Consider the following 57226-nt stretch of genomic DNA (forward strand, 5'->3'; position numbering starts at 1 on the left):
AATAGTCACACAGGCAGGTTTATTCCTTTCGTTTTTAAACCAAAAACCACATTAAATACTTATCAACATCATGTCATCACACACGGGAGAATATAAAATTGTGAATTGGTATTCTGATCTCATTAAAAAAAAAATATTATAACAGGAACAAAAATTGGGAAAGGCCAAAAACATTTCCTTGTTTCTTTCTCCTTTTTTTTTCTTTTTATTGTGGGTTTCCTTTTTTTCTTTCCCCTAAAAATATTTTAGTTTTAACTAGTTATTATAAAACCACCATAAAATGGATGGTACAGATGGGATACTTTTAGATTTTGTTTGCTGAGAAATTGAAAATTGATGATAAGCAAAGAAGAAAAGTCCATAGTCAACAGGATATGTGCAATAATATTCCCCTACCCCTCCGTTTCTTTTATGACAAGATGAGCTCCTAGTTTTAATGTTAAATTTTAATTTAACTAAAAGCAAAATTGAAATATTTCGAAAAACAACAACAAAACAGAAAGAGTAGAGAAGTAGGCCGAAAAAAAAATAAAATAAAGGAAAAAGCAAAAAAAGCTGAAACATTTACTTCTTATACAATACAAGAGGTCACATACACTGACCTTCTCTCTCTCTCTCTCTCTCTCTCTTTCTCACACACACCATTACCTTCTTTTCCTCTTTTCACAACCATTTGTGAGATTCCTTCATTGGTCTTCTCTCTTCCATTGGATTGTACAGATTCCCAGTTACAAAACACACATCAATCTCTTCAATTCTTGTTGTTGTGTGGTTGTTTATGTGAAAAAAATTTTCAAGGACTATAAAGACAAAACTTTTCTGCGTCTATTGGTTTCTGCTTTTTTATGCAAACTATCATTCTGGGTTTACTGCAGAAAACAAAGCCTTTGAAGAAAACTATTGTATTTTCAGAAAAATTGCATTTTTATTAGCTTTTTGTCAAAAAAAAAAATAAAAATTTTCCGCTCATTTTTCTGCAAAAATTCTTCATATACCTTTTTATTAATTTGCGGAAAAGATTGAGACATGGGCAAGCAAGGGCCTTGCTATCACTGTGGAGTTACAAGTGAGTTCTTGTTTCTCCAATACATAATTTTCTTTCAAGTTATTGACTTTTTTATTTTTTAATTTTTCCAAAGGTTGCAACTATTTGCAAATTGAGATGTGTTGAAGGAAGAGTCGCTGGGCAATATAAACTAAGAAAGTTATGGGTGATTTGCGTAATATTCTGGATGTATATGAATTCAAAACTACAACTAGTCTTGTTGCTTAGAGCAATTGTAATTGAAAGTTGTGGAAAATTATGTTGATTTTGTGTTTTTACACTCATATGTTGGTCTTTGTTTTCCTTGTCTTTGTGTGAAATCTGAGCCAATGTAACTGGTGCAAAATTAAGCTTAGAGTACATTGAATATGGGATTCCCTGCATTGATATGAATAACACTTGCTGCCGTCAAGGTCTTTATCAAAAGAGTCAACCACAGTTATGTTCTCCTATTTGGTTGGAAAGTAGATAAGTGGATTAAGCATTTGCGAAATGCCAAAGGTTAATCCATTCCTATCTTTTGAAAGGATTTTACAAAGTTGTTTCCATTTCCTCTATAAAGCAATTTCTCATTGTATCAAATGATATTGGACAAGTATTGCATTCATCCCTCGGACATTTCTTGTTCCCTTGCTGTTTTAGCTGAATAAAAATTAATTCTCGTGCTTTTTGTTATTATATTTATATTTTTTCTCAATTTGAAACTACTTATTTTGTTCACAGTACTTATCACCTCAATAGGACTAGTCCTGCAACTTAAGCCTCAGATTTTCATTGCTTTGCTTATAATTGTAAAGCACTTTCCAAAGTGTTGAAGTCATTCAACTTGTTTTCTGCTCAATACTCTAGCAATGTCATTCGTATAAAGTAAATGATTGCAATCCCAAAGAGATGGGAATGTTTCATTTTGAATGCCTTAACTTTGATGTCTTGAGTGAGACTTTACAGTTATTGTTAAACATTTAAGCTCAAATGCATTTGGTGTCTTCACTATTAGTCTACAAGTGTTCTTAATTTGAATCTCAACACTAACTGCTTGCGGTTTCTAGATCAATATTGTTTTCATTGCAAAGGGTATTGTTATGTATTAATCTTATATATTTAAAGTTAGCAGGCTAATAACTAGATGACAGTCAGTCAGTCTAGAAGTACCTGATAATTCCTTATTCTAGTGAATACTGACAAATGGTGTTGTCTCAACCTTGTAGTTGTTTGTTGATTTCAACTTTCTAGTCTATGAAAGACAACCAGCTACTGTAAAATATTTAAATCCAGAGGTTTAAGCTATGTTGCCTAGTACTGAAATTGACATGGATTTTTTAATATGCATAAATTGAATTATCAGGAGAAATATGAATATGTGGCTGTTAATAGTCTATCCAATCGGAGATATATCTCTATTTTTTATTACTAGGATTCTAATTGTTTGTAGATTCGCTGACAATTGAGCACTGTAACAGGCACACCACTTTGGCGTAATGGACCACCAGAGAAGCCGGTACTATGCAATGCATGTGGGTCTCGATGGAGGACAAAGGGAACACTTGCAAACTATACCCCTTTACACGCTCGGGCAGAAACAGATGATTATGTGGATCAAAGGGTTTCCAGGGTGAAGAGCATATCGTTAAATAAGAACAAAGAGGTGACATTGCTCAAACGAAAGCATAACTATGATAATGTAGTATCTGGAGGGTTTGCACCTGATTACAACCAGGGATTCCAAAAGGCTGTAATAGAAGAAGATACTAGCAATCGATCGAGTTCAGGATCAGCTATCTCTAACTCGGAGAGCTGCGCACAATTTGGTGGCATGGATGCTAGTGATCTGACAGGTTGAATTATTACTGTGCTGATTTTATCAGATGATCTTTCTTCTGATTAACGATTATGGCAGCATGACCATTTTGAAACAAGTATTACCGGTCGAGATTTATGTTAACCCAATCAGGAAGTGGACAATGAAATGAGGGCAAAAAACGAAATATATTGTGGAACAACAGCACAGTTTCATAGTAATTGGTTTTCCTAAGAAAAGACAAGTGAATTTTGTTTCTAACTGTATATGGTTATGCTTTTCATTGACAAAAAGAATTGAATAAGTGATTTAAATATTTTCTACCATGAAGCTCTAATTATGTCTAGCAATATTTGTAATGACAAGTTCTCTAATTATATATGGATTATCTGTTTTTTATTTAGTGCATAACTTTTAACTACATAGTACATATTCCTTAGATAACATTCTTTTTCCTAATAATAGAATTTCAAGTCTTACTAATATGCTTCATCTATCTTGTTCCTTATAAATTGACTTAAGATCAATAACTTTTACTCGTGTTATTATGCAAAATATATAATCTCCTGCATATCAGAGCAGGTAACTCCTTTGCCTCTTATGAAAACATGTAATTTTAATATAGATAGTTTGTTTGATTTAGGTCCTGCTCAGTCAGTGGTCTGGGATGCCATGGTGCCTTCAAAAAAGAGGACATGTGTGGGTCGTCCAAAGCCTTCTTCTGTTGAGAAGCTCACAAAAGATTTATGCACTATTCTTCATGAACAACAGTCTTATTTTTCTGCATCTTCTGAAGAAGATCTTCTTTTTGAAAGTGATACACCAATGGTCTCTGTTGAGATAGGACATGGAAGCGTTCTCATTAGGCATCCTAGCTATATAGCTCGTGAAGAAGAGTCTGAGGCTAGCTCTCTTTCAGTTGATAATAGACAATGCCCAATGAGTGAGGCATATTCAGGTGCCATTCTTATGCGTAATGATTCTAGTCACACATCTCAGGTTATTGAAAAGATCAGGAACTTTGTTGGCCAAGGAATGCAGCAGGAGCAACTTAAAAGGCATGCTTTCTTTCGCTGGTTTATGGCATAATTTGTAGTAAGTTGTAATTGAGTATCATTAATTAATGTGATCCACAAGTATTCATTTCGTTGCTACCCTAAAAGAAACCTATTTCATTTGTTTCTGCAAAAAATTTTGATTTGTGTATTCATGAATTTTTTGTGTGCATGTGACTTGGTGAAGAAATATCTGAAATCGACGTGCAGAAATTGTTTTGCAGAAGAGATAAATATGCTCTGTTGCCATTAATGTTTCTGTTTGTAAATTTCAGTGACAAGTCTCATCTTGAAAGAATCCTTGGAAATCATGAATCACCACTTTGCTTAATAGATTTACAGGTGAGTTACATATTTCTTCCCTCTTTTGATTGCATTTTTTTTAACCTTTTATTAGATTCTTCATTTGTATAATTACTGTAAGCGGTATGAGGATGGCACTTTGATTCAAATGCTTGGATAACAGACAATATTTTCATAAACAATTTCTTCTTAGTCTAGTATTCTTGTCTTGTTCTGCACACATATTTATTAATATTATATTTTTAAGTAAGCATGAGGCCTCTAATCTTTCAAATTGTAGAGTGCTTAATGTTATTGCTTGCTATTATGTTTGGCTAGGATGTTGTAAATTATGAAGAGTTTTTAAGAATCTTGACAAATGAAGAGCAGCAGCGATTACTGAAGTTACTTCCTATGGTTGATACTGCTAAACTTCCTGACAGGTTAGAATTCTGATCTTTCATTTATGGTTCATCATGTTTTTGTTGTCAGTGATCTTGCTATGTTGTAATTCACATATAGAATTTTCACTTCTGTTTGTTTTCTTTTCTTTGTTTTTTTTTTTTTTGGGGGGGGGGGGGGGGGTGGTGTTGTCTATATAGCAACTCTATACGTCATAGCTATAATTGGCATGCACCAAGAAAATTGAGGCCATTTTCATTTGAACACCATTCCATCAGAATTCCAAACAATGTAATAAACTATCCATATGTTATTTTGACATCATTGGTATTTCTTGAATATTTCAGTTTTTTTAAAAATATATAAATGCAATGCTCTACATTGTGGTAGATATGTAATAGAAGGCATTGAGACTTAAGACTAAAACCATCGATAATGACAGTTTATGTTGTTGTATGTGCAGCCTTAAAGTGATGTTCAACAGTTCTCAATTCAAAGAGAACTTGACTTATTTTCAGCAGCTTCTTGCTGAAGGAGTTTTTGATATCTCGTTGTTGGGGGCAAAACCTGAAGACTGCAAGACTTTGAAAAGACTTGCATTATCCAATCTGTCAAAGTCAAAATGGGTAGAACACTATAATTTTCTTAAGGTTTGTTCATGATCTTGACATCAGAAATTTCTGTTGATAAACAAAACCATATGTATTAAGATATCGCATCCTTCTATAGTTGCAGAGACGCAAAAACAGAGTTGGAAAATCTAGTACTATGGGATCTACTGGTACAGCATCAACTAGTGTTGCAAATGGCAAGGCATCAACTAATGTTGCAAACATCAAGAGAATGCGTGACAGCAGAAATCAGAACTTTCCAGGTTAGCAAAAAATCTGACATCAAAGACAAAATAACAGATCATATGCCAAGACCTTCCAAGTTCCAATTATTGTTTCCCTAATGCAGCAACAATGATGTGTGGTTGTTGGGTATACCTTGTACAGTCAGGGATATTTGGTTTGAGGGAAATGGTGTGGGTAAATTTGGATCCTCTCCATAGAGTAGTTCAGTTTTTCATTAATTACCAATAATTAGTGTTGATTGAATTCTCCCCCCAGAATGCTTTGATATATTAATAATGATTGATAATTTTATTTGCTGACAAACTGATAAAATGTTTATATTATTATGTAATTTGTGCTATTAATAGCAACACTTGTATAGTTTGTTTATTGGATATTTGACACTCAAAATGCTGAACAAAGTCATACTTTTACTTTGAGATATGTCATGAAAATTTTGACTGTCTTTAACTAGTTAGAATGAAGAACTGTTGGTTATGACTGGTGTTTTATAATTTAACGGAGGAATCATTCGTAACACTTCCTACAAATTTCAGAATTGAAGACAATAATGAGGAGCCCAAAAAGAGTGATCTCAAAGGGTGGCTGTGAGGGCAAACAAGCTGTAGAAGATGGTGCTTGCTATAGTCCAAAAAGCCTATTTGCTTTGCCTCCTGATGCAAGTTCACTCTTGCTGGATTCTTTAAACTTTGATGAGGAGAGTGGTGATCAAGATCTTCTGCTAGAGGTGCCATCTAACACTTCTTTTCCACAAGCAGAGCTTCTTCACCCAACTTTAAGCCTTGCAGCTCAAACCAGCACTAGTAGTAACTCAGTATACTCACATCTTCAGCATTAGGTAATCTTTACCAAGTTATTTGGGTGGCTACTATGAGCAGTTATATCGCATATTACACATTTTAAACATATGATGGTTGTGCTTCTTGTTTACTTGCAACCTTCTTTAGCTTGGATTGCCAACGATGCAAGTTGGGTGGGGTTTTTTGTATAGGTTGGTAACAGATTGTAACATATAGCATCAAATGAGGAGGGATAATCTCCGGAGTTTTTTGTATGCAATTGTAGTTTTTATTTTGTGAATAATTTTGACACTTTTTTTTACCATAGAAACCACATTTACTCCTACAACTTTGGTGTAAACAAATAAGACAACATTATGGGACGTGTGTGGAGGAACTGGACAATAAAATTATCTATAGTTAAGTTTCATAGTATATGACACCCCATACCCCGACATTCTAAAGGTGCATTTGATTTGATGCATTCCTATATCGAGTGCTTAATTGTGATGGATGGTCCTAGCAAAAGGGTGTTTTGTTGGAAGAAATCATTTATCAGTTCATGGAAATAAAATATTACTTGCATTTGGTGTATATGGGCAGCACTACGATATGTTAGGAAAATACTTATTTTTTCGATTGTACAGATGAAATAAAATTCATAATTAATTTACCTTATAATTATCTTTTCTAATGAGTTAATCCAGGAAGCAAACACAATTCTTTTGTAGTAATCAGCATTATTATGTGATTTTGACTTTTGTATTTTTACTTACACTAATATTATAGTTTGTGTAATTTCTTAATCGATAAATTGGAATCTTTCAACCCTGATTACGTCCAGTTATTGATTTAAGCGTGATAGAGGTGGGATATGACATTTTTGTGTAATTTTGATATTTTGATTTTAATTACTTGCATTTAATGTATATTTTGTAGCATTTTTTTTTCAATAATTAATTTTTGAAATAAGCTAACTTAAATACACATTATCCTCATTTTTTTAAAAATATTTTTTAATTTTCTTTTGTGTTTAACACCAAACATTTTAAGAAAATATAATAAATATATAGAATTTATGTAAACAAGATATGATAAATTGTGTTGTTAATACATTGATTTTTAATAAAAAAAAATTATGTATAACTTTGTATTATTTCCTTTTTGAAACCTAATCAAAATTTAAATTCTAAAATTAAGACTGTTTGACAGATAAAATAAAAAATATTCGGGATATTTTTTTTTTCTAATTTATCATATTTTGGGTGTGTGTTTAGTCAATAACATATGATAAATTTATCTTAAAAACTTATTATATCTTACACTTTAATATAATTTTTATTTTATAGAAGAACATGCGTAAAAAACGAAGATAATAGAACAATATAATACATCTAATCTAATTTACTATTTTAGTATGCATTATGTATAAAATAAAATAATATTTTATTTTTTATTTTTCTTAATTTTTCAACTCTCATTTTGTACCTTATTATATTCAGTAGTATAAACTCTAAAAATAATAGACTAAAATTTTTATATAAATAACACATAACATTTAATAAAACAATTAAATTATAAATTTAGTTTTTATATTTATGCTTTTTTAATTTAATCTTTATATAAAAAAGTTACAATTTAATTTTTACATAATAAATATTTTTAAATTAATTTTTACGGTTAAAAATATGTTAATGTCAATACAAAATATATATGTATAAAAAATAAAATTTAAATGTCAATTGTAAGACTAAAATTATAAATAAATATTAAATAATCAATTAAATTTAAAACTCTTAGTATTTAAGTATCATTTTAACCTTTCTTTATCACTGATAAAATTTAACTAATATTGCTTTATAATATATATATTCATTGGTGTTTAAATTTCTACAATGCATGAAATATTTTATAATATTAAATTTCAAAATTTTGGTTATTAAAAAAAATATAAAATAAATTTAATCAAATAAATATTTATATTAATATAAACATTTTTTCAGTGATATATATGTGCATTTCTTTATTCAAATAATATGAATATTTATAATTTTTTTAATTTCTTAAAATTAAGTTAAACTAAATAAAATCTTACACACAACGAGTTATAATTTATAATTAAATTTAATACATTTAACATTTTTATTAACTTAATTCAAAAACATAAAAAATAAGAAATAATACTTTGATTAAAATAAAAAAATTAACAATTTTTGTTATCAATTTTATTAAAAATATACATTATATATATCATACTAATTTTATCAAATAAATATTGATATTAATATAAATATTTTTTTCGTAATATATATATATATATATATCTTTATATGTGTATTTGTTTATTTAAATAATATAAATTTTTACAATAAATTTTTCATTTTTTATTTTAGATAAAAGAGATTATTATCATTAAAAATTTATAAAACAAAACTAATTAACACATAATTAAAAAAATTGAACAGAAATATATATATATATATATATATATATATAATAAATATGAGATTTATTTTATGGAGGTGTACGAGTATCAGTAAATAATGATCAAAACCATAATATATAAAAAAGATTGATTTGTAAAAATTAACATGTACTTAAAAAAAATTGAACGAAAATATAAAACAGCACGTTATATCATTATAAAAAAAATGTGTCCCAATATTATTAGTCGTTGAGAACAAAATTCTTGGGAGAAGTTTCCTAACCACATTCTATGTACATGCTGAAACAAAACAAAATTAGACATAAATACTCAAAAAATGAAAATAATTTATTTTAGATGCACCTAAACACATAACAATAAAAATTCATATAAAATAATACAATATTATAAATTTAATATATTAATAATATTAACTATTATAGTTTTTGATAAATTACTATTTTTAAATTTGATTTTTTATTAAAAAAATCATGAATAAAAAATTGTTATATACTTGTTTTATGTCATGTAATGTTACACATTAAAAAATTATATTAAATTTTATAACTTTTATATATATATATATTTATATATATATATATATATATTCTATCTCCTGTTTTCCTTGTTGCTAAGGCGACTTTTCATTTTTCTCTCTTGATCAAATCGACCCTTCGTCTCACTCTTCCGCCTGTCTCCGAATTTCAATTTTTGTCGCTTATTTGACGATGTTATAGGAAGCGACGCTTTAGGAGTTCCGTTTCTCATCGTAACTGAGACGACTACGCTCACATGAGACCTCATCCTCCGATTTCAACCTAAGGTATCATCTCTCTGTCTCATGCCCTAATATCCCTCACATTTACTTTAGATCTTAACATGATACTTCTCATTCTCTTTCTTTATGCCTTGTTTCTTTGTTTTTTTTGTTTTTTTTTTATCTGCATTAGGTTATATGGCCTTAGTTTAGCATTCAGGGGAGTGATGATAAGCAAGACAAAGGGGAAATTGTATCCCAAGAAGTGAAAGTGAAGTGTGATTTTTTAATTTTGAAACAATTAATTAATGAATGTTACTTTCAATGAGTAGATAATGTTAAATGATACTTGACATGAATTTGGGTGGCATGTGACCTTAGGAGAGGATTATTTTTAAAAATGTTTCAGGTTGTTCATAGTCTTTATTGCCTGTAGTGAGTGTAATCAAAGGCTCCAGCCATGTTGTCGTTCTTGGGACTCTTAGCCACAGCTTGTTTAGGTTTTTGTTAACCAAACATGTTAACCTTTTTGTTTTCATATGAAACTTATGCTTGAGAATTAAGTTATACGGAAGTCTTTCCCTGCTTTTCTTTTCCAAGTTAACACCTTTATTCAACAAGGCATGTGATTTTTGGAGCCTCTTGTTGGAGTGAGAGTTTGGAGAATATGCTGAATTCAGAGGCGTCAGGAGGAATGGCAATGCCAGTCAATGATGGTCATTCTGAAAAAAGACGTAGGATGCCGATGATGGAAAATGGAGACTTCACTTTCCTTGCTCGGCCCATGTATAAGAGGCGTAAAATTTCTGCAGTTCGTGATTTCCCAGAAGAATGTGGATCGTCCGCTTCAGTGATTGATCCGGTGTTAAAGATAAATATTGCAGGTTGTCATTCTGCTGATGGTACAATTGTTGAGGATAAGAATGGGGAACAATTTGGGGGTAATACTGTTGTAATTTCCAAATGTGAAAATGGTCCTCAGCATTCTGAGTTTCAAAATGGTTCATTTATTACTGAGAATCTTGGCCAAACAACCGACTGTTATTTGAACAAGGAAAATTCTGTGGTCCCATCTCATCAGGTGGATGGGCTTACTGCCAATGCTGAACATGCAGAAGTTCCATTAATGAACATGGTAACTTTGGATACAGAGCCTGCAAGACTTGCAGACTCTGTAAAATGTGATTCCTCTGATTTGTTAAAGTCATCTTCTCCAGTGGATGAGGTGGCTGTATTAGATGGTTCAAAGTCTTTATCTTTCAATGTCTATTTACCTGGTTCCAGTACTTGTAGTGAGGAGGTTGTATGTCCAAGGGATTTTCCTCAAAGAACAGTTTCTGCTGTTAGAGACTTTCCCCCTTTCTGTGGACGTAATGCTCCACGTCTCAGTAAGGATGTGTGTCTAGAGCAGATCTCTTCATTGAATAATGAGAAAGTAGACTTGGCTGTAGGTGACAATCCATTGAAAGGCGTAGCAGTAACCGATGTAAAAGAAGTGAAAAATAATGTTCAAGATGAACACCGATGCAAGGGGAAGCTTGTGGACATCATTCAAACTGATTCTGAAAGGAATGCTACAGAGAGAGTGAAGAAGCTAAATGTATTTGAACCAACTTCTGAGGTGAAATTGCGCATGGAAAACACAAGTAAAAAGTACGTTACACTTCCTGAAAAAGGTAATAATCATCATCAGGTTAAAATAAATTCCAAGTCGGAGGTAAAAGAGCAAAACAGGGATGGTGTACTGGCTGATGCAACATCAGGGCTAGAGATTATAGTTCATCCAGATGTCCAAAGTCCCATGACAAAGCCTTTAAACATGTCTAGTTCTCAGCATAAGTTGAAAGGAGATTTTAATCGATTGCAGGTCTCATTGGACAGGAAAGTAGTGCTAGGTTTGATGGCTACATCAGAATGTCCTTGGAGGTCTGATAAAGTTTTTCGCAAATATAAGTCAGTTGATAGTACAAAGAAAAAAAAGGGAAAGAATTTGGATTCTCTTGCACCTCTTGGAAGGTCTAAATCTGCTATCAAGACAAAAAAAGGTGCATTGAATCTTTCTGGGAAGAAGTCTTTGAAAAGTATAAAAGGAAGTGCTGCTTCTGAAGGTATGAATCAATTAGTAATTTGGGAAAAGACGGATTTTCTTGATGCTATTGAAAATATTGAAGACCTTCAAGTTGTTTCAAAATCACAGAGTTTCAATGTAATTGTGCCTCCCCCTGGTCATTCTAGTGGTCATGTGAATGACTCGAATGTGACCCGAAATAAAGTGAGGGAAACATTACGTCTGTTTCAAGCTGTTTCTAGAAAGCTTTTACAGGAAGTAGAATCAAAATTAAAAGAGCGAGCAAATAATAAGAGGGTTGATTTGCAAGCTGCAAAGATCCTTAAGGAGAAAGGGAAATATGTTAACTCAGGCAAGCAGATCCTGGGATCTGTCCCTGGGGTTGAAGTTGGTGATGAATTTCAGTATAGGGTGGAGCTTAATATAATTGGGCTTCATCGTCAGATTCAGGGTGGCATAGATTATGTGAAGCACAATGATAAAATCCTTGCAACTAGTATTGTTGCATCTGGGGGCTATGCTGATGATTTGGATAATTCAGATGTCTTGACATATACAGGGCAGGGTGGAAATGTGATGAACAGTGATAGAGAACCTGAAGATCAGAAGCTTGAGCGGGGCAATCTTGCTTTGAAGAACAGTAGTGAGGAAAAGAATCCTGTTAGGGTGATCCGTGGCTATGAATCAACGGATGGAAAGTGTAGGACATATGTTTATGATGGACTCTATGAAGTTGAGTCATTTTGGCAGGGTAGGGGACCGCATGGGAAACTGGTTTTTAGGTTTCGCCTGCAGAGAATCCCCGGCCAACCAGAGCTTGCTTTGAAGGAAGTGAAGAAATCTAAAAAGTTCAAAACAAGAGACGGTCTATGTGTTGATGATATTTCTTATGGAAAAGAGAGAATTCCCATATGTGCTGTGAACTCCATAGATGACGAAAAACCCCCTCCATTTAATTACATAACTAGCATTATATACCCTGGGTGCCATCTTGTTCCTGCAGAAGGATGTGATTGTACTAATGGATGCTCTGACTTGGAGAAATGTTCTTGTGTGGTGAAAAATGGGGGAGAGATCCCATTCAATCACAATGAGGCTATTGTAGAAGCGAAGCCTCTGGTGTTTGAGTGTGGACCTTCTTGCAAGTGTCCTCCAACATGCCATAATAGAGTCAGCCAACGGGGTGTAAAGTTTCAACTTGAAATTTTTAAAACCCAAGAAAGGGGATGGGGTGTGAGATCCCTGAATTCAATCCCTTCGGGTAGTTTTATCTGCGAATATATAGGTGAGCTTCTTGAAGAAAAGGAAGCTGAACAAAGGACTGGAAATGATGAGTATCTTTTTGATATTGGAAATAACTACAGTAACAGTACACTTTGGGATGGACTTTCAACACTCATGCCCGATGCACAGGCAAGTTCTTGTGAAGTTGTGAAGGATGGTGGCTTTACCATTGATGCTGCTCAGTTTGGTAACGTGGGGAGATTCATCAACCATAGTTGCTCCCCTAATCTTTATGCTCAAAATGTCCTTTATGATCATCATGACACCAGGATGCCTCACATAATGTTCTTTGCTGTTGAGAACATTCCTCCCTTGCAAGAGCTTACTTACGATTACAATTATGCAATAGATCAAGTACGTGATTCTGAGGGCAATGTTAAAAAGAAGTATTGCTATTGTGGTTCTGTGGAATGTTCTGGTAGGATGTATTGAGAGGCCTGGCAAGGTTAATTACTAGAAAAGTGAGTTATTTCCGTCTTTACCCAAAACTTATATCCATACAAATTTAAACTCCATTTTTGAGCCATGATAATCTTTGCTGTCAATCTTGTTTAAATATCACAATGTCATGGACGATTCTTGGTATTATTTTTCAATCAAGATTAAAATTTTACAAAACGAACACGACCAACTCGACTCAAAATAAGATTAGGACCATGAATTACTATAAAAATGTCACAATATTTCATTATTTCAGTATAAATTAATATTTTTATATAAAACTTGACATTTTTTAATTTAATTTGATAATTATTGAATCACTTATTTATAGTCAGGTTGGTTTAGGACTTGTATCGAAAAATGAAAAAATAACCTAATTTTTTCATCAAAATTGACCCCACCTGTATCATCCTTGATCCAATTATGTTTGTGTATATAACTTGGCTTGTTAGAGAATCATTGTCAATTGGAGCGTTACGACCTACGGATACGGGATCCTCCCTCTCGTTGGGGTGGGAGTTCAAATAACCAAATAAATTTATACAAAATATGACAATCGAATTTTAAATTTTGTTCACAAACGTTCAAACTCAATTAATTTAAACAATTCAATTTAATTAAACAAATTAATAAGTAAGATCATAATTGGATTTTGAAGATGCAAATTTAATCATCTGCAGATGGTATGGTTTTCTGCAGCTTTGATGAACCTGACTTAACATAATAACGTATAAAAAGATTAAAATATTTTATAATATTTATATTTTAATATTTTGACAGTTATTTTAAGTTTGATTTTTTATGATAATTTAAACATAAATTAATATTTTTTTATATAAATTTAATAATTGTTAAATTTTATTGATTACAAAAATATTTTTATTTTTATGTACAAATATGATTATTCAATCCAAACCAACCCCTTTATAATTAGGTTGAATTGATTTGAATCACCTATAAAAAAAGGAAAAAATTAACCTAACTCAATATGTAATGTTTTGATAAAGCTGAGTAATTTTTTTAGTTTAAATCTCATACACCCTTAACACTCTTAGGGAGCGTTGTGCTTCTTCCAGAGTACTTATGGTTTGGATTGAATCGATTTTGAAATAAATGAATATTTGAATCTATTTTAAAATAAATTAACAGTAAATTTAAATCGATTTGATAACGATCTTAAAATTGAACTAAATTAGATTAATTTTTGTATTGGTTATTTAAATTTTTTTCTTATTATTTTTAAGAAATAATAATTTAATTTTATAGTTGATAAAAAAACAAAATTTAATCAATTAAAGTATACATTCAGTCTTAAAAATCAGTATATAATTTTTTATGTGACTAATTTTATATTTAAGAGACGACATTTATTAAATAAAAATTAAATATCAAACAAATATAAAAAAGACTTGTGAAAAGTTTAAATTCCTTTATTAATCAAATTTTTGTTTAAATTATGAATCGTGAATGAAAATAAACTCATTTTATAAAAAAATATATGAATATATTCAATAAAATATATTTGAGGTTAGTGTTAACATAAGAATGAAATAGAAAAAATTAACATGAGTTTTAGTATGTCCGTAATTCAGTGTGGTTTGACTTAATTTTAAACATGAAAACTGAATTGAATTGCATAAAAAAGGGATTTCTTTTAGTTTTTAAATTTTTTTATAGTATTTAATTCGTTACTCTCTTTTTTCTTTTTTCTTTTAATCAATTTATCAGTTTAGAATGATTTAAATCGACACTCTTATTCTTATTATCCTCAATTGAATGAACTCTTCTTGTAGTACCCTCTGTAGATAATTATTAGGAAACTAAATTTATTAGGTGCAAAAACTTGATACTCGTAGTAATTTTCATCGACAAATTCACTTTTATTTAAGCAATTAGATTTGTGGGCAGAAAATTTAACCATAAATTTATTAGATTTGTTTAATTAATAGTTTAATTACTAGTTTTTTTTTCTTTCTAAACTATAGGTATTTTTTATTGAAGGTAGGTAAGTGTTAAATTCATTCTTTTAGTTTCTTTAACGATAGCATTATGTGGATTTAAGTTGATTAAACAGTTTTCTTTCCTTCTTCCCAGTCTTGGGGCTCTTTGGCAAAAGGGACAACAGAAAGAGCTCTTCCTCCCCAATACTTTCATTATTGTCCAAAGCAAACCCCTTAAATTTAATATCATAGCAGATATAAACTTGCCCATGTGGGATGAGTTACTGAAAATATAATTTATTATTCAATCAATGATCTAACAATACAATTTTAAAATTAAAAGTTAAACATATTAAAATTATAAATAGTAAATGATTCTATTATTTGCTTGATAGTATATGTAGCTAGCTATAAACATTACATTCAATTGAAAAGAAAATTAAGTGTCAATGAAATATGATAAAATTACATTTTACAATTTCATAGATAATTAAAATGAGAAGACCATATCGTCAGTTGATTTGGACCAAAACAAGTTTTAAAAAATAAAGGATTGTTTTTTAATCTTCTTTTTCCCAATCTTCCACTAATGTCCATGTCAATAGTTGTTGAGCAAGAACCAATGATGCTTAGTTTGGCTCGTCGAAGGCATTAGATAACATTAAGGGACTCATTCAAGTACAGTACTTAGCCAGTGACACATGCATGCCACTTCACTTTAATTTTAACAATAACAAAGTTAATGTCATTCCTTTTGGCATTAGCAGCCAAATACCATCAAGGGAGGAAAGGTACCTTTTTATTTATTTATATTTCGTTATGATTCATATGCAAAGAGAATATGAATCCCCCACAGTTTCTAGTCCCCAATACAAAGAGTACTACATCCACCCACAACACAGGAACATTCTTAGAATGACACAAACCATAAACAATAGAACACTATTAACCTAATCACTACAAATGCCTTCTGTTCCTGGGATCAGAAAGTACTTTTTTCATTTTAAGTAAGTTGAATTTCCGAGTCATAAACAGCTCCCGCTTCCCAGTTACTAGAGATCACATTCTTGGACTCTGCCCAATATTGCTCTGCATTACTCCTCAATTGGAACCTCAACTTGATCTCACCCCTTGGGGGGTTCTCTGCGTCAAATACTATCCCAAATGCCCTACGCATTGGCCTCCACTCTTGGCAATCTTCCTGCTCCATCAACATTACAACAACCCAATTCAGTTTCAAGGGTAGTAATTGAATATTATAAACTAACAACCACAGATGTTTTAGTGCATGTGGAAAAATTTATGGTACAATTATTGTACCTTAAAACTTCTTTTACATTAAAAAGTAATGTTTTTTAATACCCGATAAATACAACGTGAAATGGGTAAAAAGAAAAGCAAGATATAAAAAATGGGTAAATTTTTTTTAAAAAAAATTATATTAAATTTAGATTAAAATAAACAAATATATGTATGTATACCTGCCACAACTCTACAGCAGTTACGTCGTAAGTGCCACCAACATAGAGAATTACAATGGCTAAGTAGTGAGGGTTTCTGCTACGATCATGGACCTTAACCAAGAGGTTATAGCTACCGTATCTACAGGGGACTCTTCTGTATTCTACATCCACGACACCGTATTTGAAAAGCTCTACAGATGCATCTGTGTTTCTCCCCAATCTTGAATAGGCACGTGGACTCATGATAAAGTCTGTTCTGTCTCCCTCACCATAATCTGTCACCACCACGTATGCTCCATTCTCATCACAGAATTGTGCTATTTTACACCTAACCTGATTCAACATCATTTCATATTTGACAAATAATCAAATACTAGTGGAGGTTGGCAAACTTTTCCCTTTATATTATGTTGCATATATTTATCCTATAATTTGTTTCAATGATGAGGTCTTCTTTCACTGAGGATTATACTGAATTAATTATTAAAAGAAAGGAAAGAGATTATCATATGTATGATTCGAAAGATCAAGGTATTCAATCTTTTAACTTAGTGGTGTAGAATAGGAAAGTCAATAAAATAAATATTTTCGCATGAAAAGCATGTTTTGAGGTACAAATATTTTTATGTGAAGAAGGCTATAATAGTGTTTTTTTTTTCTTGATTAGTTCATAAAATTAAGATGGTTTATCAAGTGGAGAAACCTGATAACATGCTCCACAGCCAGATCCATTCCTCCATAGCCATGACACGCCTGCCACATTGCCATCGTTTACCGTCTTTCCATAATCGCCATAACCACAAGCTCCTCCTAAAACATTATCAATTGACCAATTAGATCATGTGTGTGCAAAAGTAGTATAATGTCTGGCTTGCACATTTTATTGTCTAGACTATGCCCTTCATCTTAAAGGAGGAGCATGCATCACCCATAGTAAGTTCTTCCAAAAACAATTCTTTATTTAAAAACATTAATTGCAGTTCAAATATCAGGAATCATGTGTCAAAATATACCCCCTCCCCTCAACAAAAAATAAGGCCCTTAACATGGTTACATCCTAATTCCTAGCCAGATAGTGGTAGTTGCGCATGACTTATTATATGTGCGCAAACAATATAAGAATGTGTTAGGTACACACACCATATATACAATATAAATAAACAAGTGCAATCATGGATGGAAAAGAAGGCTTTCATACTTGGATTTCCATAACAATCTGGGCTACCGTAATAGGTTGCTCTGGAGCAAGTAGAAAAGTCCTGAGAGGTACACAGGGCAGGTAAAAGCAGTGTGGCACAAAGGAGGCCAAGTTGGTACTTTAAACTAAGTTCCATGTTAAATGACAAAGTGTAGAGCACAGAGAGGAGAGAAATGCAGCGAGTATTTAGCAGTGATAAATGCAAGCAACTAAAGCATATATGTGAAGCTGGAATAACTATCAACAAGAGAATGCTTAATGGGATAGAGAGCAAATATGTGTAGTCATATTTATAGTACAGGCCTACGGTCTAGGTGGTAGGCAATTTTATTTCCACTTTTTTTTTTTCCCTTTCACTTGAAAGTTGAAACTATGGAATGCAAGAGGATTGGAATAATGATGTGTACATATAGACCCTATTCAAGGGCCAGGGTCATCATATGTTAGAACCAATTTATTATTATAATGCCAAGGTGCCTAACTTTGTTCTATTGTAACTGTTCTCTTAGATTGGAAGATCCATACACTTGCAGCTCAAATCAAGGTTTCTAATCCTGATAGAAATTTTAACCAAAGAAAACAATGGGAATTCTAAGATATTGGTAGATACTCTTGCATATTTATCTACCTTATCCCCATGATTTTCTTGAAATTCCTTATTGGTATTGCTGATAGAGGAAGAGGGATGTGAAAAGTACATAAAGATCTTTAAGCTATATTGACATACTATCATGTGCCTAGTGTAGGCTCAAACGATAAGAGTTTTATGTTCCCCTTAAACCAAAACAGACAAAAGATTTGAACAATTTTATTCATTGATATTAACCTGGGTTTTGAAGTTATCATGTAGAGTATGTGGTTCAATTCAAATACTATTAAGTGTGAAAAGATTATGATCTCAATGACACACTCCATTGCCTAAGAATAGGGACGATTGCAATTCCTCCTTGGATATTATTCAAATTACATATATCTTTTGTATCTTTTTCCCTTCAATCAAAACAAATAATACTTCAATAAAAAAAACAGATAATTAAGAAAAAAAATTGATATAACAAAAAGAAATTATTTTGTTAACGTGTCAATGTTCGTACTAAAAAAATGAATCAGGAAACAAATTGATTTCCTTTCAGAATCCTTCGTTGCTTGATAATTCCTTATCTCCCTATCCCGACAAAACAAAATTAATGCAAATTAATTGTAAAAAATAAGCTTGTTAACAAAAATTACTCAACCCAACATCATGTTCATTAGTAAGATTCATTCTCAGTCTTTAAGTAATTATAGTCATATCAAGTGTTAAATTTAAATACTTATATAATTTAATATTTTTTATAAAATATAAAGTTTATTAATCTAATGATCGAATCATTTTAAATTATTTTTTTAGTTATATATATATATATATATAATTTTATAAATACATTATTTAAAATTTAATATTTATTTATATTTTAAAAATATATCACTTGTTAAAATAAAATAATGTAATAAAATATTTAATAATTTTTTTTATAATTGATATACATTTTAAGAACATTCAAATTAACAATTGAATTAATTAATTTTATATTTTATAAAAAAATTTAAATAGCATAACTGTAAAACTTTGAAACATAATTTCCATAAATTTCCCTCTAATTATATAACTATTTATTTTATTTCACACAAAAACTAAATTTTATTAATTATCCTGATAAATATGAGAGGGAAAAAAAAATAAAATGTAACATGATAGAATACATAAATTGATGAAGAAAGGAAAGTCAGAAACAAGTGGATTAGATTATGATTTCACGTGAAATCGCTTAAATATCTAGCAGCCACGTTGGGTTGTAACGCACCCAGTGCAGCAGACCACTCACTCTCAGTAGTGATTCGTTATTTAGTATCAGCACAAGTTGCAAACTATATTCAACTTTGGACGCGTTAAGAGCAAATCACAAGTTTTCTTACATAATTCTTCTACTCTCACCATCATCATTAGGTTTCCCAAGATCATTAATTCAACAGACTTTAATTTGGATTAAGTTAAACTTAAAATAAATTAACATATCACTTTTCTTTATTACATAAGTGAGATTCATGTTTTATGTCTGAAAAATATGTATTAAAAAGGTGGTAAGGGGTGTCACATCAGTATTTTTGACGTAAAATCACTGTGCATCATGATCCTTATTATGACAGGTAAGAGCTAGATGGTTCTGTTGTGGGAATTGTTGCATCAATTGTAGAGCAAGTGTTAGTCACCCGTAGAAAAGGAGGCATCAAAAAACTAATATGAATTGGAGTAGGTGCTTCTTAATCCAACCCGTCCATTTGGTTACTCCTCTCTTTGTCCACGAAGCTTCCCAAAGAGAGAGCTCAACCCTGAACAGGAGTTCTCGTTTCAGCTTTCAAGCTTTTTTCCTTTGGACAATGGACAAATTTAATATATATCCTCCCTTTTTAGTTTTTGCATGCATTTTGTAAGAGCTAATTAACTTTTATTATTGTAAATTAAAGTTTGATTCAATATCAAATCATCTGATCATATAATATTATTTATACTACTGAGTGCTTATATAGCCTCTACCAAGGTGGTTCGCACTTGGCCTCTAAGAACGATTTATTAGATAATTTTAACAGTATTCAAATATGGGATGCATAAATTATTGTTAATATAGTGGATGTTTAAAAACTTGATAAAATAATATTAAACCAAGTTTTAGTGAATTGCGTAGAAACAAACAAGCCAATGACGTTTCTTCAGCACGTACGGACGTTGTCATGCTTGGAGCTTCTCTGCTTTTTTACATGCATTAATTGTACCAAGCTTTTAAAATAAATGCATGTATCTTTTATATATCTTTTTAAATAAATGAAATTATATATATATATATATATGTAATTTGACAATAACAAAATTATACCACTCTTTTAATTATATTATTTTCTCTTCTTAAAATTCTCTTTCAGTATGGTTGAGAAGTTGAGTCTTTCACTTTCCATTCCCCCAAAAGAAACCCCAATTTTAGTGCAAAACAGATACGAGCATCAGACTCCACCAAGTTTTGTTAAGTTGAGCTAAGTTAACCATCTATAAATAATTTTGTAAAACATTATATATTTATTATTTAAAATTATAAAATATAATAAATTTTAATAAAATATTATTATTATTGATTATTAATTATTTATCTTGAGGTTCAACATTTTTCCATACATAATTATTGCTCTCTAAAAGGCCATCCCTTTGTGGAAGCTTCATAATTCCAATGTCTCCTTTCCTCGCACTGGTGTCCACCACGTGTTCGGAAACAAACAACCAAGCAGCAACATATCAAGCTAAAACGTTATAAATATTTTAATTTTACATTAATAATTTAATGAAGCTCCAAATAATTGAAAGAATTTTAATATTTTTTTTATGTCAAGAATGATTTATACTTAATTTTAAATGTAATTTTTTTATTTGATGTTAATTTAAAATTAATTTTATACGTTATTTTATGATTGTATAATTTAAAGAGGGTGTTCTACGTGTGGCTTCTCATAATTCCTTTATAGAGGGTGGGAAGAGGAATAATTGCTTGAAAAGAACAAGCAATTGAAGAGGCTACTTATATTGCACTTCTTAGTGGAATGAGTTGAAAATAATTGAAACTTGAGAGATTGTGGATGTCTCTGTCAATAGAACCTTACTATTAAGATCACTATTATAAGTGACCCAGCAAGCTTAGCCCACAACACGTGTTCAAAAAGTTAAATAACTTGGGGCTTTTGGGCTTCCTTTTTTGGTAGAAACGCTGTTACAGTACTATATCAGGCAATTAACCAATCTTGACCAAAAACAAAGGAACAAAAAACTTTCACGTGAGCTAATTATTATTTTTTAAAAATTTTATTTGAGAGTTAGTTTTAGAAAAAAGAAAACAAGAAAATCATTCTTATTTAAAAATTTTCAGATGAGAAGAAAAAACTTTATAAACATTTTAAAATTTTTGTAATTTTAAATTTTTAAGTTCTCTCAGCATAGAATATTTATTAATTTTCTTCAGTCTTTTTAATTCTGCAAACTCTTTCTTTCATTCTCTGTTTAAACTAAATATTTCTCTATTTAAAAATTTTATTTGTCATTCTTTAAAATCATCTTTATCGTATATTAATGTTTATTTATAAGTTAAATGACATAGAACATTACTAAAATAAACAAATCGTTTAATCCGTATATAAATTGTTTTGTAAAAGATAAGAATATTCAATATCTCTTTTAAAAAACCTATTCGGTAAACTTGTTTCATGGTCGATTTTTTAAATTAAAATATTTGAAAGATTTTATAAATATAATTTATAGTTTATTTTTATAAAATTTTTAATATAACTTACTAAAATTTATGACTAAATTTGTGTTTACTTCTACACACTAAATTTTATTAAATAAAAAAATAATTAAACTGCTTACTCAGTTACGACTACTAGTATGGATACTCTCGAAATCCCAAAGGTGGATTCCATGAGAGCATGACCCCATCCTTGAGGGCGAACTCACAGAGCTACCATCTACGTTTAGTTTGACAAATTTGGCAAAAATAAAATACAACTGAAAATCAATTAATACTTTTTCATTTTCTGTGTGGGTGAAGTGCATTTCAAAAATAATGATGATACCCATTTATCCTATAAATAGGAAGTAATTAAAATGAAAGAAAAAAAAAGCGAAATAAACGAAAAGGTGGGTTGATACAGAGAAAGAGATAAAAAATAAGAAAAGTCAAAATATAATGGAGATACATGAATATCGTTATTATTTAAATAAAAATAACTATTATAAAGTTATTTCAAGCAAAAGTGAAGGTGATCATATTACTTTTGTTTTTATTTATTTGTTTAAATAGAAACGAAATTAGATCTTCCTTGTAATCAAATTGACTCACATCACATTCACATGTGCCACTACTAACTATGTTCTCGTTGTCGTTGATAGATACATGTAGTTTAAAACCCACAATTGAGAAATTAATCAAGCTAGCAATGGTAACTGCAATGGCCTTGTTTTCTCCTCCGACTCATTTCTCAACCGCACCTTCCAAAACCCATTTTATTTACAGTCCCTTCATCATTCTCAGACCCAACAGCCCTTTGTTTCTACTCTCACCCTTTAAGGTTTCAGCTCTCAATGAGGTTGGACCCATATCTTCAGTGCACAACAATGGGTCTGTTGCTGCAGTGGTCGCTGCTTTTGAGGACCCAAGATGGCTTGGAGGAACGTGGGACTTGACACAGTTTCAGAAAAATGGCAACCCTGATTGGGATGCTGTTATTGATGCGGGTCAGGTTATGAGTTTTACTGTAGATTTGTGTAATGTGTTCTTTGTAGTTAAGGATTCCTTGCTAATTGCTAGATATTTTAATTTGACTAGATTGAAATTTGAAACTATGTTCGATTTCTCGCGCATTTTGAACTCAAATTCTAAACACATGAACAGTTAATTTAAGGATTTGTTGTCATGATGCTTATTTTCCATCATCATTATTATTTTTAATACACACTTCCTCATCTAAGCGTGTGTGTGTGTAAGAGGAGAAAATGGCTTGAGGACAATCCGGAGTCATCAAGTAATGATAAGCCCATAGTTTTTGACACCACCATTATACCTTGGTGGGCATGGATGAGAAGGTTACATCTTCCTGAAGCTGAACTACTTAATGGTTAGTACTTGCTTAGTTCTGATTAATATTCTTGAAATTAGAGACTAATTAAATTGTTTTAATAAAAAGAATTCATTTCTGCTCATGCAGGTCGTGCTGCAATGATAGGATTCTTCATGGCTTATCTGGTTGATAGCTTGACAGGGGGAGGTGGAGTTGACCAAATGAGCAACTTCTTTTGCAAAATTCTTTTGTTCATAGCAGTGGCTGGAGTAGTTCTGGTTAGAAAGAATGAGGACATTGAAACTCTTAAGAAGCTATATATGGGAAGAGACTACATTTTGTGACAAGCAATGACAAGCAACCTGGAAGAATGAGAATTCAAGCACTTCCATAACAGATTAGAGGATTTTCTTTGTTTGGAGTTTCTCTTCTCCTTTGTCTCCCTTATATAGATTATGTCTTTCATCCTAGTACAGAAAGAATGATCCGATTGTTTTTGTATTTTTGCAATGAAGGAACTTTCTTCAGCATCCAGATTTCGGTTCTTGTTAACACGACATTTAACATACAAGCCAAGTAATAATAAAAAAACAATGATTCAAAGCGCCAATCTGAGAGCAAGATAAAGAAACACATCTAGCATTAACTTCACGTGTAGTTCTCAGGCAAAAGTGATGCTCAATTACTAAACTGTACTAACTAAACTAAACTCAAACAACAAAGGTAAAAAATGAGCCTATTGGAGAATGGATAGGTAAAGAGAAACAAAGTTTCTCAAACATTGATACAATTGCAAGTCTTTCCTTAAGCTTCCCAACCCCTCAAAAGAGTAGCACGAGCAACGCGGTTGACTCCTAGAGTGAAGGCTCCCATTCTCAAGTCACAGTTATGAATTTGACACATTGCCTTTATGTTCAGGAAAGCTTTAGTCATATACTTTTTAAGCTCATAGTTCACTTTCTCTTCGTCCCACATAAATCCCTGAATATTCTGCAGGACCCAAACATAGAAATTTTTAAATAAAAATTTTGCTTTCAAGTTAGCCTGAGGGTTTTGTTGATTGATCACATTACCTGAACCCACTCAAAGTAGCTTACAGTCACTCCACCGGCATTAGCATATATATCAGGTAATATAATGACTCCTTTCTTAGTCAATATCTGCAACAAAAGAAATCACTCACTTCCATTGTCTTATATCAATTCCGCACATCTCATCTCATTCTAAACAACAGAACAATAACCTTACCTCATCAGCATCTGGGTCAGTTGGATGATTTGCAGCTTCTATTATAAATTTCGCTTTCACATCACCAGCATTTTCCCTTCAACACCAAGAACAACATACAAGTTTCACAAAATATAAAAAAAGTAAAATTGATTTTCTTATAGATAAATAATGTTGATCCTTGGAATTAAGGTAAAAGATTAGTTGAAAAGAGAATCCAAAATGAGATTATTGTTGATGATTTCTGAACTTGGGTGACTTAGATAAACATACTTGTTGAGAACTCCTCCCAAGGCACATGGGATGAGCACATCACATTCATGCACAAGCAATTCATGTGGATCCATTGAATCTGCTCCTGCAAAGTCCATCAAACTTGCATTGCCTTCCTTGTGTTTCAGAAGAGCGGTGATATCAATTCCATTTGGGTTTCTAATGGCACCACTGATGTCACTCACAGCAACCACCTTACCCCCTCTCTCATGAATTGACTTTGCAGCCCATGAACCCACGTTTCCAAACCCCTAGACGGATAAGAGAGACAAATAATTATAATCATATACATCAAAGTGGGACTAATATCTATAATCAATGTCAATGAACCGTGATGATGGCATTGGTGGTGAAGTAATATTTACCTGGATAACAAATGTCATATCAGAAATTGACTTCCCGTATTCAGCAAACAAAGCCTCTGTGGCAAAAATCACTCCAAGTCCTGTGGCAGCCTCTCTTCCCAATGAACCTCCAAGATCCTGAAGGACAAAACATTTGAGAATGAAAACCAATATCTGAATATTAAGTATACAAAATTATCATTGGGTAGACAAGAAAAATTGTATATTATGCTTATCATACTTACAATAGGCTTCCCAGTCACAACAGCTGGTGAATGCCCATGAAACTTTGAATACTCATCAAGAATCCAAGCCATTGTCTGTGAAATATTGGACAAATGAAGATACTGTGATATATGAAACTACTAGCTGCTGTTGCTTGACATAAGAAATGTGCATAATTAAAGTATATATATAAGGACATTGAGTGAGTACTTGTGCATTAGTTCCCATATCAGGAGCAGGAACATCCCTCTGAATGCCAATGAGATCATGGATCTTTTGGGTGAAGACACGAGTGAGACGTTCTAACTCGCTTATGCTAAGGTCCCTTGGATTGCACCCAATGCCACCCTTTGCCCCTCCATAAGGAATGTCTGCTACTGCTGTCTTCCATGTCATTAGCTGAGCTAGAGCATTCACTTCATCAGGGTCAACCTGCCATCACAAAATACATACGAATATGTTTTTTATATTATGACATAATATTAAAAATAATACATTTTAGAAGTACATTAAAAGAACAAAATCAAATTTTAAAAAACCATAACTGGCGTTTTTATTCTCTTCTCTGTAAGTAACAAACAATATACACATGAGGAAGCAGCATAACCCTAAAAAAAACTGATATAAGTGTTTTCCCCTCCTTCCCTTCCCCTACAATTTTTTTAATAATTTTATAAAAAGTATTAATTGAAAATTTTAATATTTACTGGCTTAAATTTTTTTTAAAATATTTAAAATATTCTTTATGTAATAAGTGAAATAATAACAAAAAATGCTATAAGAAAATTTAGAATATTCAATCGATGCAACCTTCACAAAATTTAGCATATTAATATTAGCTTCAATTATAAGTATTTTGACGGCATTGATAAAAAAAAAAAGAGGTTATAATACAATAAAAATTACAGTGAAAGTGTATTAACAACGTTTCTTTCATTTAAAAACTATACACTTCACAGACTTTATTCTTCATTTCAAAGCTGATGTCATTTAAAACAATTTAAAGCTTGGTCAATTTTTTTGTCATATCATCGTTGAATAATTGTGTAAATAATTAATTCAAAAATATTCCAATTAACTGAATGAAAGAAGAAAAGATTAACTAGAAGTATAGTTAAAGGTATAATAAAATTTTACATTAATTAATAATTTAGCATGTATAAGTATATTATATCAATCTTTAAAAGCAATAATTTTGAAATAAAGGAATTTTTTAAAATAAAAATAAGCTTATAATTTTTAAAATACTATCCTACCTGTATTTAAGATTAAGTCATTTACAATAATAAGTTGAAGCAATGAATCTAAAAATGAAAACAAGCAATTGAAGAAGGGTCTTTTTTTATATGAGAAAAAAATAAAAAATACCAAAATACAGTATTTTGAAAAAAAAAACAAAAAATTTGAAAAAAGGCTGAGAGTTTGTTTGTTTTCTTTTTTAAATAGAGTTTTTTATTTTTGAAATTAAAAAATAAAAAAACTTACTTATTAATGTAAGTTTTAAAAACTATTTTTAAAAATTTTTTATTTTCAGTTTTTAAAACTGAAAAACAGAATTACTATTTAAGTGTTTTTGTTTCTATTTTTCTGTTTTTCTTTTTAAAACTAACAAAAGTTTAACTAAAAACAATTTTAAAAATTAAATTATCAAACAAATTAAATTTATTTTTTTTCCTAAAAACAGTTTTATAAAATAATTTTTAAAAATTAAAAATCAAAACTAAATCAAACAATTCCTAAATTTTGTATTATCTTTTTAAAAAACTCTAATCACAATTTTTTATTTTTAAAAGTTTTATTATTTTTTAAAAAATTGTGAGTGATAATTTTTTAATAATTTTTTTGAAAAATTGTCAACCACGATTTTTAAAACTTTATAACTCTCCGACCATCGTTAGTCACAATCTTTAAACTCTATATTTCTATAATTTTTTTAAAAACACTATCATATATATATACATATATATATATATATATATATATATATATCATCGTCCCAAAATCTGAATCTGGGTTCATGCACAACCAACAACATAGGTAGAAAAAACATGGAGAGAAAAATAAGAACCTCTGGGTGGTAACGAATTCCTCCTTTCATAGGTCCACGCGCATTGTCATGTTGGATCCTAAAACCAATATAGGAAGCCAACGTTCCATCATCTTTTGGGATCGTACATTCAACCTGCGAATCCAATACACAAACTCGTTTTAAGTAAATCCAAAAAGTGGGAACAATTAATAAACTTATACACACAAAAAAACAGAGAAGAAAAAAAACCTTGATTTCCCTGAAGGGAATTAGAAGGCTATTCTCAAGCTTAGTGTCCAAGCCAAGAATGCGTGCTGCACGTCGAAAGTTACGGTTTGTGGCTGCAAGAGCATTCATATCTAAATAGTGACAGTGAATTAAGATGATTCTGATTCTGATTCTGATTCTGATTCTATTCACTACAATAGTGAAAGTGAAGTGAATGGAGTTGTGCGTGCGAATGAAAAACTCTACACAAATCGACTATTAATTACGTTGGAGAAAGGGTAAAAGCGTAAGTAACTAATTAATCTATGCCATGCATATGTGACAGCATTCAATGCGAACAGGGTTTCAATGCAATCCACATTTACACAAAAATATACGCGTCAATGTATGGATGGCATTTTTTTACTGTAAAAATTATGTGCAAAATTACGTACTTTGTTCCCCTAAATTTTATAAAAATTATTTAAATTGCATACCAAAATCCCCTTTTTTCATATTTTGAAAGGATAAAAATATATAGAAAAGTATATATGATAAGCTGCCAACAAAGCTACACTTGGTACGGAGATAGTTCTCTTTGACCAAACCAACACCGCGTACCATGCTAAACTATCGGGTTGAGCGAGTTTTATTTTTATTTTTAAAGGAAAAGTTTAAAATTCACATACCTCTATTTCACTAATTATTTAAGTGAAACAAGATAAACACATTGAATTTTAAAAATGAGTTAGCTATAAGTATCATTTTTTTAAAATTTAAAATCATGAACAATTATATTTTTTATTAGCTAGATCCTAAATATGTGAAGGTCGTAAACTATACGGTAATTTTTACGACCAACCAATGCGTGCGCGCATAGAAGCGCTCATCGTTACTTTTTCTGGTTCGAAAGGTATATTTAACGTAGTTATGCCCGTATTTTCGACATAAAATATTTTAAAAAATAATATGTTCAATTTAATAAATCTGAATACATTATAATTCAATATCATTAATGCATTATTTAACAGAATAAAAAAATAAATAAACATCATTAATTTAATCAATAAATTCTTTAAATGGTTTTTATTTAAACAAAAAAATAGTAACGTGGGAGCTGCGGGCCGACCCATATCAAATTTACACACACGTCATGAATAGTAGATGGGTTTGAGCTAGATTAAAAAAGTTGAATTTATTCAAACTTTTAAATTTAAAGTTTAATTATTATTTTTTTCATAGATATATTCAGGCTGCACCAATTAAACCTACTAATTTTGTTGGCTTTAGCTTCGTGCTTAGAAAAGTTTTATAAGAAAAATGATTATGTGAAAGTGTGGCCAGCACATCCAGTGGAAAGAGAGGTGAGGATGAGGTCAATGCAAATTTGGATGACCCACTTGAGGAATTAATTGACAAAGAAAAAAGGGTCTCAGTGCCATTTAACTACCAATTGGATTGAGATGTATTAACAAATTAAATTCCACTCCCTTAGTGCTTTTCTTGAAAAAAAACATATACAATGTTGTGAATATGCTTGCCACTTTCTTATATGTCAACAATCCCTTGGTCCCTAATGTAAAACACACACAATTAGCATCATACAAATTTGTTCCAATAATGCATGGATCTAATTAATGCTTCGGTTCAAAGCTAATTGTGTAATTATTATGTGGGAAAAGAGAGCAATTGTGTCCAAGAGATTTAGATTATTATCATATATTACAGAATGAGGTAAGCCTGTGTTCATTTATCATTATTGTCCACGTTTACATGCATGGAATGTTAGAAATTTTTTGGATTTGAGTTTAACTTTATAAAATAGTTCAATGGATAATTGTGTTGTTTTAAATTTAATTATATAATTATATAATCTATAAATTTGAGAACTCTTATGTATAAATTTGTATTGAAAACAAAGTTTGATTGATAAGGATACATAAAAATGCTAGCAAGATAAATTTTTGTTTGTTTTGCTGCACGTAATCATGACATCACAAGCGTGGCATGGAATTCCTTCTCAAATTAAATGAAGGACAACTATATGGACCGGAAGCTTCTAAAATTTTCTAGGTTTTAAATTAATCTCAAATTAAAAAACCTTATAATATTTTCACAATAAACTTCTTTCTATTTTACTCTATCATATTACTCACCTTATCATTTTTTTTCTTCTCTTCATATTTCTCTAACTTATAATAAAAATTATAGAAAACTTCTGTACAAAAAACATTTCTCAATAACTATATATACCCTTAAATTTTCAGGGTCACAGAGGACATGAATATTGACCTTAACTTTTATATTAAGTAGGGTTTTGGTCTAGTCTTCATTATGCCTATTTCTTTTTTGAAAAAGAGAAAGCATTACATAATCTTGCTTGATTTAAATATAAAAACAAATTCTACCCCCAACTTCTATAACGGGTATCCCTTGATTTTATTTCTTTTTGAGGAAGTAATCTAAATTGTTGTAAGCTTGTTGGATATAATATGCACTGGTTGGCTGAACAAGCTTAAATTCAGGAGTAGCATCAACTTTTTTGCCTTTTTCAGTAGCATCTCAGAATTCCGTAAGGGGCAGGTAACCAACATATATAGGTACACATATTGGGACATAGATTTGTGGTGAAGTTCCATATGTAATCAACTTCAATCTTTTTTGTGTTATCTAAGAATTCCGTATGAGCTAGGTAACTAATGTAGTTGCATAGTGGCACATTAATCTGTTAAAGCCTAAATTCATGCAAATCACATCCAATCTACATAATGACGAAGAGACATTGCGAAGAAGACTAATAATAATAATAATAATAATATTTCCGTTTAACAAAACTAGCAATTGGACGTCCAATAGTGATTGATTGAAACGGAAGCACACAGTGAGTGATTCAAGAAAATCTTATTTGCAAGGTCAGGATTTTATATCCTAAAGTTTAATATGTATTGAGAAAAATTTTAAATATGAATAATCGATTTGCACTATATTAGTCCCGTGTTATGAGGATATATGCTAAACATTTGTGATGCTCTATTAGTTGCTGCATGAGCATGGTCTTTTGATAAAAGCATGTCTTTATACTTGACAACGCTTCTCAAGTCCTAAAATGATCAACCTAGAAATCATTCTTGCCAATGAAGATAATCAGGGAAGTTCATCGATACAAATGGGATTGGTGCATATTTGGACTTTTTATTTAAATAATATATTTTTTAAAAATAGATTTTTTAAAATAGATTTTTTTAAACTAATTTCTTATTTGATGTATTTTTTTTTATCACGTTAGCAGTAATATCATCTCTGTATCTTCTTATAATGACTGATATTACTCAGAAATTGACACTCTGAACATAAGATATGAGATAGAGCGATAGTAATGTGATATTTCTCGTTTGGAGGGGCCCACTTACTTTCTTTACCTACATAGAAGAAGATCTAACTTACTTCTATATTGAAATCTACTCTCTTCATTAAATTCCAAAACTAGGTCCATATTTTACTGAAATCATCGCTATCACTTTTCCTAAAAGGAAATGCTTCGGTGCTTCACTGAAATAGAAATTGACATTCTAAACTAGGCTTCTTGTTGTAATATTTAAACTTCTACCTTGTTATCCCAATTCCTGGTAACTCTAAGAAGTGCTCCAACACATGCCATTTGATGTCCTCCCTCAAAGTCTTGGAACCGTTCCTTCTGAACTATGTTCTAAACATCCAAAATGGGAATCCACAAAATTATGAAATCCCCTTTCTTGAAATTTTTTATTTCATTGCTTGGGTTTTCTTGCAACCTGCCTATGGATGGATTAAAAGCAAAATCTCATCTTGAACGCAAGATCCGATAAGAACAGCATCACCTATTTCTACTTGGCCCCTCTGAACAAGTATGTACATGGCAAGATAAAATATCATGTTACTATCGTTCCATCTTCTCCGATACATATCAGATATACTACTGTAAGACCATAGACTATTAAAATAATAATAATAATAATTTATTATCGTCTAGGGAGGAACATATTACTACTGACATAGCAAAACAAATACACAGGACATTAGTTTAAAAAAAAAACTATTTTAAAAATTTGTTTTTAAAAATATATTCTTTAAATAAAAAAAGCCGCATATTTGTGTACATGTGTTTCCAATGCCGTTAGGTAAAAATGCTATTCCCATAAGTAATACAAAGTAAATTATTAAAATAAGTTAAAAGAGTTAATAAGAGCAACAAGAAATAAATTTTTGAGAAGTCTTCATAGACAATATAACAAATTATAAATTTTTTCATAAATTAAAAACAACTTATTTTTTAATTTTTTTGGCACTTTTTTATTTATCTTTTCTAAAATTTAAGTAAATTAGTTGTTTTTAACTTATGATAGAAAATTTATTTAATTTTTATGTTAGTTTTTTTATTGTAAAAATTCCTCTATAAATTTATCTAAACTGAAACATAATTAATTATCATTACTGCAGTCTAGTTCTTTTCCCTTTATACATCCAAAGAAAAAGGCAATAGAAGATTAACCTTAAAGATAATGTTTTATAACCTGGAGTATCATTCTTGGACTGAATATTGTAAGCCCTGATAAATTATTTAAACAGAACGATTCCCTTTAACTAGAGAACTGACCCTTGTTCCGTTTTTTCTAATAGATATTATACATGTAACAACTTAAAATTGTGTAAGTGGCAACTGCACAATGTGATGTTCTGTGCATAATAACCAAGTCCAATTATTCTTGAGTTTTAGTCAAGAAATCTTTTGGTGTTTTTGGTGGATGATTGTCACATCTTTTAGAGTTTCATCTCCAAAGAAAATTCCAAAAGATTGGATCAAAGTCTCTCATAGTGATATTCCTCTTGGAAGTTAATTTTTTTAATAATACTTGGGCCAGTTCCCTACCATTGCTCAGTTTAGTTATACTGTTATTTACCATGTTCACTTTCATCAATAAAAATTCAATGCAGGTCTTCAACGACTACGGTCATGACTGAGAGTGGGAATGTGGGATAGAGAGGAAAAGGGCTTGCTTCAATATCCAAAATACTAAATTCAGTTTGGTATCCCTTAAAATTGGAGGTAATAAATCTAGAGTCGAATTACAAATTTTAATATATTTTTTAATAAAATTTACTCCAGTTTTAGGGGGATATCAAAACTTATCCTATAAGGCTATATTTAATTGATTGAATGGAATAAAGTTAGCGTTAATGTTTGAATTATTTAAGTAACAAGATATGGAATCAAACATGAAATTTGTTACATCTGGTTTTATTCAATACCTATAAATAGAGCAATTGTATATATATTACATATTTGTACAGTTTTTATAACAAAGAGTGAGATTAGAAAAGAAATAGAGAAATGTGGGATAAGATGGTTGGTATGATGGAAAGAAAGACAAAAAAAAATATTGTATGAATAATGTAACATTATAACTTAAACCCCTTTATTATTTACTAATCTCCTTATCATGCATTCCCCTTATATCCAAAAAAGAAAAACATGAAAAATTTCCTCCACTTCATCATAAAACATCAAAATAATGATATATAATTCTATTTCATCATCATTAAATATCCAAAATAGCCCACAGGACAAGGGTGTCCTTTGAGAAAGGCTAGGGACATGTGGGACATTGCAATAGGCCCCTTATCTAGCATCAACTCAGGAAATAAATTAAATCATGCATTGTTCCCTCTTCCAAATGCATATATAAAACCTTCAATCCATTTCTTACTGAAGCCAAGCCAATAACTCAGTAGTGTTTATAGCAACAATGGCTAACAATAACATCCATACTACAACAAACAACTTGACAAACTTGTCAAGTTACTTCCATTCCCTTTGCCAAACTCCTCAAAGGCTTAGAAAAAGAATGCTAGCCACTTGGACCCCAGACCAAGAACTCAACCAAGTGAGGCAAAGGTCTGGGGCAGACATGAAGAGGAATCTCAAATGGTATGATCTTGTAGCTCTTGGGCTTGGAGGAATGCTAGGTGTTGGTGTGTTTGTCACAACTGGCTCTGTAGCCCATCATCAATCTGGTCCATCAGTTTTCATATCCTATATTATAGCTGGACTTTCAGCTCTTCTATCCTCTTTTTGTTACACTGAATTTGCTGTTCAAGTCCCAGTAGCTGGTGGTGCTTTCAGTTATTTAAGATTAACCTTCGGTATAAAAACTTTTATTCTAGTTTATGGATTTTTCTTGGATTTTTTTTATTACTTGATTCTCTTTCAACCCATTGATTTAATTTCACTTCTTTATCATCTAAGACTTTTGAATTGGTGATGTAGGAGAATTTGTGGGATACTTTGCTGGGGCAAATATACTAATGGAGTATGTGTTCTCAAATGCTGCTGTATCAAGGAGTTTCACAGAGTATTTGAGCTTTGCATTTGGAGAAAATGATCCAAACGTGTGGAGAGTGGAAATGCATCATTTGCCAAAAGACTATAACATGTTGGATTTCCCAGCCGTGGCTCTTATTTTTCTTCTCACTCTCTGCTTGTGTCATAGGTTAGATTTATTTCTCACTTTTCACTCCAGTGAGATGTGTCACTTATCACTTTTATTAGCTTGGTGATTCATTGGATGAAAAATTTAATATATTATCTTGTTATGAAACAAATAAACTCCTTTTGTATCTATTTTTGGTTTGTTTTCTTAAGGGTTTATATTTCTTGATCAAGCAAAGTTGAGCCGTTTTTAACATAATTGACTAGATTTAGTGGATTATGAAATGGTAGTAGTCCGTTATTTTTATTCATATATTATTTATTGGTTGATTGCAGTACCAAGGAAAGCTCCATATTGAACTTCATCATGACAGTCTTCCATGTGATTTTCTTTGGATTTATCATTGTGGCTGGTTTTTGCAATGGAAGTGCCAAAAACTTAGTCAGTCCAAAAGGACTAGCACCTTTTGGTGTTAGGGGTGTTGTAGATGGAGCAGCTAAAGTCTACTTTAGCTATATAGGCTATGACTCAGCTTCAACCATGGCAGAGGAGATCAAAGATCCTTCTAAGAGCCTGCCAATTGGAATTGTGGGTTCAGTTCTTATAACCACTCTGCTTTATTGCCTAATGGCTCTATCTTTGTGTATGATGGTTCCTTACAACAAGGTCAGTAGTGTAGTATTCTACATTAATTTTCAACAAATGTTTATATCACTTCACAAGTTTAGTTTTAAGCAATTAAAGATAATAAAATTTTATTAAAAAAAAATATTATGTAATAACTATTTGTTTAATAAAATTTTACTACTACATACACATATATAAATGTACTTTTGTTTTTTAGTGGGTAGTGATAAGTGATGAAGCAATTATTCGTGTGATTTTAATAGATATCAGATAAAGCATCATTTTCAATCGCTTTTGTTAAGATTGGATGGATGTGGGAGAGCAAAGTTGTCGGGGCAGGTGCAAGTTTGGGTGTAGTGGCTTCTCTCTTGGTTGCCATGCTAGGCCAAGCTAGATACCTTTGTGTTATAGGAAGGGCCCGTTTAGTGCCATCTTGGTTAGCCAAAGTGCACCCTTCAACAGCCACCCCATTGAATGCCACAATCTTTTTGGGTAAGCATATTTTTAATATATTTCTCCTAATTAAACTTCAACAACATTAATTATGTCCATTTGTTTTTTCCACTTTTATATCCTTTCTTTTCGTGGATAATGTACACTTGACAATCAGTAGCTACTAGCTAGTAGTTAATCGAGTTTTACTAACTTAAAATAAAATTAATTTTATTTCAGTAACCAATGAAAAATCTAAAACAAAAGGAGAAAATGTAGTCTAATTAATGAATGAAAAAAAACAAATAGAAGAAGAAAAATGGGAAAGAAACGATGAATGTTTATTCTTTTTGTTGATGTAGGAGTTTGCACAGCAAGTATCGCGCTTTTCACTGAGCTTGACATTATAATTGAGTTGGTCAACATCGGCACGCTCTTGGTGTTCTACTTGGTGGGCAATGCTCTAATATACCGTCGATATGTAATCACTAGTCATACCCCACCTTTGCACACACTCTTGTTCCTATTACTCTTTTCACTTAGTGCTCTAGGCTTCTCCCTTTCGTGGAAATTCAATCAGCAATGGTGGGGTCTGCCATTGTTTGGTGGTTTCATGATCACCGTCACAGCTTTTTTCCAACACAAAGTGCCTCTTAGCCATGCCCAAGATGCTGATTGGTGTGTGCCATTCATGCCTTGGCCAGCTGCCCTTTCAATCTTTCTCAATGTTTTCCTCATGGCCACACTGAAATTCCTCTCTTTCCAAAGGTTTGCTATGTGGGCATGTTTCATTACCATCTTCTATGTCCTCTATGGTGTTCACTCCACTTATCAAGCTGAAGAAATTGAGATGGGTGTTACTGTTAATCAGGTGAATTCAACTACATGCAACTTACAAAGTAAGGTAGAAGTTTAAGTGCTTTAATTAGGTGAGGCAGCTCAATTTGTGTGGGGCTGTGTGCTGATTTAATTTTAACTCTTCTCCCTTTGCCGGTCTCCCCAAAACGACACTACTATTAATGCAACTTACCATAAAAAGTGTATATATGTAAATACCATGGTATATAGAGAGGGAATCAATTTTCTAAGGACATGTTGCATAGGCCCTTCCCATTTGATACTGATGTTTCTGATATTTAAATGCATGCTCTTCAAGAAACAATATCATTCTTTAGAAGTGGGAAAGATGATTAAGATCAATTCTCTAAAAGGGGTGGCAACGATGGCGCAATACTGTGAATAGTGCTGAAACATTCTTTTCTTTTCTTCTTTTCGGCGGTACATATGACACATGGGTCTGTATAGTCAATTCGGCCCAGTTAGCTATGGGTTAAAACAATTTCGACATGCCAACGTAGCAATGCTTACATCAATATCACTTTTGCGGCTTTTTTTTATGTATGATTTTTTTTTTAAATTCAAAAAATTATAAGATTTTTTTATAAAATTACGAAAATATAGTTATTTTTAAAATCACCGTTGACAAATTTTGATAAAAAATCATATTTTTAAAAATATTTAATTATTATTTTAAAAATTACTATCGACAACTTTTACTTTTTTTAATATTTTTTTAGAAAAATTGTATGACAATTTTTGACATTTTATCACTTTTAATTTTTTATTTTAAAATTTTTGTATTTACATAAAAAATTGTCATTAACTATTTTTAAACTTCATATTTTTATAATTTTTTAAAAAACAACATAGTTTTATATATATGATTTATAAAAATCATATATAAAAAATAATCCTCACTTTTGCTCCAATGTTCCGATGCCTAGAAACCAGTGTCAAGAAGTCATGGAATTGGACATGGACCATGGTGGATTGAACTCACTGTCCGCTCTGATTAACGGATTTAGCCCTTAAATCTAACTTTTTGAGCTCAAATAATTTTTATAAAATCGTAAAACAACTTTTAAGTTTGTGGATTAGAGGACTCTTTGCGAGTTAACTTGTATTAAACCAATTAAACTTCAATTTAGATAGGCGTGGCCTAAAAGTTTTTCCATAATTTTTAAAACCAGTTTTATATTGGGCAATTTGGTTGACACCCGTAGAAATAAGGATGTTAAGCCCTTATGGGTTAGGTTAAAGAGATTTAATCAAACAAATTTTTTAATTTGATCACTGATGATTCTGTCGAGACTGAATTGACTTGACATTTAGATAAAATGCATAAATTTTACTTACACATTATTGGATTATTAAATTTTAAAAGTAAAAATTAAAATATATTTCAAAATAACTGATGCCAATACAACATATTTTGCAATGTGTGTTAATTTAGGCTAAAAGGTCCAATAATTTATCACTATTTTCTTCTTTTTTTTTAAAATATTAAATGATATCCGAGTTAGATTCATTGGACCAAATTGAAGTGTAGCTCAAAACGAACTTAAAAATATACCCAACATGGATTTTCAAGAGTCCAAAACAAGTATTTCGATATTTTAAATACTCGTTAACCTGCCTATTTCAAAGTAAATAAAATGCTGTAACTACGAAAATTTTGTTATCCGAATAAGAAAAACGATAACATGCCTCGGCTCTCAAAAAATAAAATCTGACACAAACATAAAAAAAAAAAATAAAACTGGTGAAATAACGAGAATACACATTTTATAAAATAAAAATAATGAGATAATACAATATTGAAAAATTACAACAGAATGAACCACGAGTGAGAATGTTAAATAGTAACTCAATGGTCTGTTTTCTAATTTCCACCAACGGACTACCCTCATAACCCACTGAAGTAGAATCGAAAAGATAGAAGAATAAATTGTCAGTACCTCTTATACAAATGAGTTGTCAAAATTGACCTCACAACAAAGTTGGATATTTAGCATCTAGAAAATCTCTGAGAGTTCGAGCAGCTTTATGACCACCCATTAATTCCGCAAGCTTCTCTACAGGAAGAAGTGCAAGTTCTGCCAAGCTCTTGCACCCATCCATTATGGCCCTGTAGTTTGAATCTGTTACACCTGGAAGTCGTCTTAGGAACTCCACAGCCGATGTGTTGTAATTTTCAGCCCTGTGACAGCAATAAATCACTAAATTTATATTGAGAACAAAAAATGAATCAGTTCGAATGAGTCGGAGCTCTTCAGTTCTAAAATAATGTTTCATATAATTACAAACAATATATTCAGGGGACCCATGTGATCATCTTCCTGTAATGTGAAGGACACGTTTTCACTTCATCCTAGGAAGAGTTCCAACTCGAGAAACCAACATACCTCACGTCATTTTCCACGATTCCATCTTCCGAGGGGACACCCACTCTGATTGCTTTCGTTTCATCAGGCTCGTCTTGATTTGCCTTCAGCGAAGCAAATATCTCAGCAGTAGCATGCAAACTTCGAGACCAGATTATTCTTAGCCGAGGAAAGTGTAGAGCAAGCAATGACAACTTTGATATAATGCTTTTTGGTGTCACATCATCCCCAATATCACTAGCAGACTGGAAAAGATATTCATGAAAGGTCTAATGTCATTCGCAACTTCACATAAAAATACTAATCTTATGCAATGCAATAGAAATATACAATGGTTGAATAATCATTTCTATCAAAGCCAAAGAAACAAAGAACCAGCAGAAATGATATATTATTGAGGTAAAAAAAAACCTGGAATGAAAAGCTCTTGTCCTGTGAAAACTCAATCAAGAGGACAGGTATCCTGTAATACCGCACCATTGTCTCCACCTGGTGATATAGTCGACCTGATGTGAAGCTCATAAAGAGATCTTGAATACTTTTCCTTTCCACACAAATTAATGGTGATAGAATATAGTCACCAACTTCTAGGGTCACAGGAATGATGCGCATTCCCTTCTGATGAAGAACATTCGGAAGGCTGCTCATGAACTCCCGCATGTCCACAATGACCTGAAATGTTGAAATTCCCAAACTATAAATTATCTCGAAAGTATAAGAATCAAAGACCATACATCGTATGTAAGAAAATATCAGACACCTGCATTTCTTTATCAACCTCCTTTCTCCCCCCTGCCTTTCTGGTTATGGAATTATGAGGAGTAATTGAATCTAACACTAAATTTGAACTCTGATAGAACAGCCAAAGAAAAAAAATCAGAAACTGTTTATTAATGGAAGAAAATGCTACACCAATATACTATGCGACATACCCTCTCTGATTAACAGCAGGGATATCCACCAGACAAAAAATAAAGGCAAACAAAGGAAAATGAAACCAGTAAAGAACAAGTTTGAACAACATGCCACTCCATCTTGCTCCACAGAAAGTAATAGTGTCCAAAACAATGGACCCAGGCCAGGAAGCAACCGACAACAAAATGAGAAACAAACTAGGAAAAGTAGAGAAGTAAAACAAACCTGGTCAACTGGAATCATCATCATAGATTTTTGCCTAATCAAAGATTCAAATGCTCCATTCTCTCTACTAATACTAGCCTTGAACTTCTGAACCTCAGTTGAATCTTCATAGAAAAGAAAATATACTTTCAACCTTTTGGAGGGATTCTCAGCTTTGTACACTTCAATTTCCCTAACGAAAGCCATGTCTGGATGGTAAACAATGATTATAGAGGGCTTTAATATATCCAGTATAGGCTGATCACTTTCTAGAGCATAAAAATGTACTGGTGGTAATGGCTTCCCATTTCTTACTGCAGCATCAAGGTTAGTATGCCTTCGAAGAACTATGTTGTCCACAGATGTCCCACCCTGCACAGCTTCACAAAGTCTAACAGCAGTGACAGGATTAGCCTCATCTGCATGAACTTTATTTTTGGAATCAAACATCCTGATTTTATCACTTGTTGGTTCCTCTTCATTATTGTTCTGAACTCTAGAGCCATCAACAATGACTGGGCTAGTTCTATCCCCCACTTTTCTCTTTCTTTTTGCATGACCCCTTCCACCAAATTCAGACTGAGGGTTATCCTCAACAAGGTCATTTTCAGCAAGATTTCTTAGCTCCGATGCTGCTGCCAAAAGTGCATCGTGCTCCTGCTTACTAATGCTGGTGGTTTCTGCATTCTGAGCAGGTGTTATGGGAGTAACTCCATCAAGAATCCCAAAACCTTTGGGATCCTTGGGCTTCTTATTCTTATTCTTATTCTTATTCTTGTGTGCAATGTCACGCAGCTGTACTTTGTTCAGTAAGTACTTTTTCCATTCTTCATGCATGACCTTCAAGAATAACAAATAGTAAACAGGGTATGAAAGTCAGTTTTATCTAGTCCAGTTGGTTGTCAGCCAATAGAAACTATGAAAAGGAATCTATACCTGCAAACCTTAATCATAATTGCAAAAAGCATCAGGCTATACACAGCAAATATATAGCACACCAAGTAACTTCTAATAGCAATCTATTATAAACATATAGCAAAATCATCAAAATGAACAAGAAATCACATTGAAGATAATATAATAAGAAAGGCTTTCAACAGCTTTCAGCATTCAAACTACAGATTAAAGTTAAAATGCAGCACTTACATTGCCAATCTGTGGTCACAGTGCTAGTAATGAAAGCTAAGAAACTGCAATATATTTCATAAAATTAAAAGGCACTTAATTGGGTGCATCCATGCCCCACTATGCCATTGCCACCTTTTACAGGATCCATGGAAGTCGTCACCCATCGACATTATAAACTACAATAAAAAGAACCAAGGACCTAAAGTCATTGGCCAAAAATTGATTTGAGAATTTTTCGCTTCCCAACCTCTCCTTAAATCTTCTAGTAAGTAGTAATGTAGTTATCCAACTATTGCCATCAACAATGTCAATTCCATATTACTTTGCCTCAAAATCTTTTTAAAACTACAACAAATTTTAGCCAAGGAAATCATGTATTTCAGAAAGGATTCAGCGAAGTCTGGTTAAATTTGGCAGCGAATATTGAAGCTGATGAGCTCGCAGACCATATAAATTTTATTACTATCACCAATTAAACTGAGTGAAGAAAATAGAAAAAGTGACATTGAGATTACACTTTGTAAGACAACATATCACAAGGAGAGGGGGGGGGGGGGGAACACCTTTTTTGGACTGTTGGTGATGCATTCTTCCAGCTGCAAGCATGACCTTTCATCTTTACATGCCACTAATACAATGCCATTATTGGTGTCTTCACCTTCAGCCAATGCTTCTTCTCTCAACCCACCTTGCTTTTGTCTTTCCTCTTCTACCTCCTCGAGAACCTCCTATAATGACATAACCAAGAGTCAGCCCAAAATATCAAACATATATCAAGTTCAACCAAAACAAGTAAGCTAAAAACATAGGAACTGAAACAATACCACATTAATCTTTGTTAGTCTCACATATCAAATCAATCAAAATGAACATACGCCAGAGACTTTCTAGAATTGGAACTCACAGACTCACACGTAAGACCTTCCACTTTGGTGCTTCTTCCAAGACTTCCTCCAAAACTGAGCCAGCATTTGAACCAGTCGATGAAGTACCACCAAATGCTACACAACGCAAGCATTAAAATAAAAATTAATCTGACAAAAATGCCATCCTACACTTGGCATGGCATGCCACATCCTCTCATTATTTTTTTAATGTTAATTTTCTATGGAGTTAACCAATGTAACAGAATCAAGATCCATGCCAGAATAAAACACCAAACAGAACATAATAATACAATTTTACCTTCTTCAATGTCTTTGTCATCACCCTTGACCTTTCTCTGTTTGTTTTTGACACCCTTACTAGACCCATCAAATTTCACACCATCCGACCTTGCAAGATGAAAAACTCGTTTCTTTGCTAAGTCAAATATCTTATAGCTTGCCTCCGCAAATATCCAAACAGATCGAAAACTCTCTGACACTCTCAGGGTATCCAAATATTTCAAATAAGTCACTGCATCATACCTATCAAGACGAAGCCACACAATCAGTCCCTACAGTAAGGAATACATTCTTCACCCGAAAAATTTAAAGCTAAAATTCCAACTACCGAGGTTACTCCAACAACAAAATCCATTGAAGACAAATAAAATGCCACACGTATATTACCCAAATACCAAGGCTATCTGTCCTCACACCTCACAATTTGAAAGTTAAACTTAACACTATAGCTTATTTATACTATACCCACAAGACAAATGAATAACGCAACGCAATCAATGAAAGACCTGACTAGATAATCCAACAATTTCCTCAGGGTCTTAAGATCTGAGACGAGCTGCTTAGTCTTTTTCCCCAAAGTATGCCAAATTGGATCTAACTGTCTCCTCACAATCTCATCAAAGGACTTGAACAACCCGTTCTCCACCGTCAAATCCTCCACGTCAACCTTGTTGGTCTTCCTCATCTCCTTCAAGCACGCATCCATTACCTCAACAATCGCTTTCTGAATCCCCACCATGTACTTCGTCATTGGCACCCTTACATCCACCACCTCCGGCGGATCCTTCTCCAGTTCCTCCGAAACGTACACCTGAAACCTCGGCCACAGGTGCAGCTTCCGCACGTGCAGACACTTCATCGCTCGCTCCGCCTTCGCGAACCCCGACACCATCGCGTGCGGTTTGTCGGAAAACGCCCGAACATAAGCGTCACGGTTGAGTGACCGGAAAATCCTAACTATGAACGCTTCGGTGGAGGTCTCGGAGAGCGAGTGCGCGTTGAGCAAAACGAGTCCCGAGATTTTGGAGGTTGGAAGCTTGTTAGTTAAGAGATCGACGATCAGGATCCGCGGCGTGATGAAGAAGATGTTGCCAGAAGAGTAGAGAGCGTGGCGGTGGTGAGCGGGGAGATCGGCGGTGATTTCGGCAGGAATTTGGTTGAATTGGGGGTTTAGGGTTTTGAGGTCGAAAATGATTCTGGATTTGAGGGAAGTGGATGGAGGAAGGAGGAGAAGAGTGCCCTGAGAAGAAGAGTGTAGAAGGAGAAGCGAAGAAACAAGCTTCGACAGAGAGAGACCCGAAGAAAGCACCACGAGACCGCCATTAGAATCTTCTAGAAGCTCTGTGATTATGTGCTCGTGGAATTGAACCATCGATTACACTCTGCTCGCCCAAACCAGTTTCGCGCGCGGTTGTTTATTTCCACTTTACCGCGAAATCGACTCAACTCAAGTCTCTGCTTAAGTTGGGCCGGCTCATTCACCCATTTTGGGGATTGGGTTGGTCCAATGACTAATTGAGGCCCATCAAATCTTTTTCCATTTTCATTATACTATTTCTAACTACTTAGTATGGAGTTCGCATTCCTACAAAACAAGGTTTTAGCCGGCATTCATGGGTTGTGTTGGCTATAAGTTTTAATATAAAAAGTAACTTCACTCAATCAAAATTTTATAGGTTAAGTTGGATTAGTTTTGATAAAATTTTTGTTTCAACTTAAATCAGAAAATTAAATTAAATAGTCATGTTAGCATATACAATATTATATAAAAAAATAAAAATTTTACTTATAATTAATAGTTCAATTCTAATATTTCAAATAATAAATCTATTAAAAACAATAAAAATTTATTTATTTTAAAATATAATATAGTACGAATAGTTTAATATTTATTTTAAATAAAGAGTAAAATAATATATGCAAAAAATACACTTTAACAAATTTTTATAAATTATAAAATATATAATTCAATATTTATTTTATAATTTAAAGCAATGTATGTACAACATTTAAAAATTAAAAAATCAACTGGAAGTTTGTCTAATTGATAAACTGTTCAACATCGTTTAAGTAAAGTTAGTGGTAGATTCATTCATCATACTTAGGTATATAATCTGGGTTAAATCTAGATTAAACTAGATGAGAAAAAAAATTGAAAGATCAAATGATTTGTTAATTTTTAAATTTTTATTTTAAACAAATTGAGAAAAAATAAAATAGTATAAAGTTAACAAAAAAAATTATATATAAAATAAGTCATTAGATTTATTAAATTAGATTGTACTTTAAAATTATAAACTTGCAACCTAACTCGAACTTTATTAAGTTTCAACCTTTTTTTTTAACCTAAATTGACTTGTTTATCTAAATTAAACCGCTAATTTTTAATTTTGTTGAGTTGAATGATCGAATCTATTGATTCGATCTTAAAACACATAAACACTCCTAATTTAGTAACTCAACAGATAAAGCGAGCATTTAGAAAAATGTTTTAACGAATGAAATGATTTTTGGAGTTAAAGAGTGGGCTTTTTCATAGGAGTTAACGTAATGTAGGGTTCTTATCTATCTTGAATTTTACATGGCTTCCTATTAAAACTAAAAATTGCATTATATTCGTCAACTCAAACTGCCTCTACAATTTTGGTTAGAGTCAACATAAAAACCCTTTTCATTCCACCTTAGCGTAATTCACCAATACAATTTAAAAATAATCGTGTGCTTTCTTATTCTAAATTATTTTAAATTTGTTATATTTTATCAAAATAAAAAAGAAAAGTACGTACGCAAGATATTTGCTATATAGTTAACAAACGTGCAGGGCATTAAGGCAACCCACGTGAAAAACAATGCTAATTGTATTTTAGATATTTTAGAAGGTAGGGAATAACCTTTGGCGTTTGGAAAGGAGGCAAATAACACGTGGTGGAGTTATGCGAGCAAAAAGGAAGCATCAACAAGTGAATGAACGATGTAACCTTGACAAGTTGGTTGTTGCCGGCAATGCAGCTGTCATTTAAAAGTGAAAACATAAATATAAAACTAAAAACACATATTCCTCGTGCTTTATTTCCATACATTTATAAAATCAAGATAAGCTTTCAATAATCATTAACTACCCGGCTATGCTTATGCTCTCATATCACTCCTTCATTCTCACACCCATCTTCAATTCTAGTTGTGTTGTTACCCTCTCTTGGAGAACAACATGAATCCATGGAATCTCACAGCTTCTGAGTTACTCTCTCAACAATTTCCTTCTCCCCCTCATCATTTTGTAGAAGAGATTCCAAACTTGGGAAATTCCAGGTTTGTTCTCTTTGTCAATGATTTTTCATTCTGGATGGAAAATAGCCAATATTCAGTAGTTAATGTATGATATTCCTTGTTTTGCAGTGTTATGAAGCCATTGACCAAGGAGCCTAGAGGTGCCCAATTGACAATATTTTATGATGGGAAAGTTTTAGTCTTTGATGATTTTCCAGCCGAAAAAGCCAAGGACATCATGTCCTTAGCCAGTAGAAAAGGAATCTCTCAAAGCACGAACAACCGTGCTAATGCAATGAGAAACTCTGCAATTTCTAGTAGTCCATTTCCTTATCATAATAATATCTTCCCTAGCCCTGCCAACAATTCCATTCAGAAGCATCCTCAAGCACCATCCAAGTCTCTTGTTTGTGGTAATTCTTTTGGACCTTTAATGTTTGAGAAGATGAGAATTTATGTCTCGGTTTATTCATTTCTGATTCATTGTTTTAATTTTTTTCAGATCTACCAATGGCTAGGAAAGCCTCACTTCATCGGTTCTTGGAGAAAAGGAGGAATAGGTATGTATGCTGAACTCTCTTAAGTCTTAAACAAATTGGGGAAATTTTAACTGCGAAGTATTTTGATTGCCTCCATGTCTCAAACTTCTAAGCAATATAAGAATTGAAGTGATTGATTCAAAAGTTGAATTGGTATTGGGCCTCTTGTTCCCTTTTCCTCCTCCTCTTCCTTTTGCTAACAAAAGTCTCCCCTTACTTCTACATTTCAAATAGTTTGATTCATGGAAATTAACACATTAACAAGGTTTTCCTCTAAAAGCTATGTAATTTTAAAAAATATATATATTTGCAGTTTTGGATCAATTGATTTATATTTATTATTGATGTTTCTGTAGAATTGCTGCCAGAGCACCATATCAAACAAGCAATTCCATGGCAAATTTCAATAAGTCGGCTGAATCGATGTCGTGGCTCGGCTTAGCACCTAAATCGCCACAAGAGGAATCTGAGAGCAGCTCCAGCTTTGTGTTATTTTAACTACTTTTGTTGAACAAAGTTCAGAATACTATAGCATCAATTGATTCTTGTAGACTTCAAAAGGCTTGGTCGATGTTATTTGCTGCATGGAGTCTTAACAATTTGTGGGGCTATCATTAGCCTCATGCTCACATTTAGGGGCGTATGCCATGATCACAATTATATATTTGTGAATGTTGTTGCTAATGCATGCTATTACCATACTCAAAAGTGTAATTTTGGAGTGAAATTGTAATTTGGATAGCGAAGTTAGAGTTAATTAGATTATTTTTTAGAGTAGCCACTTTGTATAATTTATTTGCTTTCCTGCTAGTATGTGAGCTTAAAAACATTCTGTTATCCAGTAAATTTCATTTTTTCCTCTCATGTTTTCACATCCCTTCTCTCAAATTATCCTAGTATGTCATGTTCCTCAACACTTGATATCATGATTGTTGATTCTTGGGGTTAAAACGAAAAATTAAAGCTTTTAAGCGTTTTTTGGGTTTTATAGAAAGACAGTTGCTAATTACATAATCCCGATAAACTTACATATTTCATTCCTGCTTACGAGGTAAAATAAGAATGTAGATTGCAGAAAATGAGGTAGACTGAGCTGTAATATGAGAACAATCGAACAAATTTGGAATGTTAAAAAATTGTATGAAATTATTACTTAGCATTGTTATTATAAAATGTCCTCAGATACGATGTTTATTGTTCATAAGAACTCTTCCTGCGACATAAAAACTTTGTATTGTATTCCCTCTTTAAGCCTTTCTCAAAACGAATTCATTACTTGAACTTAGAGCAAACAACAATCCAAAAAAGTAAAAGCAGAATAAAACACGTATATATGAGTTTCGGACCAAAAGAATGGCAATCTACATGCATGAACAATGAACGGCTTGTTTCAAATTTTCAAACTACATGGCTTTTCTCGATCCTTCGGAGCAACAAGGAAACAGGTTTTTCCAAAACGGTCACGTTAACATTGTTCCAAACATCAGATATTGTGGGTAGAGTAGCAATTCTCTCAGCAATATTCAAGTCTTCTGGTAGAACAGAACCAAAAACAGTGTATTCTTGTTTCCACTCTGAATGATCAGCTAGGCTAATAAAGAATTCAGGACCAGAACCAATCCAAGCAACTGAACCCCTTCTAATGAATGGACAATCTTCCATGGGAAGTTTATTGAATGCTATACCTTGGGCTTCTAACGTTCCTTGAATTAATGCATAAGGAGGACCAAAAGCAGCCTGTAAAATGAGCACTCACGGAGTTACTATTATCCAAACACTATAATAAACATTATGGCTTGCATTGTGAGTGAGCCGTGAATATGCAAATAAATTTTTTCTTTTCCCTTTTGGAATATGAAAATGACCTCAACAAGCGTACAATAACATGTAAAAGAGACTGTATTTGTTATTTTAATCAAATGTTATATTTTCATTTTTCAGGGACAGAAAATATATTGATGCCACGTAAGAATGTATCAAGATTTTTTACATAAGACTCGCCTACTCCATATGAAAACACAGAAAGGGAAAGAAATAAATCTTAAAAGGGATTGACTATTTTTTAATATATAATGGTGGGGCACATCGAAATTCATTTTAGCAAAAGAAAAAGTGGCACTTTTTGTAGTGAAGCACCGATTATAGAATGTCTATTCTTCAAGGGTCAACTCTCCCGCTATGCGAAAGTGCAAACAAAGCTCATGCTTGACCTAACAAAATCCAGAGACCTATTGATTGAATTGCCTCAACATAATTCACAGTGATTTTTGTATCAAAATTCACAGTGATTTGGCTTCATAATTTTATCATTTTTGGTGAGTTTTGAATTTTACATCCTTAACCATGCAAGCTGTTCATACTGATAATAATCTATATTTTAAACTACCAGAAACAGTAAACATAGATCTAAGGTCCTCAACAAAATCATACTTTGTAATGGGGCAATTAACAGTGACTAATGCAGAATACAGAATTGAACAAAAAAGTAACTAATGCATGAGAATGAGATTTTATTGCAGAAATTCATAACATAATTTGCACAGATATGTGATATAGATCTAAATGTGTGTGTGTCCGATCATGCATCAGATGGGAAAATCAGTCTTACATTGTCTATATGGTTTCCTTCCGAGTCCCATGACTGACCTCGGCTCTCTGCACGGTAAAATTGGCAGCCAGCACAATGGTGCAAAACCAACAAGTCTAGAATGTAGGCAACAGAATGTGGGGCACAGTCAGGAAAGAGCTGCACCAAATAAAGAATCTCCAAGAGTTAACCATATTCCTCACTCACCACTGCACAATTTCAAAATACAAACTAGCAGGGATTCATAATGTAAGCAAAAAAAAAAAAAAAGAGCCACGGAAGATACATCAGGTATTAACAGAAGCAGTAAGTTGACATCCCGCTTGACAGAATGTCAGAAAACAAGAGCATCCCTTTTCAAAGTCAATAAACCAGTAATTATTTTAAGTAAATCAGCATATAAAGATGTCTTTCTAAATTGTACAAGGAACACTTCATCTTCTCAATGATCTATTAAAATTGTGAGGTTTTCCATTGTTGATATAACAAGTATGAATGAAGTAAGTCTCACATTAGGTACGAAAGAATAAGTTGAGCAATATATAAGTGACAACAACTCATAATCAAATGCCTAAAGGTTTTGGGTTGAATGTGGGATCTAAGTCTGTTTGTATGATTTGTAGCCACACATGAAATTAACATTGAATAAGAGAAGAAAATCTTTCAGATTCTGTTCATTCTGATGTATCTCTTCAATGTATATTTCCCAAGAAGATAATGATTTCACGATCTCCTATTGAAAATCCAAACACGTACAATAAGAGAGATTTGGTGGTCCCCTGGGACAAGGAGATCAAACAAATAGACATTGAAAATCAAACACATGTAGATTACATCCTGACCAGGCATAGACTATTGGCAAGTATTCTATTTGCCTCCAGAACCTTTTTTATCAAAGTATACCAATGTGCTTCTAGAAATAATATATTTCAATGCCTAACTTTACTCAAACAACATGTAATTGGTGCAAATGCAACATGAGCATCAGCACTTACTTTAATATGAAGTGTTCCATATTCAGTTTCCAGTCCAATAATACCCTGAAAATAGATGAATTAGAAAGAATTTTGAAAAAACCTTCATAAATTAATAACATTCCAAATATGTAACTCATCAGAAAGACAGTGAAAAGATATAGCATCAATGGAAAGAGAAGACAATTTTACAACGTGGGTAATTGGCCAAAGATCCAATTAGATCCATACTGTACACGTCATCACCATTCAGAATCAACTAAATTGTTGAAGCAGAAAAGAAACAAAGCTTACTATAAACAACAGAAAAAACATGTGTTTTGAAGATATTTAGCATCAGAACACATTTAATACAACATTTGAAAATTTGATTCTGATAAATGATGCATTTCTAAACTATCCGAACAAGAATATCAAATCAATAACCAAGCACAAGTTTGATGCAAATATTGTTCTGAGACTACAACTATCAAGTCAAATTTGTAGCATGATTGACAAGAAACACTTTCATAAATAAAAATTATTACTCCAAAAAAAATCTCTTACCTCTCCTTTCCCAAAGATGAGACCAGAAGTCCAACCAACTATTTCGCCTGGAGGCACTCCATCTTGCCGTTCAGGAGCTAAGCTGTCCTTCTGTTTCTTCAACCAACACTGCAACAATGAAATTAAATGCAATGACTTCTAAGCTCCAAGTGAAAATTTTGATTAAAAGAATAAAATTTGAATCTCAAACAAAAACAGGTCTAGAATTACAGCTATGAATTAAATGCCTATCCTGCACAAACTCACTCCAAAAGAATTTGCACAAAGCCAGAATAGAAACTAACACTCATGACTCATCCAAAATGGTTCCCATTGTTTTAATTTGCTAAACATCCAAGAGTAAATCCAAAAACATCAACCCAAATGGCAAATCCACAGATCTTCAAACAGTGACAACTTCTAAATCAGCAAAACACAAACTGGGGAGAGAATTGAATAGCACCTCACTTAACTTACCTCACCAAACTTGGATCCACAAGCTTGACGATTCCCACAAAACACCCAAGTATCACAGAGACAAGGCCCATCTTTCCCAGTACACATGGATTTACACGCGTTGCAGCATCCTTCAGAACTGTTGAATTTAAAATCAGAACCCCACTTCACAGATGCACCCCAAAGCTCAAAATTTTCAATCCCCCTACAACACCCTTTAGCATTCTGCAGACCACCACCTTCGACCAATGTTCCAAACTCTGAAATTGAAGAGCTTCTGGTTGTGGTGCTGGCGAGCACCGCAGAGAGGAAAACGTAGACCAAACCGCACGAAGCAAAACAGACAAAGAGGAGAACCAAACGGTTTAACAGAGTAGAGTTTGGTTCATTGTGCCTACGACCCATTGAAGAGTTTGAGAAGAAGAAGATCAAAACCAAGAAAACGGATAAGATAGGGCGTTGACCAAAGGAAAAGAAGTGGGATAGAACAGTGGCAATGCAAATGAAATGGAAACAAGGGTTATCATATCATAATGATTCAAAAGTGAAGATAAAGAGTGAAAGAGAAATGAGATGGGCTTCAGATTGAACAAATTTTGTCATTTTCAGTCGCAGTTTGTGGTGATGAATCATGTGACTATGTTGCAAGAAGTGTTGTTTTGTTTCTTAGGTTCCTGCTGCTGGAAAAAATAAAAACAAATCCAGAAAGTGGTAACATAATTGAGCTCAATTATTAGCCAAAGAGGTTAGCGGTAAAGAAATTATTATAATAATGAAATATTGTCATCATGAATAATACTATAACTCAATTAATAGTTAATTATGCATTCTATTTTTACCTTAAGAGTATTATATGGTATCACATTAACCATAATATATATTCAAGTTTTCGTGACTCAAATAAAAAAAAAAGTGATATTTTTTTTGTTAAGACTTTTATATATTTTCTATACCAAATTTTAGTAAACAGTTAACCAAACTAATCCTTAATCTAAAAGCCTACGTGCAAGATGTGTAGGATTCTTTGGGACTTCATTAAATATAGTATATGCATGGTTTCTCGTTCATAATCACTCAAACGTGGTTTAGTTCAAATGTCCTTATTCTTCTTTTTCAAATTGTTTGACTTTGTGTTTGCATCTTATTTTTTATGGAATTTCAGTTCCCAGTTTTGTTATGAACCAAATCGTGTCTTGCGTAACTTCTGCTTTAGCATGTAAAATTTTATGCCAAATTTTACTGTAATCTTAATCATAAAATAAATTTATTTGAACATCAATTATTTTATTTTGAGTTTATTTTTAACAACACAAATGCAAAATGATTTAAAGTGAAGTTTACCCAAACACACAAATTCATTAATAGAAAGTTTCATTAATTTTTCAACAGTGTTGAAAACTTCTAATTTAACTGAAAGCATAAAATCCCACATTACAAGCAAAATGTTTCACAATTTTTTGCTTCACACACACAAAAAAAGGTGTTCAAATATTTAAAACCCAAAAAATCATTTAATGCTCTTTTTTAAAAATAATTAAAACTATTTAATGTGATATATTTAATTCTTTTTAATAATAGTAGAAGTACAGATTTGAGTATATCCAAGGGCGGCAAGGATGGCCCCCATTCTCCACCCTCAATTCTATATAAAATATAGATAGGCTTAAAGTTTATATAAAAAAAATATTACAAAAAATGTTATACATTGATGGGAGAAAAAAATTAATGATTTGTTATGTTCCATTTCATATATTATTTGTCTAAGTAGAGATGGAATTGGATTTACATCAATAACATAATTCATCATATCAGTAGACAAATTTATTAATATAGGAAATTGATATAATCATTGGTACTTCATATTCCTATTATCATAAATTAGAATATTGACATTAACCTACAGTACTTATATTAATAATTACACGTATTATATTATTAAGGTTAAGCATAACAATTAGTACTTTATTAATATATGGCTTTTTTTAGCATATATAATATTGTAATTTACTTATATTATCGTATATATTTACATGTGTTTATTTTCGGCTCATCCCAGTCAAGTTCTGTAGATCTGTTCCTCGTGCTAATAACCTATAATCTTTTAATTTCTTTCAACTAGTAACTACTTTGAAAATTGTGTGTACATTTTAGTCTCTTGTATAGCTACTTTCAAACTAATTGAAGTTTTGAGCAAGAGAAGGAGAAGAAAAATAATGCACTATTCTCATTCCTTTATACTTATAGTTTAAGACATACAAAAACTAAAAAAATAACCAACATCCTCAATTACCTTCAAATTAATTTTAATTTCTTATCGCATCGGTTTATTTCTCCTATTAATTCATTTTTATTTCATTAATTCTGTAAAATTTCTTCCGCCATTATACTTTACATTATTTTAAACTTGAAAAAATATAATTAAGATTATAATTGCAGTAACAGTACAGTTGAAAATTTTAAAATTATATTAAATAAAAAAATACAAATATAAATAAATGAATCACAGGAATAATTACGTATGCCGCTCAATCAGTCTTCGAATATAAATACAAATGGAGGAAAGATAAAAGTCATCTGAAACTTGATTTTTGTATTTTTTTTCTATTTTTTATTAGATTTAAATAATCAGGTAATATACTTATTTTATAAAGAATAATTAACTATTGATAATTGATTAAAAAAAGTCATTGGCAAATTTTACAAGTTTGATATAAAAAAAATTCTGAATAACTTGTTAGTTCGTGTTTGTGTCAGTGCATAATAATAAAAAAATTTATTATTATAGATTGAAAATCAAATAATATAATTTATACACTTGCATATCATGTAATGAATTATAATTATATTTGAAAAATTCTACCTAACTTGCATGCGAAATGAATTATTTTTTCCTTTATTTTTATTTATTCTTTTAGTATAAAAACGCGAGGAAATATTAAAGTAATACTTAAAAAATCGAAGTTTAAAATTGACTTTGACAAATAGGCCAAATTTGAAATTTGACATGCATTGTGTTGAATTCAACTCTATACCCTGCCCACACACGAAGAATGCATACTATTTTGGTAACCAATCAAAGGAAATGTACCCAAACACAAACTAAATGAGGCCAAGGTGTTTGGCATAGGCATAGTCCCCTCCAACATCAACTTCCTCGTTAACCTCGTTACCATGCAAAGCATTCGATGATCCTGTCCCTGCGTCCTCTGCACCATTGGTTTTCAGCCCTGGTGTCCTTGCCTCTTGTATGATCCGCATGATTTCTTCCACACTTTGGCTTGCTTGATCCTTTGGTGTTTCCTCATAACCTTTTCTCTCGGCCTCAATTATCTCCCTTGCCAAGTTCTTCCGAAACCAAATGTGCTGTTTTATCTCGGATATTGTGATCCTCTTTAACAAGGATGACAGATAAAATGTAAGAGATTCCCATTATACACAATACACTAAAAAATTTCATTTTTACATTTTTAAGGTGAAATATGAATTTGACTAGATATGTTTAGGTGAGTTTATTGACAATAATTTTTTATTGGTTAATTAAACTAATATTATTATTATTTAAATAAAAAATGGTAATAGATATTTTAAAGTGACAATAGATACTTGTATTAATATAGTTTTGTATATCTTAATATTACTTACCTTGGCAGGGTTGGCGACAAAAATACGAGAGAGGAGATGTCTACACTCGGTAGAAACACGTACATAGTCCGGTATGATGTATTGAACACTCATAATTCTCTGCCAATGAGAGAATAAGAGTTTAAACTTCCTTCTATGGATGATCAATGGCATTAATCATAAAGGGATTCATTGAAGTAAGAGCTTACCCCAATACTCTTTCTAAAATTTTTAGGATCTTCTGGATCTTCAAATGGGTATGATCCAACTAACATCACATAAAGAGTAACACCACAAGACCAAACATCTGCAATCTAAACAGTGGCCATAGTGTGAACTAAATTGAGCAGTGTCAAGTGTTTTGCTATTATCAACCACTGTTTGTTACTTGACATTATTAATAGGCACAATTCACAAACCTTTCCATCATATTCCTTTCGTGACAAAACTTCTGGGGCAATGTATGCAGGAGTTCCAACTGTAGATTTAGGATGAGAGTGCAGTAAAGCAGACTGCAATAGCATATTAAATTAAATAAGAAAGTCAATAAACAAATATATGAAAGGGCTACTCCATAAAGGTTCATATGAGAAGCTATTAACCTTGGAGAAACCAAAGTCACAGATTTTAAGTCGAGGAGCTGGATTTCCATCCAACAACGTGTTTTCCAATTTCAGATCTCTATGACATATTTGCTGCAGTGGGATGCATGAGATGATATAAGACAGGGTTTTAAATGAGAAACAAAAGAAAAAAAGAGAGGAATTCTGATATACCATGGAATGACAATAGCTCACTCCAGATATTAATTGTTGGAAGAAAAATCTTGCCTGTAATATAGGGAATTCATCAAAATAAATCACCTAGAAATTGATATGTGTAGAGATTATTATACACGTACGCACACACACACAACCTCATCTTCACTCAATCGACCAGCATTGCATATCCTCTCGAAGAGTTCACCACCAGCAGCATATTCCAGAACAATAGCCAAATGAGTAGGGGTCAGAAATACCTGCAGGAAAAAAATCTGACTTCTACAATTTGCATATAACTTTTGAAAGCTCTGAATAGAACACATCATGTTCAATCCTTGCCCTCATAGAACAACAGACACACTTTCAGGAAATCCAAATGAAGGAACAGAACTATTTAGTACATGCAGATATGTTCAAATTGATGGACTTCTCTAGCAAGAATTTCTAAAGAAGCAGGGTAGTTAGTAACCTGGCTAAAGGTTTGTATAGTGTCAGACACAAAAACCTTATCGTAAGTTTTTATGTGACAGCTTAAGCTACTGGCATAGTTGATTCTTGACTTACCATTAGACCCACATTACCAAACGAACAAAAGTTAATGTCACCTAACCGCTTAAGGTTGTTGGATAGTTTATTCTCAATACACAATGCAATTTATTATTAGCAATTTTCCTCGTTTCTTGCAGTAATAAGTCCACAAGCAAGATAGTATGCAACAGCCCTTATAGCTTTTGGCGTATTTATGACAGCGATGATAACTCATTGAAAAAGGAATTATGGGTTTTATCTGCATTAGTCAATAACATCTAAGGAACTCTTTTTTTTTGTCTCAACAAGTTTCAAGCGGTATGTATTTTGATAGCTGTTAGAACAAGTGCAAATAACTATCGAGAAAATGCAACATGTCCAATTCCATGCAACAAACTCTTACCTCTTTGAACCTGATAATATTTGGATGCCTCAAAGATCGGTGGTTAACTATCTCCCTTTGAACATTCGCATCAATCTGATACCACAAGCATAACTCACTCAGAAGAAGGGAAGATGAAAAGCAAATCGAAAGAAATTGTTAGAAAACAAAATGTGAGGGTGTTCAAATTCATTGTGCATCACGGGAGAATCAGGCGATGTCAACAAAGTTCTAAACGATAGTGCTGAGCTAATTAAGCTCGATAAAGAACACAACCAAAAAAGATTCTATGATTATTTTTTAATATCACAAAAATGAAATCCATCACACATCAGCTTTAGGTGCAAAGTGTTGTCCCGATATGCAACGACAACCGAAATTTCAACATCATTGTAAAAAGAAAAGATAGAAGCAAATGATATTGCTTTTGCTTCCGGCAGAGAATATACACGACTATAGAAGTAACCTTTCTAGCGAGAAGGAAGAAAATAGAAGAAAAAATACAGATAACTATTCCTTCTTTTTTTTTTTGGTTGAATAAAAAGTTAAAAAAAGAAAGGAATAATTGATTTTACAAACAAAAATTCAAAATTTTCTCTTCAATTCAAATTTCAAAATTTTTTTCACCCCTCATTTTATTTCCTCCAAAACAGAGGACTAAAGAAGTTCCAGCACATTGAGATCATTATATTCTATGATAGGACTAATGATTTTGGCCATCAAGCTAGAAATATTATCAACAAAAACCAAGCCTAGAAATCTAGATGAATAGAATTTCCACGATGATGACAAGCAAATCATATTTGAAAATATATGAAACATTTAACAATTTTCACAATGCAAACCAGAAGAGCAATCTACAGAAATCAATTTCAATTTTCAGAATTCTCAAAGAAAAGTTCAATCAGTAGAGGGAAACATTTGTAGGAGCAACAGCATTAGCTCATTGAATCAAATCTCACAACCTTTTTCCCCCTTTCTATGTATTTGATGGCAACAAGCTCCCCTGTGTTCTTGTCTTTAGCCAACCTGGCCACTCCGAAGTTCCCCGAACCAAGGTCCTTCAATTCCTCGTACCGTTCTTCCATGTCCTCTCTCACCGAACCAACTTCCAAGGCTAAAAATCACAGACCAGACCAAAAGTATTTAGACCAAGAGAGGACCCAAATAGGAAACTGATACCTTATATATATATATACACATTATTTTACATTAAAGTGAAGCCTAATATAATATAATAAAGAGGTAAACGCAAGCCAAAGAAGAATTAAAATTAATTAAATAAGAGAGAAGATAGGAAACATGTACAATTGTCAAATAACAGTTCGAACTGAAAATCACCTCAACAAAGAACAAGCTTCCTTGGATCGTGCAACTTATAAATTCCTAGTCCAGATGTAAATTATGTCAGGGATGGGCATTTTTGTATGGTTGTTGCAGAAAATAGAGCCGGTTTCGCCTTTTCTACATACCAAAAATCATTAATGATTGATTATTGATAATAACACCCAGGAACCAAGCTCTTAAAAACAAATTATTTTTTTATTGAAAAACATTTTTTTAATTAAAAATATATAATTTATTTAATATTGCTTTATTAATTAATTAAAAATATGTGATGATAAAAGTAAAATGCGGAGAGAGAATGCGAAATGCGAATAATGTTGTATGGAAGCAAGGATGAGAAATA

General features: G+C 32.1%; 10 protein-coding genes across 13 annotated transcripts; 5 read left to right on the forward strand and 5 right to left on the reverse strand.

Annotated features, from left to right (window-relative positions):
- Window positions 1–566: 566 nt before the first annotated feature.
- On the forward strand, window positions 567–6809 carry LOC113868624 (GATA transcription factor 26). The gene is made up of 8 exons (XM_027504377.1): window positions 567–1066; window positions 2506–2880; window positions 3487–3901; window positions 4174–4240; window positions 4520–4623; window positions 5046–5232; window positions 5312–5456; window positions 5976–6809. The coding sequence occupies exons 1-8, from the start codon at window positions 1027–1029 to the stop codon at window positions 6275–6277; spliced, it is 1635 nt and encodes a 544-aa protein (XP_027360178.1). The 5' UTR covers window positions 567–1026; the 3' UTR covers window positions 6278–6809.
- Window positions 6810–9270: 2461 nt separating this feature from the next.
- Window positions 9271–13541, forward strand: LOC113868662 (histone-lysine N-methyltransferase, H3 lysine-9 specific SUVH6). Of its 2 annotated transcripts, none has more exons than XM_027504459.1 (2): window positions 9271–9466; window positions 9594–13541. In XM_027504459.1, exon 2 carries the CDS (start codon window positions 10068–10070, stop codon window positions 13182–13184), a length of 3117 nt encoding a protein of 1038 aa, XP_027360260.1. In that variant the 5' UTR covers window positions 9271–9466; window positions 9594–10067; the 3' UTR covers window positions 13185–13541. The 2 variants fall into 2 exon arrangements, with proteins under 2 accessions (XP_027360260.1, XP_027360259.1); XM_027504458.1 differs by having other exon boundaries at window positions 10022–13541.
- A 2465-nt stretch (window positions 13542–16006) lies between these two features.
- Window positions 16007–18029, reverse strand: LOC113868508 (expansin-like B1). Its single transcript, XM_027504153.1, has 4 exons — window positions 17795–18029; window positions 17300–17406; window positions 16615–16929; window positions 16007–16334 (listed from the first exon to the last, which is right to left on the reverse strand). The coding sequence occupies exons 1-4, from the start codon at window positions 17928–17930 to the stop codon at window positions 16137–16139; spliced, it is 756 nt and encodes a 251-aa protein (XP_027359954.1). The 5' UTR covers window positions 17931–18029; the 3' UTR covers window positions 16007–16136.
- Window positions 18030–22789: 4760 nt separating this feature from the next.
- Window positions 22790–23893, forward strand: LOC113868509 (light-harvesting complex-like protein 3 isotype 1, chloroplastic). The gene is made up of 3 exons (XM_027504154.1): window positions 22790–23110; window positions 23356–23485; window positions 23576–23893. Exons 1-3 carry the CDS (start codon window positions 22808–22810, stop codon window positions 23770–23772), a joined length of 630 nt encoding a protein of 209 aa, XP_027359955.1. The 5' UTR covers window positions 22790–22807; the 3' UTR covers window positions 23773–23893.
- Window positions 23894–24232: 339 nt separating this feature from the next.
- LOC113868507 (glutamate dehydrogenase 2) lies at window positions 24233–27883 on the reverse strand. Its single transcript, XM_027504152.1, has 9 exons — window positions 27776–27883; window positions 27566–27679; window positions 25708–25929; window positions 25518–25592; window positions 25294–25410; window positions 24929–25179; window positions 24677–24752; window positions 24502–24588; window positions 24233–24418 (listed from the first exon to the last, which is right to left on the reverse strand). Exons 1-9 carry the CDS (start codon window positions 27881–27883, stop codon window positions 24233–24235), a joined length of 1236 nt encoding a protein of 411 aa, XP_027359953.1.
- Window positions 27884–33516: 5633 nt separating this feature from the next.
- Window positions 33517–36175, forward strand: LOC113870233 (cationic amino acid transporter 6, chloroplastic-like). Its single transcript, XM_027506826.1, has 5 exons — window positions 33517–33913; window positions 34038–34260; window positions 34536–34866; window positions 35091–35319; window positions 35622–36175. Exons 1-5 carry the CDS (start codon window positions 33517–33519, stop codon window positions 36173–36175), a joined length of 1734 nt encoding a protein of 577 aa, XP_027362627.1.
- A 1695-nt stretch (window positions 36176–37870) lies between these two features.
- Window positions 37871–43316, reverse strand: LOC113868833 (DNA repair endonuclease UVH1). 2 transcript variants are annotated; one of them, XM_027504765.1, is made up of 10 exons: window positions 42403–43316; window positions 41916–42139; window positions 41643–41731; window positions 41294–41458; window positions 39974–40442; window positions 39597–39916; window positions 39244–39333; window positions 38895–39155; window positions 38505–38728; window positions 37890–38299 (listed from the first exon to the last, which is right to left on the reverse strand). In XM_027504765.1, the coding sequence occupies exons 1-10, from the start codon at window positions 43266–43268 to the stop codon at window positions 38089–38091; spliced, it is 2919 nt and encodes a 972-aa protein (XP_027360566.1). In that variant the 5' UTR covers window positions 43269–43316; the 3' UTR covers window positions 37890–38088. The 2 variants fall into 2 exon arrangements, with proteins under 2 accessions (XP_027360565.1, XP_027360566.1); XM_027504764.1 differs by having other exon boundaries at window positions 37871–38299; window positions 39624–40442.
- Window positions 43317–45006: 1690 nt separating this feature from the next.
- LOC113868929 (protein TIFY 10a-like) lies at window positions 45007–46559 on the forward strand. Its single transcript, XM_027504933.1, has 4 exons — window positions 45007–45205; window positions 45293–45576; window positions 45666–45723; window positions 46059–46559. The coding sequence occupies exons 1-4, from the start codon at window positions 45105–45107 to the stop codon at window positions 46198–46200; spliced, it is 585 nt and encodes a 194-aa protein (XP_027360734.1). The 5' UTR covers window positions 45007–45104; the 3' UTR covers window positions 46201–46559.
- A 454-nt stretch (window positions 46560–47013) lies between these two features.
- LOC113868928 lies at window positions 47014–50928 on the reverse strand. The gene is made up of 5 exons (XM_027504932.1): window positions 50266–50928; window positions 49810–49917; window positions 49285–49329; window positions 48311–48448; window positions 47014–47439 (listed from the first exon to the last, which is right to left on the reverse strand). The coding sequence occupies exons 1-5, from the start codon at window positions 50647–50649 to the stop codon at window positions 47101–47103; spliced, it is 1014 nt and encodes a 337-aa protein (XP_027360733.1). The 5' UTR covers window positions 50650–50928; the 3' UTR covers window positions 47014–47100.
- A 2189-nt stretch (window positions 50929–53117) lies between these two features.
- On the reverse strand, window positions 53118–56996 carry LOC113868449 (serine/threonine-protein kinase SAPK3-like). 2 transcript variants are annotated; one of them, XM_027504038.1, is made up of 10 exons: window positions 56878–56996; window positions 56502–56653; window positions 55558–55632; window positions 54782–54883; window positions 54663–54695; window positions 54468–54560; window positions 54285–54377; window positions 54075–54179; window positions 53887–53985; window positions 53118–53634 (listed from the first exon to the last, which is right to left on the reverse strand). In XM_027504038.1, exons 2-10 carry the CDS (start codon window positions 56622–56624, stop codon window positions 53344–53346), a joined length of 1014 nt encoding a protein of 337 aa, XP_027359839.1. In that variant the 5' UTR covers window positions 56625–56653; window positions 56878–56996; the 3' UTR covers window positions 53118–53343. The 2 variants fall into 2 exon arrangements, with proteins under 2 accessions (XP_027359839.1, XP_027359838.1); XM_027504037.1 differs by having other exon boundaries at window positions 54642–54695.
- Window positions 56997–57226: the final 230 nt, after the last annotated feature.

The sequence above is a fragment of the Abrus precatorius genome, unplaced genomic scaffold, assembly GCF_003935025.1.
Source record: "Abrus precatorius isolate BTA unplaced genomic scaffold, Abrus_2018 Scaffold6, whole genome shotgun sequence".
Classification (NCBI taxonomy): domain Eukaryota; kingdom Viridiplantae; phylum Streptophyta; class Magnoliopsida; order Fabales; family Fabaceae; genus Abrus; species Abrus precatorius.

Bases quoted from the DNA above. Each gene is read 5' to 3' on its own strand.
- LOC113868449 (XM_027504037.1), bottom strand. From the start codon at position 56,624: ATGGAAGAACGGTACGAGGAATTGAAGGACCTTGGTTCGGGGAACTTC. The intron at 55,633-56,501 runs GTTGTGAGATTT...TTGTGGTATCAG, and splicing joins ACATAGAAAGGGGGAAAAAG to ATTGATGCGAATGTTCAAAG. The intron at 54,561-54,641 runs GTATATCAGAAT...ATCCCACTGCAG, and splicing joins TGAGCTATTGTCATTCCATG to CAAATATGTCATAGAGATCT.
- LOC113868928 (XM_027504932.1), bottom strand. From the start codon at position 50,649: ATGGGTCGTAGGCACAATGAACCAAACTCTACTCTGTTAAACCGTTTG. The intron at 49,330-49,809 runs GTAAGAGATTTT...ATCTATTTTCAG, and splicing joins TCATCTTTGGGAAAGGAGAG to GGTATTATTGGACTGGAAAC. The intron at 48,449-49,284 runs GTAAGTGCTGAT...TATTTGGTGCAG, and splicing joins ATGGAACACTTCATATTAAA to CTCTTTCCTGACTGTGCCCC.
- LOC113870233 (XM_027506826.1), top strand. From the start codon at position 33,517: ATGGCTAACAATAACATCCATACTACAACAAACAACTTGACAAACTTG. The intron at 33,914-34,037 runs GTATAAAAACTT...TTGGTGATGTAG, and splicing joins TTATTTAAGATTAACCTTCG to GAGAATTTGTGGGATACTTT. The intron at 35,320-35,621 runs GTAAGCATATTT...TTGTTGATGTAG, and splicing joins GAATGCCACAATCTTTTTGG to GAGTTTGCACAGCAAGTATC.
- LOC113868929 (XM_027504933.1), top strand. From the start codon at position 45,105: ATGAATCCATGGAATCTCACAGCTTCTGAGTTACTCTCTCAACAATTT. The intron at 45,206-45,292 runs GTTTGTTCTCTT...CTTGTTTTGCAG, and splicing joins CCAAACTTGGGAAATTCCAG to TGTTATGAAGCCATTGACCA. The intron at 45,724-46,058 runs GTATGTATGCTG...ATGTTTCTGTAG, and splicing joins TTGGAGAAAAGGAGGAATAG to AATTGCTGCCAGAGCACCAT.
- LOC113868662 (XM_027504459.1), top strand. From the start codon at position 10,068: ATGCTGAATTCAGAGGCGTCAGGAGGAATGGCAATGCCAGTCAATGAT.
- LOC113868507 (XM_027504152.1), bottom strand. From the start codon at position 27,883: ATGAATGCTCTTGCAGCCACAAACCGTAACTTTCGACGTGCAGCACGC. The intron at 27,680-27,775 runs GTTTTTTTTCTT...TTGGATTCGCAG, and splicing joins TTCCCTTCAGGGAAATCAAG to GTTGAATGTACGATCCCAAA. The intron at 25,593-25,707 runs GTACTCACTCAA...AATATTTCACAG, and splicing joins ATATGGGAACTAATGCACAA to ACAATGGCTTGGATTCTTGA.
- LOC113868509 (XM_027504154.1), top strand. From the start codon at position 22,808: ATGGTAACTGCAATGGCCTTGTTTTCTCCTCCGACTCATTTCTCAACC. The intron at 23,111-23,355 runs GTTATGAGTTTT...TGTGTGTGTAAG, and splicing joins CTGTTATTGATGCGGGTCAG to AGGAGAAAATGGCTTGAGGA. The intron at 23,486-23,575 runs GTTAGTACTTGC...CTGCTCATGCAG, and splicing joins TGAAGCTGAACTACTTAATG to GTCGTGCTGCAATGATAGGA.
- LOC113868624 (XM_027504377.1), top strand. From the start codon at position 1,027: ATGGGCAAGCAAGGGCCTTGCTATCACTGTGGAGTTACAA. The intron at 3,902-4,173 runs GCATGCTTTCTT...TGTAAATTTCAG, and splicing joins CAGCAGGAGCAACTTAAAAG to TGACAAGTCTCATCTTGAAA. The intron at 5,233-5,311 runs GTTTGTTCATGA...ATCCTTCTATAG, and splicing joins AACACTATAATTTTCTTAAG to TTGCAGAGACGCAAAAACAG.
- LOC113868508 (XM_027504153.1), bottom strand. From the start codon at position 17,930: ATGGAACTTAGTTTAAAGTACCAACTTGGCCTCCTTTGTGCCACACTG. The intron at 17,407-17,794 runs GTATGAAAGCCT...ATAATGTTTTAG, and splicing joins AGATTGTTATGGAAATCCAA to GAGGAGCTTGTGGTTATGGC. The intron at 16,930-17,299 runs GTTTCTCCACTT...ATGTTGAATCAG, and splicing joins GCTGTGGAGCATGTTATCAG to GTTAGGTGTAAAATAGCACA.
- LOC113868833 (XM_027504764.1), bottom strand. From the start codon at position 43,268: ATGGTTCAATTCCACGAGCACATAATCACAGAGCTTCTAGAAGATTCT. The intron at 42,140-42,402 runs GTCTTTCATTGA...TCGTCTTGATAG, and splicing joins TTGTTGGATTATCTAGTCAG to GTATGATGCAGTGACTTATT. The intron at 41,459-41,642 runs GTGAGTCTGTGA...ATGTCATTATAG, and splicing joins CAAAGTGGAAGGTCTTACGT to GAGGTTCTCGAGGAGGTAGA.